This window comes from Aplidium turbinatum, chromosome 2 (assembly GCF_918807975.1).
Source record: "Aplidium turbinatum chromosome 2, kaAplTurb1.1, whole genome shotgun sequence".
Taxonomy (NCBI): domain Eukaryota; kingdom Metazoa; phylum Chordata; class Ascidiacea; order Aplousobranchia; family Polyclinidae; genus Aplidium; species Aplidium turbinatum.
The window spans coordinates 52,515,726-52,587,814 of NC_137473.1; the positions used below are offsets into that span (position 1 = coordinate 52,515,726).

General features: G+C 37.7%; 4 protein-coding genes across 6 annotated transcripts; 2 read left to right on the top strand and 2 right to left on the bottom strand.

Moving 5' to 3' along the window:
- Positions 1 to 5,398: 5,398 nt before the first annotated feature.
- LOC145788260 (general transcription factor IIH subunit 4-like) lies at positions 5,399 to 19,390 on the top strand. Its single transcript, XM_082600040.1, has 12 exons — positions 5,399 to 5,540; positions 5,762 to 5,866; positions 6,358 to 6,492; positions 8,620 to 8,802; positions 9,122 to 9,203; positions 10,049 to 10,156; positions 15,156 to 15,239; positions 15,533 to 15,668; positions 16,147 to 16,198; positions 16,815 to 16,941; positions 17,451 to 17,591; positions 18,570 to 19,390. Exons 1-12 carry the CDS (start codon positions 5,419 to 5,421, stop codon positions 18,690 to 18,692), a joined length of 1,398 nt encoding a protein of 465 aa, XP_082456166.1. The 5' UTR covers positions 5,399 to 5,418; the 3' UTR covers positions 18,693 to 19,390.
- A 1,851-nt stretch (positions 19,391 to 21,241) lies between these two features.
- LOC145764405 (uncharacterized) lies at positions 21,242 to 24,637 on the bottom strand. The gene is made up of 4 exons (XM_082576021.1): positions 24,358 to 24,637; positions 23,378 to 23,516; positions 22,765 to 22,926; positions 21,242 to 22,363 (listed from the first exon to the last, which is right to left on the bottom strand). Exons 1-4 carry the CDS (start codon positions 24,635 to 24,637, stop codon positions 21,499 to 21,501), a joined length of 1,446 nt encoding a protein of 481 aa, XP_082432147.1. The 3' UTR covers positions 21,242 to 21,498.
- Positions 24,638 to 48,138: 23,501 nt separating this feature from the next.
- On the top strand, positions 48,139 to 61,989 carry LOC145764705 (histone H4 transcription factor-like). 3 transcript variants are annotated; one of them, XM_082576359.1, is made up of 15 exons: positions 48,139 to 48,286; positions 48,503 to 48,702; positions 49,006 to 49,109; positions 50,565 to 50,690; positions 53,900 to 54,008; positions 54,335 to 54,514; positions 55,083 to 55,160; positions 55,624 to 55,744; positions 56,165 to 56,303; positions 56,839 to 56,963; positions 57,492 to 57,596; positions 58,114 to 58,265; positions 58,759 to 58,852; positions 59,653 to 59,699; positions 60,658 to 61,989. In XM_082576359.1, the coding sequence occupies exons 2-15, from the start codon at positions 48,546 to 48,548 to the stop codon at positions 61,056 to 61,058; spliced, it is 1,938 nt and encodes a 645-aa protein (XP_082432485.1). In that variant the 5' UTR covers positions 48,139 to 48,286; positions 48,503 to 48,545; the 3' UTR covers positions 61,059 to 61,989. The 3 variants fall into 3 exon arrangements, with proteins under 3 accessions (XP_082432485.1, XP_082432484.1, XP_082432486.1); XM_082576358.1 differs by lacking the exon at positions 48,139 to 48,286 and having other exon boundaries at positions 48,489 to 48,702; XM_082576360.1 differs by lacking the exon at positions 48,139 to 48,286 and having other exon boundaries at positions 48,489 to 48,702; positions 58,759 to 58,849.
- Positions 61,990 to 67,888: 5,899 nt separating this feature from the next.
- On the bottom strand, positions 67,889 to 69,772 carry LOC145764406 (zinc finger MYM-type protein 1-like). The gene has a single exon (XM_082576022.1). It carries the CDS (start codon positions 69,770 to 69,772, stop codon positions 67,889 to 67,891), a length of 1,884 nt encoding a protein of 627 aa, XP_082432148.1.
- Positions 69,773 to 72,089: the final 2,317 nt, after the last annotated feature.

Sequence of the window (72,089 nt, forward strand, 5' to 3'; positions counted from 1 at the left end):
CCTTTTGGCATTGGTTGCTTGCAGTGATTCTTTCACTCAAACAAAAAGTTTTGTTTCAGCAGTTTTGCGTTGTTCGATTCTTAAGTTGTGAAAGAGACTCAATTTCTCCAATATGTGTTTCTTTTTTACTCTCAGCAGAGTGTAAAACTTGTAAAAGTTTTTCATCCATACGACGTCATGAATGAAATTATATCTCAAATCGGCGTAATGACGTGACATCATCTAAACATTTTATCGAATAATAAATTAACAAATTCGATTGTCACAAGTGGTTTGGTTGTGGTAAACAAATACGTTTTAACTTTGAAGTGCATTGAAACAAAATGTCCATTACCGGTAATCGATATGTAATATAGGCTATGTACGGTAGTCAAATTCCATATCAAGAATAAGTCCATATTTTTAAGGTTTACGTCAGCTCCAGGGATCAGTAGGCACAACAAGACCTTTTACTGATTGGTTCAGTGAGGATTTGTGGTCCCATTGCTCTCCTTTTTAGTGAATTGACTCGTTTTCAATTCATTCTTATAAGACATTACGTAATGAAAAAATATGTGATAAGGTTGGAAGACATTACGTCATGTCTTTTCAATACAAATTGAAGTTTAACATTTATTCTTTTGTTCATAGTCGCCCACCTTCAAAGCGGTATTACAAAGAACAATTTTCGTTATGGGGGGCATCAAGAATATGTCGACATGACTTTTAAGGTTTACGTCAGCTCCGGAGATCAGTAACATATAGGCCTAAGGTTGTTCTCTTTGATGCAACAACACCATTGATTGATTGGTTTAGTGAAGATTCGTAGTTCCATTGCTTTCATTTTGTATGATTATACTGATTTTCAATTTATTTCTACAAGACATTACGTAATGAAAAAATATGTGATAACTAAAAATGGAAGACATTACGTCATGTCTTTTCAATTCAAAATGAAGTTTAAAAATTATTCTTTTGTTCATAGTCGCAATCCACCTTCAAAGCGGTATTACAAAGAACAATTTTCGTTAAGGGGGGCATCAAGAATAAGTCGACATGACTTTTAAGGCTTACGTCGGATCCGGAGATCAGTAACATATAGGCCTAAGGTTGTCCTCTTAGACGCAACAAGACTATGGATTGATTGGTTTAGTGAGGATTTGTAGTCCCATTGCTTTCATTTTGAATTATTATACTGATTTTCAATTTATTCCTACAAGACATTACGTAATGAAAAAATATGTGATAACTAAGAATGGAAGACATTACGTCATGTCTTTTCAAATTAAAATGAAGTTTATTCATAGTCGTAATCCTCTTTCAAAGCGGTATTACAAAGAACAATGTTATGGCGCAACATGCAGCATTTCAATGAAGTTCGAGAACTGTTTTTTTTTTTGTTCATCTGCGCTTTAAATACCAGTCATTCTCCGTTGTTCATCCACTAAGCAGTTTAGATCAACTGTGGTTAGCCTGCTTGCAACAGGAGTTATACTGTACAGACAGTAGTGTAGCGTAACTATGGCGTGACTTATTTAATTATGGGGCACTCCAGAAGCAAAAATATTTAACTTGACATGAAAATTTAGCCTCGGGCGATTTTTGTTCTGTATCCTAACATTCAAAATTTTACTTATTACCCTATTTATTATAGCCTACTCGAGTATAGTTCAAGATTTTCACAAGTGATTTTCACCGCAAAAAGCCAGGTTCGACTTATACATTGGACAAGCTGTTTCCAGCTCGGCAGCCTTCAAAATTAACGCATTTTTGCTGTGACAAAATTGTTGCTGACCTATAAACTTAAAACATGATTATCATGCAATTGAAAACAAGCTGTAAAGAATGTTAACGGAATATTAAATGACAAACTAAACAAGTCTTTAAGTTTCCGATTGCACTGCTACACTGTTGTTAACTGAAAATAAAGAATGAATCAACACGAAAGAAAACAAGTATAAGTCAAGCCAGGCAATCCGCAAAGTCACACTGCGCTGTTATCAAGAGAGATGGTGGTGTGCATAGGCGTCATTTCAGGGGTGCGAAGGGTGCTTGAGCACCCCAAAATGAAAATCTGAATTAACAACATAAATGCGAGAGCACCCCTGGGTCCTGGTTTGCATACAAAATACACCGATTCAAATGGAAATTTGCATTTTTTGCTAAATTGCTAAATAACGTTTTTTTTCTTTCTTGAAAGTCGTTTCACCAAAGCGAAATATTTTCAGTGTTTTACATTTGTGTGTGGCACGCAGCGCCACACATATCAAAGGCAGACATGATTGTACTATTGCGTAACAATTAAGCACAAACACGCGCACTGCGTCAAGAAGTGCCGTTCGAGAGAAAACAATTTGTCTGGCTCGAAGAAAATTGCTGTTTTCTACTCAAACGTCTACAAAAACATTCTGCAAACGGCGTCAGATGCAATCGTTAGCCGTTTCCCTTGTTCATCATACCGAATGGCAGACTTGCTACGAGAGCTGCTAGAGAATCCCACAATGAAAGAAGCCGATGTTACGAAAGTAAGCCAATTTTATGATGGTGATTGGGAACGCAAGGATTTGCTGCGTGAACGCAAACAGTGGTTCGCTTGTTGCAAACGTGACGGTGATGTTGTGACAGTGAATACTCTACGTCAGAAATTCATTGCACAGCCGTCAATGGTCGATATAATGCCAAATATATATGCAGCTTTGGTAACTTACATTGTTATGCCGACTTCTTCCTGTGAAGCCGAACGTTCCTTTTCGTTATTACGACGCTTGAAGACCTACCTTCGCAGCACTCAAACGCAACAACGACTGAACAATTTGGCCGTTATAGGTAGGGTAGTCATCGCGAATTGGCGGAGAAATTAAACATGGAAGAACTTGTCACGGAGTTTGTTTCCAAGACAACGACCCGCAGAAACAAATTTGGATGTAATTAATTTATAGCAAGCCGCATTATAAGGCAGACGTGAACAAATTAAAGTCGAATATATTTCAATATTCAATGTAAGATCACTTTCGCCTCGCATGTAATACTTGTTTTCATTTCTATCTGATCGTTTGACACACCGCTGCAGTCTATTCGATTACACATACGACAAAATTATCTTTTATGTTGATTCGACGTTTCATGACGTAGGCTAAACATGGTTGAATTTACTATTAGATTGAGTCATTTGTTTTAACATTTTCCATCGGTCAGGTTTTCAATTGATTAGCCTATATTGACAATTTTCATAAGATAACTTAGAGTTAGAGCACCCCTAATTTCGACAAATTTTTAAAAAAAATTACGCCAATGGTGGTGTGTGATGACATGTGCTACACCACACCAAGTAACGCAACAGAAATAGCGAAGAGCAATTATCACTATAAAAAAACACAAAAATGTGACGCAAATCGGCAACATCACAAGACATAGATGTTCTTTGACTTGTCAGCAGCAAGTGGGGATAACTATGGGAGTTCGTTGCGCAGCGTACTTACTCTGCCATGACATTGTTTAAGCTTAATAATAATAATAACAATATTAAATCACAAGCTGATAGAACCAGCTTACTATAAAAACAACCAAGTTACATGGGTTTTTTAAACGTTTAGTAACATAAAAAAGATGCAAAATTATACGTTTTTGCTACCTGGGTAGTCTTGGCCCGGCAAAAGCTTCTCAACCAAACAACATTGCACATTACTTGTCTAATAGTTTTTGTTCGACTACACAAATGACTTGGTTTACATCTTATTATGAAGTATGATAGCCTATTTGGAGAGTTTACGCAAACCCTAAAATATTAATGTTTCAGAAACCCCAATTATGAAGTAATGTTTCTTCCCTTATACCCCAGTCCTCAATTACGGTGGCCTTTCATTACCAAAACCTACTATTATGACACAACAATGCGGTTGAGATTGAATTTTTGAATCTTTAATAAACTAGGCTATGCCAATTCAAGGCTTTTTTAATAGTTCTATATGCAAATAAGGTCAAACTTGGCAGTGGGATGGTGCAACGGATAAGGCGTTAGCATTCCAATTATGCAAACCTGGTTCGACTCCCGGCTTCAGCTGGTTGTTGATAAACACCGCTCACCTATACCCAGGGTGTAATAAATTGGGTGTGCATAGTTGCTGAAGTAAAGGCGGCCGAGAGAGAGGAACTGGCCACCCTACTCTCCTTAGTGCCGAAGGCTTAGTATAATGAGAACCTTATATCTTCTCATTCCCCAAAGCTCAGTATCTGAGTATGGGACCTTTAAAAAAAAAGGTCAAACTTAGCATTTGATACAATTCCTTGCAAATACCAAAATTGCTTCTATTTGTAACACTAAACTAAAGTATCGGCCAAAATATCGGTATCGGCCTAAAAAAGTGATATCGGTATCGACCAAAATATTGGTATTGGTACATCTCTAGTTTATAATAATTAATAATAACTCCGAGTGTGGCAAGAAAAGCAATCCTAGTGTGACGGCATAATTACGTCATCCATCTGCGTGACATTTGCTGAATTTACGTTGCTGCTGATGAAACACACTTTCGCCCCCACGGCCAAAAAAATAGTTAGGCGCCTATGATTTTGAACAACTAACAACACTTCTGTTTAAACTGAACAACACTTCTGTTTATCTTCATTAACCTGTATTGTTAATCATGAAAAATGTTGTTTTGATGTAAAACACATATTTTGAACGAACCCAGACAACAAAATGACGGATTTTGCCGTCTGGGAAGGCACTCAAAGGTAAACACTGGATAAAATGCAAGAATGCAAAAGAAACGATAGCCTATTGTGGAATAAAATACAAAATTCTCTAAATAAACTGAAGGCGTCGTTGGATTTACAGAAGGATTTTGTTGGATTGCAGAAGGATTATCGTTGGATTTTCAAAAAATTGCCGAATAGGGAACTAACTGATAAAGACTGTAGCCAAATAGGGAACTAGCCTAATAGGGTAATAGCCGAATCGGACTAGCCGAAACGGGCCATTCCGGCGTCAAAAGCTTCTACAAGTATGCGAAACCAATAGGAAACTATCAAGGCTTTGTTAGTCCGAGGAGAAAGATTCAAAAATCAAGTACTGTAGCCTACCATATATATGGTATGTATGTTTTTATATTTTAATGGTCAAAAACAAAAATAGACTATTTTATATATATTGATTGTACTATAATTATGGATGCCTTTAAATTCACTTTATGTTTCTTTAATATGTTTATTAATGTAATCAGAGGGTAGGTGCATGAATATCAAAAAGAACATGCCATACACAATTACACATACCCTACGGTATTTATATCGCCACTGCCCACTTGAATTGTTTAATTTAACACTCAGCCAATATGGGTTGCATAGAAGCATGAATATAATGAAATAATGTGAAAATGAAATAATGATGAAATTTCCTTTATTCAACAGATTTGTAATTGTTGATACCGGTAGCTAATCATGAACAGTCTAGCAAAGGCAAAATTAGAATGCAAAAACCTGCACCAGTACCTCTGCAACTTGCCGCCTGCTATGTTAGAAGCACTATATGAACACCCAGCCACATGTATGGTTGTCTTCAGGTAAAAATGATCAAAAGTCCTTTAATTATATTAATAAGCTCACAGTAACTAAAGATGATTGAAATGAAATCAATTTTTAACTCTTCAATATTGATCTGACTCTCAAAATAAGTTTGTTAGTATTCCAAGATATGTAACCGAGTCGTTCACATCAAGCATTGTTGTGGGTATGATACTTGTTAGAAGATTTTTTTGTTAAAATTATGAAATTTTGTTTGAAGGGAACTACCTGAACTTGCCAAGTATTATGTGATGAGGATTCTTTTTGTTGACCAGGCAGTTACAAAAACAGCTGTTTCATCATGGGTCACCTGCGATGCAAAGCAGTAAGTTAATTATGAGCTCTGTCATTTGGTTTGAATGAAAATATGTTTAACACTATGCTTTCAATAATCCACAAAGTTATGGCATGTGATCACATTTATATGTATTTCTGTTCTGTCATACTGGTAGACAAAGTTTTAATGATTGTATTTGCATAGTACGGTAGTTGAATAGTTTTAAGTTGAGTAAATTCAGCATTTTTCCATATCCACCTTTAGCTAGATTATTATATCTTGCTACATAACTTCATATGATATGTTTCTCGGCAGCTGATTTGTAGCGAGAATTGACAGCGATAGACACGTGTTTCGCCCATGTCAAAGAATGCCATGAGTAAATTTTGCAATCTTGACTTGATTTTATTTCCAAAAAGCTGCCCTTGTAGCTTGCTTGCTTGCTGCAACACTTCCATTGTATATGAATATATAATTGCTTCATAAAATTTTGTTGAGTTTATTTGATTGATACATGCCTTTATGATATATTTGTTTAGAGATCATGAAGAATCTGTTAAAGTGTTGTGTGACTTGCGAGTTTGGATTGAGAATGCTTTGCAAGGAAGCATATCATCTACTTTTTCACTCAGCAACACATTTAGAAGAAATCTTCAAAAAGCATTAGTTGGCGGGTAATTTAGAGACTACAAAGTTAATATCATGGCATGCTGAATCGCTTCAATTTGAAATATGTCTGTTATTGAGCAACATGGTCTGGTGTCTCATTATAATTGTTCTACTTTACTTTATATTTTGTACACAAACTTGTATTTTCACATCCATTTGTTGCGTAGTGCTCAATGCTTCATACAAAATGCACCATGGTATACAATGGAATGGCCCCTTTCGGTGAGTCCGATTCGGTGAGTCCAATTCGGTGAGACCGATTCCCTATTTGGTGATTTTTTGATATTTTTTTTAAATTATTGGGTACCGTAGCCTAATTATCATTGCCGTTTTAGGGTTAGGGGTTAAGAGTTAAGGTTAAGGGTTAGGGGTTAGGAACGTTAGAAAACAACGTTAGAAACAACATTAACCACATACGATATGCTGACGACACCGTTTTGATAGCCGACTCGGACGTAAAACTGCAGAACATATTAGATATTGTGTGTACGAAAAGCAAGATATTTGGCATGGAATTAAATAAAAAGAAAACAGAAACAATGGTCATAACAAAGAAAAAAGCAACCGAAACTCCTATTTGTAATTTATCAGTTAATGGAACAATTCTTAAACAGGTCCAAAAATTCAAATACCTCGGTACTATGGTGAATTGGGATGCAAGAGACGAAACAGAGCTCAACATAAGAACAGCCCAAGCAAAAGCAAGCTTTCAACAAATGAAACCAATTCTTTGCAATAAAAATATCTCTTTCAAAACAAGATCTAGAGTTTTAAAATGCTATATTTATCCTGTTTTTCATTACAACTCTGAAACCTGGAATATTTCAACAAAAATGGCAGAAAAGATTAATGCTTTTGAAATGTGGTGTTTCCGTAGAATGCAACGCATTTCATGGCTGGCAAAGAAAACAAATAAAGAAATTCTACACCAAGTGAACCAAACCAGAACTCTGTTAAAAAGTATGAAAACCAGACAATATAAATTTCTCGGCCATGTAATAAGAAAGCAAAAACTGGAGCATCTCTCTTTAACTGGTAAAATTTTTGGAAAGCGGGCACCTGGCAGACAAAGACAAACACATCTGGAACAATTTAACGACAAAACAGAAACAATTATCCATGCAACATATAATAGGAACATTTGGTCTAATTATTCATCTGAGGCCGTCGATGCCTGGTTCAGGCAAGGCAATTGAAGAAGAAGAAGTTAGGAACTCACCGAATTGGACTAACCGAATCGGACTCACCGAATAGTAGCAGACCCGGTATACAAAGCTCTCCTCTGGCTCTTGCAGGCTTAGAAAATTGTTTGCCTTTAATATATTTCAATAAACAAAGGAAAAAAAATACATTTCTTAAGCTTATCAATCTTTGTTTTACTTTAATAAATTCATTGGAGGAATTGTGTTTCTTATTATCATGTATAATATAATGCCTGGGAGCAAGGTTTTTGTTGTGGATGTGGTGCTACTGCTATGTGAACACTATTTGATTGATCTGTTTTTTACTGTTCGCATTGCTTTCTTTGTATATATCATTAATGAGGAACCAGATTATCTAGCTAAACATTGCAGCTGCAGCATAAATGGTAAGGAAATTTTGAACATAACTTGTTTTACGATGTACATATATAAACACAAAAAGGAATGCATGTATGGTAGTGACTGTACTTACTATAGCTTCAGTATATTGTTTACTCATTAGTAAAATCTGAGACGCATATATATGGTATACAGTATACACGGTACTTATTTAATGGTGAAAATAAATTTAAGTCTATTTTATGTTTTTTTAAACAATGAGCAGACATAACTCAGCAACAACACTACATTTAACATCATAAAAAAAAACAATAAGCGAAATTTTCCGGCTAGTCATACAGCCCTTTTCATGCCTATAAGAAAAAGTATTTTAAAAGAAATGCTAAAGAATCATGCAGTGTCACAGCTAAAAATATGTTCAAATCTAATTAGGCTGCAATGTTATAGGCTTGAAAAAGGCTGTATGACTAGCTGAAAATGTTTGCTCATTTTTTGTTTTTATAATTTGCTGAGTTATGTAATGTCTGTTTGTGTTTATGGTTTAAAAAAGTCACTTCTCTACCCAAAGAAATTGTATTTTGTGTTTGTCAGAGGAGATTCCTGGTCCAGTACAGCTCACCTTGGGCCAGACAAGCATGCCAAAGATTGTGATGCTCTTGATAAATATGCAGAAGAACGTTGGGATGCCTTGTTGCATTACCTTGTTGGTTCAAAGACAAGTGCTCCCATTAGTCAAGACTTGAAAGATATAACTTTACAAGCTGGATTGATGAGGTTTGGCACTGTGGCAATTTTACTACTTTTTAACATAATGGGTAGGTGATGGGTTACAACGATTGATTAATAATAAAAAAAACATGCTTTCAGCAATCAAAGATCTAGATTTTAAGATCTTTTAATTCAGTTCTTCAAGCTCTGAGGTGTGACTAAAAAAACTGGATTAGTGTCATAATAATTTCTTACTACATACCGGTACCATACTTCTTTTCGATGGCTCTTAAACTAGAAAAGAAATAGAAACTTTCAAAGATGCAAATGGTTTAGTGCTTATGTGCAATTTTTTTATATATTACTTTACTTCATTTTGCACTAGAAACGACGAGGAAGCTGGAAGAAAGTTTTCTGTGATAACCGCCAAAGGTTTTCAATTTCTTTTGCTGGATGGACCATCACAAGTAAGCACCATGGTTTGTGATCACTTAATCATGTGGTGTAGTCCTAAATAAAGTATGGTTTGCATTATGTTTTTTGATGACAAATGACGCCACAGCTTGCTGTTAAACTTTCAAACACGATTTGACATTGTGGCTGAACAACTGAATGTTTTGGAGAATCCGATTCGGAGAAATCTCAGACAGGCTTTTTCTGGGAAAACCGATTCGGTGATTTCTTAAATCCCGCGATGGCTTCTGTTTATATAGACAACAAACGAGAAAGTTATTTGTTCAGTGCTCAAGGTAGATTTAAATTAGCTGATATCTCGCGGGTATAGGCGATATAGTGATATCTAGCAACTTTAGTTGAGACATTTTCGCTGAGACTTCATTTGAAGATGCAGCTGTGAGATTTTAGAAATCTCCGAAAAGGGCTCTCTCCGATTGGGATTTTTCTGAATCGGATTCTCCGAATAGTGGCAGACCGGCTGAACAAGCCTGCTTAAACCATGCGAAAACTTTCGACTTGACATTTTATAAGAGAGGAACGGTGTCCACTGTAGACCCCCTTTTTTTAATTTAAAAAAATTTTCTTTTTTCAATTCACCCTATTGTCAAGCTAACAAGGGGATACGGGCAATTAGGATGTGGAGCACCTAAACCTTGACCAAATTCTTTGAAATTTTGTAATTTTGCTTTTTTAGTCAAGCCTCACCAACAACAAAAAAAAATTTGGTTTTTGATCATTTATTAAATTTTTGGGGGCACACGACGCACCCTAGTGTCCAATGTCCATGCAGTATCGTTAGAGATAGCCAACCACCAAGAATATTATTACGTCTTCACTTTTAATACTTTTTCTTTAGGTTTGGTACTTTGTGCTTGAATATTTGAATTGGGTACGAGATCGCGGAATGAATCTTGTCCCGATACTGAGGTTTTTGTTTGAATTGAGTTTTTCCACCCCCGGAAAGGTTGGTTTGGTTTGACAGTTGTCGTATATCAATTATTACTTTCACTGCTTTTAAACGTTACTAATGCACAAATTCAGCGGTGTGATGGCATAACGGATAAAGCGCTCGCTTTCCAATCCTGGTTCGACTCCCAGCTTAAGCTGGTTGCAAGGATGGATCCAAGGGGGGGGGGGGGGGTATGGGGAGGTGCGCACCCCCCCAAAAATATCAGATTATATCAGCATGTAACGAATTCATGCTGTGTAGATTATGGAATGTGTACTAGGGTAGAGTGAAAAAAAATTTTTTTTTTCAAATAAAAAAATCAGATTAACCAAAAGTGGCGTATGGACCTAAAACCAACTTCTGAGAAGGTTTTGGGTTTGTGCCACCTACACCCAGGTGGCCCATAATTTTTAAAGGTCATCCGAGGGTCAAATTTCATAAAAATCCCATAACTTGGAAACCGGTTAAGCTAGAATGTTGGTTTTTGGCTTAAAATTTCCAGAAGGTTCATGTTTATATATGCTCTAATGCAACTTTTGTCTCTATTTTAACCTGGGTTTTTTTTTTTCGCTGAGACTTTTCGGTCATTTGTCCAAAATGACTTGAAAAAATTCGGTCATTTTTTATTTATTTCGGTCATTTTTGGTCATATATAGTCAATTGACTACATATTTTTTCGGACATTTTGACCGAATTGACTATATTTTTTTCGGACATTTTGCTAAAAAATCGGTCAATGACCGATAAATGACCGGAAAAAAAAACCCAGATTTTAACTACATAAGCTGATAATAATAAAAAACGACGTTTTAGTTTAAAAGCTATATAACGTGAAGAAGTGAAAATGCTGTATTTTTGAACTATTTGCACCAATAGTTATGTGTTAAGGCATAATAGGTACAAACTGATTAAGTACTGCTTAAAATACTTTCTAAATAGTTAGTACAAAGAATATGCAAGGAACAATCATGGATATGTGACAAAAAAACTCCCCAAAAATAAGTAGCAAAGACTCATATGCAATAATGTTACTATGCTATTTGACATTCAGTTTCAAAATTTACATCTTTACTTTCCATGAAATTAATAAGAAACTACTTACAATCAGGGTCGCATTATAAAAATTATCATGTGGTGAAAAAATATTGAAAACCTTCAACTTGAAAACATCAGGACTATCAAAGTCAGAAAAAATATATTTCGACTCTGATCCATCGCAAATTTGGGCAAGGCTGACTGGGCTTTGGTAAAGACCCTTGCCAACCTTAATCCACCACTGTTTGCAATGAGTGTTACAGAAACCATGACATCAAGTCATTTGTAATTACACGTATCCAATAGCAACACACAGCCAGGGGCTCCGAAAGGGGGGAAGTCGGGCAACTTTTTCCCCTAGCATAACATTGTAAAGGATCAAGATCTACTGTAACTTGTGTCATTTTCAAGTGTAACCACGCCACATAGGAAATTCAAAATAAAGCTGCCTCATTCAAAAAGCCTACTTGAACAGTTTCAAATCCATGCTTCTCCGCATTTTGTGGATTACAATTCTACATTACAAGCTTCAGTAGATCAATTACTCCAAAAATGATATGACGCCCAGAGTCAAACCAGCGCTGTGTGATCTTGAGCCGGGCGCATAACCACTGAGCTAACAGGGCGGACTTACGCCTGGCTAACGCAGTTTTTGAAGTCAAGGTTCCGTTGGTCAAGCAAAAATAGTAGGCTACACGCTTAGCCAAACGCAGCAGAAACAATTTTTAAGTTAAAACAATAGAAAATTGATGATGCAGAAGTCAGTACGCTTAACAGCATCAAATTTTACGTCTTGAAGCAATTTAACATTGCCAACCTTAATACGAGAATGATTCGTTCTTGATGCGATACATTTGAAGTTACATATACTATGATCGAAAAATACTTGGAACTGCCTATTTCATTTAAAAATTTATTTTTTTTAAGTTGGTACACTATCCTTTTAGTGGCAAAAATGGGCGGAATGGCCCGTTTCGGTGAGTCCGATTTGGTGAGTCCGATTTGGTGAGTCCGATTCGGTTAGTCCGATTCGGTGAGTCCGATCTCTTAACGGGGGATTTTTTCAATTTTTTTTTTAAATTGTTGGGTACCGTAGCCTAATTATCATTGCCGTTTTACGGTTAAGGGTTCAGGTTAGGGGTTAGAAGTTAGGAACTCACCGAATCAGACTCACCGAATCGGACTCACCGAATAGTAGCAGACCCAAAAATGGGCCCCCTCAAACGTGGAAAAAACGAAAAACTACTCGTTTTTCCTTTACAATGTTATGCTAGGGGGGAAAGTTGCCCGACTTCCCCCCTCTTGTAGCCCCTGGCTGTGTATTGCTATTGGATACGTGTAATTATGAATGAGTTGATGTCATGGTTTCTGTAACACTCATTGCAAGCAGTGGTGGATTAAGGTTGGCAAGGGTCTTTACCAAAGCCCAGTCAGCCTTGCCCAAATTTGCAATGGATCAGAGTCGAAATATATTTTTTCTGACTTTGATAGTCCTGATGTTTTCAGGTTGAAGGTTTTCAATATTTTTTCACCACATGATAATTTTTATAATGCGACCCTGATTGTAAGTAGTTTCTTATAAATTTCGTGAAAAGTAAAGATGTAAATTTTGAAACTGAATGTCAAATAGCATAGTAACATTATTGCATATGAGTTTTTGCTACTTATTTTTGGGATTGAGTTTTTTTGTCACATATCCATGATTGTTGCTTGCACATCCTTTGTACTAACTATTTAGAAAGTATTTTAAGCAGTACTTAATCAGTTTGTACCTATTATGCCTTAACACATAACTATTGGTGCAAATAGTTCAAAAGTACAGCATTTTCACTTCTTCACGTTATATAGCTTTCAAACTAAAACGTCGTTTTTTATTATTATCAGCTTATGTAGTTAAAATAGAGACAAAAGTTGCATTAGAGCATATATAAACATGAACCTTCTGGAAATTTTAAGCCAAAAACCAACATTCTAGCTTAACCGGTTTCCAAGTTATGGGATTTTCATGAAATTTGACCCTCGGATGACCTTTAAAAATTATGGGCCACCTGGGTGTAGGTGGCACAAACCCAAAACCTTCTCAGAAGTTGGTTTTAGGTCCATACGCCACTTTTGGTTAATCTGATTTTTTGATTTGAAAAAAAAATTTTTTTTTCACTCCACACTAATGTGTACCAATGGAAATAATCATGTGTTTTGTACTGCTCATGTTTTTAAACTTTAGAATATTTCCCAAAATTTCATCACGTTCTTGAATTTTGTTATACCATAAGTGTTTTTTATTTATGCTTGTTTTTAAGACTTGATTTTTCATGCACACTTCCTCCGTTTTCAGGTCTTTATTAATATTAAACAAAAACATCTGTATTAAGGGGGCAGTTCTACTTAGAATTGCATTTTTCGTACTTGTCATAAATAACAATCTACACACAAAAGTTCACCCACAAACCCCAACAAACCATATATTATATAATATTGCTGGAAAAAGGAGGAAACAAGCTATCCAAAAATATTTACTTTGTTTGGCTGGGGCAATCCATTAAGGGTTTATACCATTTTGAATTTGTACATAAAATCAATCGATTGTCTCCATTGCAGCCCTAAAAACCCTAAAAACTCGAAAATGGCTAGAGGTAGGGACTTCAAACTGCATGGTGATCTAGTAGGGTATCCTAGCCATAAATTGATAGAGGGGATTTCTTTTAACTCTTTTTTTTTTTTAAATATAAAAAATTTCATAATTGCTATGCATCGAGAGCAAATTTGACTTGAGGATTTGGTAATAAAATATTTATTACTCTGAATATTGAAACAAAACTCAATCATTATGTCCGTAAGGGCCTACTGTACAACTGTTAAAATTTTTAGCCAATTCTGACAAGTAGTTTTCTAGAAGAAACATTTTTAGCGCACAAAAACATGATTTTGAGTAAATCGCATTTGAAAAATAGAATTAGGTAAATTTATGCCTTTGACTTTAACTGTGAACAATCATTTTCAAAGGAATTCTTTGTATTCTCAATAAACTTGGTTAACCTTTTGAAAAGGTGGCGCTATTTAGCTTATTCATTATTAGATTTTCTAAGGGAAAATACAAAACATCTTGCAAGTAACATTCTCACAAAAATGCAAATTTTTATTCACATTTTAAACTGAGTTGCGTTCAGAAAACCTTCCGTTTGAAGCCTAATGAGGGCAAATAGGTAAAAACTGACTGCATATTCGGAATCTACGATAAATTTCCAATATATATATCAATAAAATAAAAAAAAAATTCAAAATTTGTTTTCTTAGTAGAACTGCCCCCTCAACATGAATGCTTATCAGTATGTCAAATACAGCAGAGACACATTTTGACAGTGCCACACACTGATGGACCTCCTTGAATGAAAATAGATTTCAGCAGCACCCCCCAAAAATTAGAGGCTGGATCCATCCCTGGCTGGTTGTAGAAAAACACTTGTCACCTCTAGTCCTCTACCCAGGGTATAATAAATTGGGTGGGCGTAGTTACTGAAGTAAAGGCGGCCGAGAGAAAGATACTGGCCACCCTACTCTCGTTAGTGCCGATAGCTTAGTATAATGAGAACCTTATCTTCTCATCCCCCGATGCTTGGATCAAGTATGGGACTCACCTTTACCTTAGTGTACTAAACTGTTTCAGTGGTAACAGCAACTTTACTTGATACCGTACATATAAAGAGACACGTTTAAACTTTACATCTCCATATTTATCTCCACCTTTAGCTGCAATGTTGATCACCATTGGTGGACCATGCTTTATGTGTGGCTATTGCATACATTTTTACAAAATAATAGTATACAGCGATAAAAACAATATTTTTCTGGTGTCGGCCAGGTACTCCCATCACTTAAGCTGAATTGAGTACCATCAATTTGTATTAACATCAATTAAAAGATTGTTTCTTGTTTAAAACTAGTTTCCAACCACCGAGTTTCCTCGTTTATTGTTGCTCAGGATCTTCCGGCAGATGGCAGGGACGAGCAGGTTCTTACTTGCCTTCAAACTTTTCGCGAAATGGGTCTTGTAATGCAACGAAAGGTAATTTCGTTTGTATACCTTAAAAAATTTGAAAGAAGAGATTGCATTGACAAAACTTACCATATATTTTTGCCCTACTGGCTTGCAAAAATTGCTCTTTTCACAGTATTTTGACGTCGTTGTACGTTAAAACGATGTAAAATGGAACTATTGGTTACGTCTACCGACGTTGAGATGATGTAGAAAGGACAACTTTTACAAACTAGGAACTGCCTATTGCATTCTGTATTTCCAATCACCCCTCGCAGTCGTGCACTTCAGTAGAATAATTGCACTTGTCTTTTTCATTTCAGCGTAAATCACGAAGGTTTTATCCCACTCGACTTGCAGTTAATCTCGCAAACGGAGTAAACAATTCGACAGGGACAACCAACAACAAGCAAGGATATATAATTGCTGAAACGAATTACAGGGTATATGCTTACACAGGTACGGCTGGCCCAATCGTAGGCTACTTCTGCGATACACCTTTCTGAAAAAGTGTCGTTCAACGACAAAATGAACGTGAATTCCGTTTCTTGCATAACTTACTTGGTATTTAACTGGTATGAATACGTTTTATCGCATGAAAGTAAATTCCTTTTCATTGCCAATGACTTGCTAAGAATGCGCATAATTCGGAATCTTGTCTGACGTATCAAACTTGGGTATGTGATGACAAAGCTGGCGATAAATTGCTTCCAATGAAAGAAGAGCTTTCAATAGTTGTTTTCATTTGAGCACACAGAAACCTTATTATTGAAGATATGCAGACGATATTGTTTAATCGTCCATAATTCGTCATTGCAATAAACTGTTCTTGTCGGCCTTAATGTTTCGAAGTGGAAATCACTCTTCTTTGAAGCAGAACAGACTGAAAAATAGATATTTAGATATGTACAGTACAATGTATGTTGTTTATTTGCAGAGTCTGAGCTCCAGTACTCAATATTGTCTTTATTCTGCGAAATGATATACAGGTTTGATAGCTTTGTATCTGCTTTGTTGAAATCATTTGCATATTATAAACTTTCTTATCTCCGACTGCTTTTATACAACCCTTCATGCTAAACGTAATTAGGAGACTGACTTTCCAGCTATTTTTCCTGGGTTTGTTTGCCAAGTGTAAAACCGAAGGAGAAAATGTAGAATTGTAGATAGGCCCACTAAACTTATGTTCAGCAAACGTTTTAAACACTAAACTGTTTCATCTTCAGTGCGAGTAAATTTAAAAATAATAACACTTTAGTTTTCGAAACGTTTGCTGAACATGAGTTTAGTATCTGCGTTTTAGCTCTTTATTTTTTTATCAAAATGACCAGGCGTTTCAACGATTATGCTCCAAACCAGAAAACTTCAATTAAAATTTCTCTTGAAAAGTGAATTTAAAGCCGCATACAAAAACTCTATTTTATTAAATACTATGATTGAATAAATTAGTTTATCACCATCGTCATGTACAACGCCTACCCAGACAGCAAATAACTAATTTTCTGTCTGCGTAGGAGCATATTGTACTTTTAAGGTGTGGCTCTATCATAAGACCAAAGAATATGAAGATTCGTCGTCTTTGGAAACTTCGTTATGTGTTTTTAGATTTCCCAATGTTTGTGTTTTGCAATTGACTCGCGAGAGCGTGCAAACGGCAGTCGTGAATGGCATCACTGCGGACCAGATTCTCCACTTCATAAAGGCAAACGCACACCCAGACATGTTGCAGAATGTAAGATAAATTTTGGCAAATATTTACCACTGCGGCTTTCAGGGTTACAAATTTAGATAAATTTCTTGGAAAAAGCGATTTGAAACTACCGTGACTGTTTGTTTCTGTATGCTTGTTGGCTTATTACAGTCTCGTAGAATTGTAGTTCTGCTTTCCTACTTCAGGCTCATCATTGGCTTGAAAAACAGTTTCCAAAGAACAAGAAAACCCACAATTTTCTGGCAATCTTGGCTCTGGTCATGTACTCGGGCTTAAAACATGCTGCCATGTTACTTGCTATTTTTGTAAAATAATTTCCGAAAAAAAATGACATTAAAAAAAGTCAATTAGATTACTTGCATAATTTGGTGGACTAAATACATGTGACATGTCTTTAGTTTCATTCTCTCAGCACTGAAGCTGAATCATTGTCCCCTTTTAAACCTGATGCTTCCTTTCCATTGTTCCGAACCCTCGCCATTCTCTGCATTGCTGTCGTGTTGTGTGACGTAACAATGGTGTCACCTTAGGATCCCATCATAGCCCCCACACTAGCCGATCAAATCCGCTTGTGGGCGATGGAGCGTGACCGCCTCACTTTCCAAGATGGCGTCTTGTACAACCAGTTTCTCGCGCAACAAGATTTTGAAGTGCTTCGAGATTATGCAAAGGTTAGATTTTTGATTGTTGTGTTGTATTCAGACTGACACTTCGCGGTCAAAGTTTTTAATTTTTTTTTTGATGGGAGCATAAGTCACTCAAATCTTTAAACAAGGAACTTTCAAGTACTTTATGCAGACACAATTGCATGCTCTAGAGAAGTGTCGAACCAGCGTTATGATCAATAACGTTGAAGCCTTTAATTAATTTAGTACTTTTAACAAAGACATTCTCAAGTCATGCACTTTTAAGAGCGCTCATTACTGTATAGTATACTCACAAACGAGACCTTGCGAAGTGATGTGAGTTTGATTGGAAAATTTTTTGTGAAGACAATATTTTGTTTAGTTGAAAATTCCCAAGTATAGACTTTCTTGTTCAGTTTGCAATTACGTATCCTCCTCAGAGGTCAAGCACAACTAAAATAGGTTTGCCATCCACTTTTAACAAAGTATTTTTTAAATGAAATATAAAGAAAGTCCGCCCCGATACCTCAGTTGGTTAGCGCGTGACTTCGTGAATAAAGAAGCTTCAAGATCAAGCGGAGCTGGTTCGACTCTCGGGGTGTGCACTTGAGCAACGCATTTCAGGACTGCTCTCTATTCACCGGCACCTAGTGAATAGAATAATTCCCCGGCAACAAGACTCCAACAATGGAAAACTTCACTCTGCCAACCTCGGTGACCGGGCCTGCGTCAGTGATTCAAAGCTTACTCTACAAGTATGCGAAACTGGCAGGATTAAGCTTTGCAAGAAGCTTTCCCAGTCTGAAGATAAAGATTCAATCAATCAAAATATAAAGAAAGGAGGGGCTAATTTTTATGTTTTTCTGCATTCAGGTACATACGCACATACGCGTGGTTTTTATCTTTAATTCGGTATGTGATAGTTTTAAAAGTTTTCACGTGAAACTTGATATAGTATTAATGATTTGTTAGGTTTTGCAATTGTTGGTTTTAATATAACTTAAATAACCGAAGTATTTGCAGGAGCTGGGCGCTTTGATATGGGATAATGCTGACAAAAGGTACATGGTAGTCACCAGAGAAGGGCACGACCATGTCAAGAAGTATTGGAAAAGATACAAGAAAGAAAGTGAAACGAAATCTTAGCAGTGTTGAAACGTCATTTTTCTTGACAGCGTTTTAAAGTTCATCGCATATAGGTCCATAGGCAGCGTTAGAAGTTCAGAGATGTCGTGGAAGAGCTGAATTCTAGTCACACTGGAAACCAATGTAAGCTCAGAAATCCGCTACAGGTGTCGTATATGCCAATCGAAGAAACTGCTGATACGATTTCAACGGGAAAGCTTGAGTCATTGATGTGAATGACTTATTTTGATGGCACACTGGCGCTATTCATTCAAGCATTTGTCAACTGTCTAGTCTCCAAGGATTGGATCCACCAATAACGGATCATTGACGGATTAAGCAAATCGATCGATTAAAAAGTTTAATTCGTGGACTGTTTTACCCCATGTGCGTCATGTACCAACCATAATCCGCTGTTTAGAATTCCCGATTTTACAGATAAACTTTTCACAAACTGATTGTCGAGTAACCAATCGGGTGAGCTTAATCGGCTGCTTAAAAGATCCACTGTTCGTGCTTCTAACCCTAAAAGTGAGGCAGTGCTTTTTTGAAACACGTTATCATAGTTGATGAATGCGCACATTGAAGTCGTAAAGTTATTAGGCTAAACTGGACTGCTACTACAACTCTTAAAACAATTTTCTTCGTTCTTTAAAAGTTACCTAACTTATACAGTATAATGCAGCACATTTGGCACACAGTGTTCAATTAATAAAAAATAAAACAAACAACCACTTCTGTTCTGCCTACCCAGTAGGCTACAGTGAAGCTGTCAGCATGAAGCTACACACACATTTGCTGTTGTGATAGGTTCGGCAATGACACCTAGCATGCATGTAGGCTTCATCGGTTGGTTTAAATCTTTGTCCTCACACTAAGAAAGCCTCTGATAAGTTAATCCTGACAGTTTCGCATACTTGTAGACTGTAGTGTAGGCTAGAGGCTTTGAACCACTGGCACGGAACCAGTAACCGAGATTGAGAGAGTGAATTTCTCCTGTTATTGAAGAGTTGTTGTTTGTGAATCATTCCATCGACAAGGTACAGCTGAATGAAAAGCACTCCTGAAATGCGTTGCTCAAACGTACACCTCAATGGTCAAACCAACATCACGTAATCTTGAAGACTCTTCATTCGCAAAGTCAGGCGCTTAACTAAGTAAGTCATGATGGCAGACCAATGAGACCATGCTTGCCTAGCAATGTTTTCACTGTGATGGTCAAAAAAATAAGTTGAGCTGAAAGCATAGTGTGGTATTACCAATAACCTGTGGGCACCTTATTTTCATTTCAAGTCTTTTCGATGTTGGTAAGTAGACTACCGTGTGCGCACTGCCTGGTTTTCTTTTCTCTCGTCACAACCGCAGTGCAGCTGCAATTTTTAAACACCAAGCGGTTTTGTATGGAACATTGTTTAATGGGTTGTTCAATCTCACACAGTGAAAGATAAAAATATCTGTGGCAAATAGTAGGCCATCTTACTCCAACAACATCTCTGCCGTCAATGTAATTCTAGCCTATACCATGGCCACCTAAAGATACGGCCTGATTTGTCACATTTTGCAGAAATTTCTAGGTTTTTCTAACTTTGGGCGGACATTTAAATAAATTTTTCTAAAAATTAGATTTTTATGCTTTCTTTATTCTTTTCCCCAGATGACACAATAGGTTTTAACATTCACATGTTGAAAAACAAAGAAAATTTGATTTTGTAGATTTTAGTCAGACTGTTAATTTTCAATAACAGTCTGATTTTGCGTTTTTCAACTTGCTTTTTCTCATTTGCTACTGCTTCCCTAAGGCAACAAAAAAGGTTTTTGTCATTAGGAAACCGCAAAAAGTAAAAACATCTCAAAAAATGTCAGTTAAGCAGTAGCTGTAATCAAAATGTGACAAATCAGGCCGCATCTCCAGGTGGCCATGCCTATACATTGTTTAACTTTCGTGCAGGCTTTTATGAATTATACAAAGAAGCAAAAAAAATATACTGGTTATCGGGATTGCAAACTCAATGTTTCAATAACGAATACAAAATGATAGCAGTAATGGAAAAAGACCTTGCAATAGTGATTACGAACACTTCGCACATTTTGTTGACCAGGAAGTTAAATTGGAGGAAAATCACCGACCTCGAGCTTGCATATTAAAAATGAAGAAATTGGTTGATTGGCGACTTGCAGAAGTATTTTGTGGACAGGAAATTTGAGTTGACATAGCCTACCTGCTTGCGGTGAACACCGTCGTAGTACCCACTACCCAGATACATTATTTGGCAAGCACGTTACCAGCCTTCAAAATTTCCCGCCGTTTCAGTGTCTAGCGACCGTAAAACTAAGTGAAAAGGAAGGTTTCCGAGCTAGGAAGTTTATGATGTTGGGACAGCGTACACTGAGTCTGCGATTATTGTAAATACAGCACAGCAGATAACTGGAAGCAGTGAAAGGATATGCAGGTTGCCATCAAGTCAGCTGATCCCGTTGTTGTGCTACGCCATTAAGTGTCTTGTCAAGCTACGGACGTGTGCTCTGGAGTGGTTTTGAATCGACGTCCTTTTGAACATTGCTCCACCTCATAAACCTCGCTGAAGATAATGTAAAACAGCCAAAATCCACATAGCGAAGTGTCTGGTACGCCTACTCTCACACAAAAGTGACCCACGCTAGTTTTCCAATTGACAAGCAGTTGGCCGCCTTGTCCGGTGAGTTGCTTGGGAAAGTAACTACTTCCCAGACAGCAAACCAGTGTTTTTTATATTGACTCAGCGTTTCCAGATTAAACGTCTGTAGACGTTGAATCAATATAAAAAACGACTGATTTGCTGTCTGGGTCTCACTGTTCCTCGGTTTCTTGGTCTTCTTTTATAAAATGTTTTCTAGCAAAACGCATAATTACTAAATACACTTGCACAAAGAAGAAAACAACGGGAATAACACCGGTAAATGTGGCAAGACCAAGGAAACATGATACAATTAAATTGAACGGTTCATCTGGGCATGTCATATGTCCTTCAGGGACAGTGAGAATCGCTTTTCCTTCAACTTCATAATGTCGGTTGAGAGGGCCAGCACACAAGGTAGGAGTAGCGGTACCTTCCAACTTACGAAGTTGTGTATCAACAGCTTGATTCACACGATCGTTTTTCGAATCGACGACCACATTGCTAAAATTCGAATCAACGTTGACTAATCCATTCTTTAAATAGCGCACTAACGGCACCATGCGGCAATTACAAGTCATTTGGTTATCGAAAATCCACAAGTACTTGAGTTGCAATCTTTCTGGTCTATCGGCGTCTTCCAAAATTAAAGAATTTAACAGACAGTCGTGCAAGAACAAATGACTTAACCTTGGCAAAGTTGAAAATGTAAAATCAGCGATATAAGTCAAAAGTTTGTTATTGTGAAGGAACACATATTCTAGGCTCCTTGCTCCATGAAATGAGTTCCTTTCCAAAAACTTGAATGCGTTGTCGGATAAGTCGAGATAGACTAAATTTCCAAGATAGGCGAAAGTGTCGTATATCATGAACTCAATGGCGTTTTGACTCAGATCTAAAAGTTTGAGTTTTTGCAAACGACTTAATTCTTCGGCATCCTCTCGGGTGATATTTTGGAGCTTGTTAGAAACAAGTCGGAGTTCTTCAAGTGCAACAGGTAGATTTGGAGGAATGCTTACGAGTAGGTTATGATCGAACCTTCAAAAAAGGAAAGTTAAATTATTATTCATCGTTGTGGTTTTTGTGCAAGTCCATAAAAGCTTGATTGACCTCACAGGTCGCAACGGTAGGTTACTGCTTTGTAAGAATTGAACTGTCGAAAACTAATTTAATTTTAACGAATGCTTTCACATTAAGTTTTCATTGAAGTAGTCACAGATTTACTGCATTGCAAAGAAGGATTTCTTTTGTTGTCACTACTTTGTTTGGATATTTTCTCATGTCAACCTGAAGTACAGAAAAAAGAAAGCAATGTAGTAATAATGTACAAAAACTACCTCAGGTAATAAATCAAATAATTTTTTATACTGACTTGACGTTTGCAGCCGTTGAATCATCATGAAAAAATGTGTGATTTTATTTATGCTTACTCTGACTACCTGATTCTTTTTAATGGAACGCGTTGAGCGAATAACATTCTAGAAATCGTCTTTAAGGAGTTCCGTGACAAGTCGAGACTTTTGAGACGAGGAAGGCGTTTGAAAAAGAGATCAGGAATGGATGAAATACCGTTATTTGTCAAATTCAAATGAGCTAGGTTTCTGCAGAAACAGAAGAAACCTCAACTGATTTTTGTATTATTTTGTGGCTTTAAGCCCACAACAAATCCAGCAGAAAGAAATAAAAGTTATGAAATGTTTGTGATACAAAAAAAATTTCAACATGATTTTCACACTTAGGCTACAACATTTAAGTGAAATTTAATAAGTTTACCCAAGGGAAAGGGACAACATGTTTCTGGCCAATAAAGAACGTAATTCAGATTCTGGTGGGCTATGAGCGGTTAGCCTACAAACAATTGAGATAAAACAGACTGTTTGTCTGTTCAAATATGCCCTTTAGAGGTGATTTAGGACACCTTTAGTGTAAACTGTACAGAAACACAATATTACAACTACAACATCAAATGAGAAAACAAGCAGATCCTAAACTCAATAAAACAATTTTCAAGGAGACATTTAGCTAAAAAACGAGCATAAAAACCAAGCCTACTGAACGCTTGAAAATGACTGCATGTCCATCGTGCTTCCAAAGAGATTATTTCCTAGAAGCAAAGTGTGTAAATTGTCCAGGGAAGAAACAGTGGCATCTCGTTTTCCAAAACAAGGCGGGACGAAATGAAGATGGTTACCTGCGCATTAAAGAATATAAACAGACAGTTTATGGTTTAAAAGACAGTTTATTTACAGACAGTTTATGGTTTATGGTTTTTGTCTGTTTATGGTTTAAAAGAGTTACCTCTCTACCCAAATTGTATTAAAGAATATAGCCTACTTAATTGCAAACTAATTATCTAGATTGCTTTTATCTGAAATTGTTTGCCCGCTATATCGGCTAATTGAACGGCCAACTTTTGCATAGATTTTTCCACCCCGTTAGCTTAGTGGTTACGCGCCGTGCTCAAGATCACGCGGCGCTGGTTCGACTCTCGGAGCAACGCATTTTAGGACTGCTCCCCATTTAGCGGCACCTAGTGAATGGAATAATTCTCCGGCAAGAACACTTCAACAATTGAAAATTTCACCCTGTCAACCTCGGTGACCGGCCCTGCGTCAAGAGCCTCTACAAGTATGCAAAACCACCAGGAATAACCAATCAAGGCTTTGTCAGTCCGAGGATAAAAATTCAAAACCAACCACCATAAGTTTTTGCTCAGTGATGATTTTTTCGAAATGGGTTGTGAGGTAGATTTTTGGACAAGATTACGTTGGCTGCACAACTGAATGGTGGGAGCTCTGGCACGCTTGACAGGGCGCTCGACACCACTCAAAGGCATGTATAGCAGCTGTAGCTTTGGCACAACACTGAAAGGCATGCCTCAAGGTAAACGTGAAGATTGGCTTTGTTGTCTTCTCGTTTACTTTTACCTCCCTAGTTTACTTTGAATGAAAACTTCAACCACCGAGCGTACGACCTACGTTGTGTTTCCATCATTTAACAACACCAAAACAACAACAACGACTATTTCTCACTTGTCAAGTCCACAAACTCGAGAGGGGACACATTTTCTTGATGGTTGCTTGTAGTTATATTGAAGCAGGCTCCGTCCATTTCTTCAATGTAGTTATTATCCAAAATCAACGTTTTTAAATTTGTTTGGTCGCTGAAAAGATTTCCTGTCAGTGTTGTAATCTCGTTCTCACCGAGGTCTATACTTTTTACTTTCCAAGCAGCATGAGCGAGTTGCAAAGCTGGCACGGCAACGAAGCTTTGTAAACGGCAGGAAACAGATATATTTTCTGGACTTGACATCCTGTCTCTTCTTGTTCTTTTGCACACGCAACGATGGTTCACACAACTGTCATTGTGAATTCGTGATTGCGCAAAAAATAAAAACGATGTTATCAACACAAATTTTATTTTCAAATTCATTGTTAAATAATAAAGATTTCTTTGAAGGTCTATATTTCAACATAAATCAGCTGCTGACGATGAAAAAAAAGCAACATAAACTCAGTTTAGCAACAAAGCAAAAAGTTAAGTAGGCTACTTATTGTATCTTTGATTAACCATTGGCTGCATCTGATGTTCAATTGAAAACTTTTCATACAAGAAGCAGTCAAGGTGTGGAATCAAATAGCCTACGCCTACCACAATTAAAGGAGAAGAATGCTTAATCCAGTGGTTCTCAACTTTTTTTTTCTTTCGTGGCCCATTTTTGTTTGCATGAAAGTTCTGTGGCCCATTCAGTTTTATGTAAGAAAAAAATTACAAAAAAGGTTTATAAACAAAAAGCAGCAGAACATTGCCTTTGGAATGTTGCTGGAATCCCCTTGTTGAATCCAGGCGCTGACGCTTCACACTATCTTCTTTTCGTTAAAAAAAAAAATATTTTCATCCTTGTAATTAGGATGAACTTTTTCCAGGTGAAGTTTGAGTTTTGATGGCCCCAATGAATGATGACTAAGAACTTTACAACATAATACACATTGTCCTTTTTCTTCTCTGTTATCAAAAATTGATGTACGGTACATACATACTGAATGTAATTTTCATCAAACTTAAAGCGTATTGTCAATTCCTCCCCAAAATAATCCACAAAATAAAATGCTGCACGTACTAAAAAGCGGATCTGCAGAAGTTCAACAAAGCTACCGCTTAGTCTATAAAGATGGTTTAATTGTAACCACAAACTAGTCTATCACAATTACATCATAAAGTGTTGTAAAAACTGAGTTGTTGTAAAACTGCATGTTGCAATAATTAGAATGATGATTGCCACTTTGTAGCTAAAAACAACAGCATCATTCATTGTAACTAAACAAACACACAAGTGTAAAATTGACTATCGTGACAAAAATGAAACAAAATGTCAATTTTTCAAATATGTCTGTAGCCCACCTCAAAATGCTTCTATGGCTCACCAGTGAGCCATGGCCCACTGGTTGAGAACCACTGGCTTAATCTCTTAATTGCAGTTTTTATGACTTACAAAGATAAAAATCTTATTTTGGTATTTTGGTCAATATAAGTCAACTCAACCTTGGACCAATTGACAGCGGACACACCAAAATGCTACCAAAAGTCTCGGTGCTGAGACTTCAGCTGCACTATAACTGCCACTCAGTTCCAATCTTGAACATTTTGAAAAGTGTTTAGCTAGTTGCTGAATTTACGACAATTCTTCGTCAAAAATAGAAGATAGGCTACTTTGACGAAATGGTGTTGGGCGCAAACGAGTTGGGCCTATTAGTATTATTGTTATTCTAATTATTATTATGTTTTATCAGTTTGTCATGCCCCAAGTGGTAAAAACGCCCGTAAAACACTCAGAAAGACGTCGCTTCAACACCGCTGGAAAGCACTCGGCTGTGTCTTTGGCATGTGGGTACGAACATTGGCCTCTGCCCTCATCACCTTCCTTGTTCATCCAGGCCCAGCTACTCCAAATCTTTAAGAAACATGCTTGAGATACGCTAAAAAGTTAATACAACGACCAAAACATACAAAAGTCATAGGGAAGAAATCAATACAAGTTATTCTTAACCTACTGGCAATTGCTCACAAACCATTGTACACAGTGGGCTATCGATAAGGGTCCGTTTGGACCAGGGATAACTTTAGGGGCCCGTAACCTTTTCGAGAGGGTGGGAAACTTAAAGAAACCACCGCGTAGCGTATTTTTTACACATAAAGAGTTTTTCTTATTTGGGGGTTTTCCTTGATTTGGGGCCCAAAAATCTCAGTGCCACCGGTCTCAAGTTATCCTCTCAATGGCCCTGACTCCCAGACAGCAAAATCCGTCATTTCTACATTGATTCCACGTCCACAGACGTGGAATAAATGTAAAAATGACGGATTTTGCTGTCTGGGATATACATAGGCTTACATGTGTAACCTACTTGACAAGTTAAACTACATCACTGCACTTTCTGCAAGTGCAATAACATAATTGATTCATATGTACTTCTTAAGCAATAAATTATTCATAATCTTGGCAACACTGACTTGGTCTTTTATTGATTTTAATTAATATTTCGCTTATCAGTTGGCGACGTTCTCGACAGGAAATTCTAATCATTTACTGCTCGATTGCGCACGCTTATACCAAAATGCAGACTAAGCGGCTATCAAAACAAACCTGACATAGGCTAATTGTAGACATCCACAGAACTTCTTAGACATATTATAAATTATTTTCACTTGACATTTAAGAAGCTTTTCAAAGTTGAATTGCATGACCCTTAGAAATGAATGTGGACATTTGAAGCAAGTTTGGCACGTGAACCAAGGACATGAAATTCAGTGGTAGTGGAGTAAAAATAAATATACAGTAAACTTATTTGTAAATTATTTTTTTATATATCACTGTGCCATTGAACCATGAAAAATACCTATTAACTAGTGGGTAATAAAAGGTCTATATGAGATTGAAGCTGCAAAAGTCTTCGAAAATTTTTGACTAAACGTCCGTTTAACCATGACTTCCCTTAATTTAATTTTTTTTTATTTCAGGTACATTGCCAACCTGGGGTCGAAAAAGATGGACTTTCGACCCCAGATGTTCAAACCTAGAAGGTTGTCAGGCAACGACAATGTTCTCATGTAAACTACATTTTGGATCAATCAAGATCACATCCAAGGTTGCCATTTTTTTTAAATTCCCACCCAATTGTCATCAAAAACTAGCCCAAAAATAACCCAGTCTCTTTATGATAGAAATAGTCCACAATAAGGAATCTTTGCTGATTTGCACAAATTTTGAATTCAAAATGACAGCTCAGTTTGTTAAGGGCTTGATTGCACAAACGAAGAATCTGCAAGATCAAGCGGCGCTGGTTCGACTCTCGGGGGTATGCGCTTGAGTAACGCATTTCAAGAACTACTCTCCATTCAGCGGCACCTAATGGGTGGAGTAATTCGCCGGAAACAACATTTCAACTATTGGAAACTTCACCCTGTCAATCTTGGTGACCGGCCCTTCGCAGAGATGTACGTATACGCCGCAAATTCTACGCCGCATACTTGCGGCGTAGACTTTTTGTTTGCGCTAACGCTTGCGGCCACATTTTTTTGGATAGTTTGCGCTTGAGGCTATGCCGTAAAGTTTTCGCGGTTTTTGAGCGCATAACGTCAACGCATACTTTTTAATGTATTTTTGTCTCTACAACACGCCAATACCTTCCAGCGCTGCAGTTGAAAGAATGTTTTCAATGGGCAACGACAAATTGGAACTAAAACACAGCAAAATGTCAGATGAACACTTTCAGATGCTTGTGTTTCTTCGTGGAAATTCAAAATAAAACTTGTTTGTTTTGAGTAGTTTATACCGTGTGAATGCTTGGCACCTAGCAAACAAAATTAGTTTACGCTAGTGTATGCGCTGATGTTGACGCCGCCAACTTTTTTTACAAGTTGCGTTGACGCATACGGCGTATGTTTTTTCGGCGTTTGCGTTTACGCTGACTGCGTCAATATTTTGTGTATGCGCGTACATCACTGGCCCTTCGTCAGTGGTTCAAAGCCTCTACAAGTATGTGAAACTGCCAGGAACGAGCTTTCAAAGAAGCCCTCTCAGTGCTAGGATAAGTTTTAATCAATCAACCAGTAAACCAAACCTTACAGCCTGTAAAATATAGCAAGTTAATCATGTTATGCGATGCGTATCATCGGAATCAACCTTGATGTTTATAAAATAAATATTAATGTCATATCTGCCTTTAACCAGTCATGTTCTGCCAAAACATTGTCATTGAAATATACTGTATTTACCAAAATGCAATTAGTATTCTAACTTCGTACAAAAGTTTGCTGTATTTAACCCGCTTACCCTGCCCCATTACATTCGTCAAAGCTTCTGTAGCTATTTTGAGCTCGTTTGGTTATAACTGCACTATCCTAAATCAATGTAAAATTAAACTGCAGTAGAAGAAAACTTTGCATGAAATTAGCTTTGCTTATGACGCCGTGAAATGTGAGCTAGCCATTTTAATGAAACATCATGAAGCCATATGCAGTCCAAGAAACTAGCCCAAAAACCGCAACCAAAATCAAAATAGCTCAAAAACTCGCAACCCGAGACTGCTGAATTTTTCCCGCAACTCCGAAGCAAATCTAACTCAATTCCGCGGGAAAACTGCGGATCTGGCAACTCTGACACACCAAAGGTTATCAAAATCGACAAGGTTATTTTTTCAAGTTACAGTGATCCTCACATCATAATATCAAACCGTTCAAACGTCATTAAACGTTTGACAGAGTGCTCTCAGATCCATGTCTAACCTGTATTTTTGTATTTCACTCTGATGCAGAATTTTATATTTCCCCTTGAAACAGAATCTGCTCAAAAGAAGTCAGAAATAACTGACATTCGATCTATGAGCTCACCTGGCCAACACACCTAAAATATTCAGTCAAATTAATACCATCCAACGTTGAAATAACGTACCTAAGTAGACCTGCCAGTCAAATCATATTTATCTCATGTTGGTACGTGTTCTTCTGCAATCTGAGAGTTTCTCTTCTCCAATCGGTAAAACTTACCAGTGTCACATTATTTCAACGTCGTCAAACGTTGAAATGACTCAAAACTGACAGCTTTTGGTGACTGGGAAACGTCTTTTCAAATGAAAGATTAGTTTAACTGACGAAAAAATTTCTAATTTAAACTTTCTCTATTGAAAATGTCTGTTGGGAGAAGATACTGTGGGTTGCTATAGATTTCAAGATGGTGATTTAAATAAAAGCTTCTTGTCCGGTCAGCTTTGTTTATGCATTTTACAATCCACTAACTGCACCCGAATAACATCACGTTGTTAATACGACGTAATTAAACGTGTAATCTACACTAAGCATTCATCATTTCTTGTTTAGAAGAAAGAGTATGCAACCTTTTGTGCGCTGCAGCTGGAAGCCTGGTTTAATTGCCGGATTATTTTGGAAGCTTATGCAACATGCTTTTACAAGACAGAAATTTAACTGCTCATCCAACTCTCCTCATTCGACCTTTCAGCGTCAACCACAAAGAGTTTGAACTTCAAGAGACGATTGCGTTTGTTTTGAAGTGAATGGAACTGTTTTGGTCTGTTAACCCCCAGAAATGCATTTGGCAGAGTCAGAGAATCACAATTCCGATTTTGTTCTGATAAATTAAACTAAGAAACTAAATGGCCTTCTTCTGCGCGGTTTTATAATAATAATAATCGGAAAATCGGCTGACTTGTAGCCTTTTTGCTGTCTTTATTTCATTAAGTAGCAATAAAACTATGAATTTTGTCATGGCTGATGTTTTCGCTGCGTCTGTTGGATGGAGAATAAACTTGTTTGATAGATCGACATTTAAAATTGAGAAATATACAAATCTTCTCACTTTTCATTTCAGTATTGAAATAGACTAACCTACAGACATTCAAACTATAATTTTGACGTACAAGAGACAAACGTTGCTAAAAACTTACTTTTTACGAGCATTTTAAACGGTTTGAGCTGAGTATAAATAAAAATGAAAATAAGACGAAAGAATTTTTTATCAAAACAAAAATATGCTTTTAGTTTGGAGTATATCAAAATCACTTTTCTTTTAAACACCTATGCTAGTTATCTTTCAGAATAGTTTCTTTCCTCATTTTGAAACACTGGATCTGCTGCAGCTTGACTAGTTCAACCAAGTGAAGAAACATTATTGTTGCTACTGTAACTTGCAATCACGCTCGCCTACTCTCACTGTTGCGACTATCCTTTCAAATCGTTTCAACAGATGTTTGTCGCTAACATTTAGTTTTACATCTATAGAGCATCATGTAACAGCAGTTTATTATGACGGTGACGCATAGCTTTCAATATTGCAGTGCGGACAGCTTTCAAAAGTTATAATAAATGCAACTATGAGGGTCAAGTAATTATTCTGTAACAATCCCGTCTCACACGAAAGAAGACAGTGCTTTGCATTTCCCAAACGACCATTGCCCTCGGCTTTCTAACTTGACCATGAAATAAAAAAAGAAATTTACCAAAAGCAGCGGCTTTTATCAGCCTTTAAAATACTCGTTTGATAAAAATTAAGTCTAAAATATAATCAAATCTTGTTTAATCAAGTCACTCACTTTTTTCACCACTTACAAAAATGTCTGTTCTACGATTCTCTTGTTTGATTACAGCTTCATTGAAATTGGACCGATTACGTTGAGTTGCGAAGTTGCCTAACTAAGCAAGGTTGACTTCCATGCTAACTGACCGCTGACAGCAATGACGTAATTTGGGAATTGCTTAAATATTGATAACAAATTACTTGAACAGTTGGAGGAAGTATCTTGCAATTATTACCATGCTACTGCTGGTGAGGTTTAAAAAAGGGATGCGTATCTGCATGTCCGCATTTAATGCATCAAGCAAATCATTGTGTAGTCCCAAAGGATTTCATGCATTAAGTATGAACTGAGCATTGCATGATAAGCCAAACCATGGTCTTAACCACTGTATACAATCAGTAGCATTGAAGGAAAGGGGCCCAAGGAGTGCTTCTGTATCTTAGCCGGAATGATTTTAGGCGTCCAAAATCTTTTCAATGGGCTGGGAAACAAAGTCACAGCGTATTTTATGGAGTTCAATTGTGTTTTTTAAAGTTGTTCTCGAACTTGTTGTCCTCTTAATTAATTTCCAAAACTAATAAGAAATTGAATTAAAGCCATGAGGGACTTTTTATGTCAATAAAGGTCAGATAAAAAGAGAAACGTTAAAGGGAACTAGGTTGTATTGGGAAGTAGGTCAAGCATAAGAACCAATTCCATGATGAATGTTTTCAGTATCACTGCAAATCGCCGCCACTGCTTAAAAGTAGTTGGTTGATTTTGAATCTTTATCCTCGGACTGACAAAACCTTGATTATGGTTATTCCTGGCAGTTTCGCATACTTGTAAAGGCTGTTGACGCAGGGCCGGTTACCGAGATTGGCAGAGTGAAGTTTTATGATTGTTGAAGTGTTGTTGCCGGGGAATTATTCCATTCACTAGGTGCCGCTGAATGGAGAGCAGTCCTGAAATGCGTTGCTCAAGCGCATACCCCGAGAGTCGAACCAGTGCCGCGTGATTTTAAGCTGGGCGCGTAACCACTGAGCTAACGGGGCGACGAAAAGCAAAGCAATGCGGCAAAGGTAGAGCCCCTGGATCCTTGGATTGGCAAAGAAGATAAAGGTTTAGCCTATACAAAAAAGAACTGCAGTGCCGGATTAACCATTAGGCAAAGTAGGCACGTGCCTACAGGCCAGTCAAAAATCCAGGCCACTTTAAAATCAGTAAAAATTTAGTCATGTTTTCAAAATGATTATTTTCTAAACCAGGGGTCACCAACTTGTGGCCCGCCACGCTTTTATGTGCGGCCCGCAGAAGGTATCAGCGCACAAGTATAACCAAAAATACTCTTCGAAGTTAAACAGCATGAAGGCAAAAAATAATTTCTGGGAAGCATAGTTTCGCTTTGCATACGACTCCACCGACCGACCAATCAGATTGTAGTTTTAGGTGGGGGTCGTTTAAAGTTATTCCAATGCAATGTCCAGCCACACTGTCCCAGTGGTTGATTAAAACGTCAGTTTTCGAATTTCGAAAATGTCTGTGAGCATATAGGGTTGCTTATTTTAAGTTTGTAAATATCCTGCAAACACTAGTATGCGTTTCACCGTTATTGGGTTTCACGAGCAGTGTTCCCTTTATGCAAGTTTTTGTTGGCAAAATAGGTGGGTGTGCCAACTCAATTTATAATAAATTGGAAAAATATTATATAAAAATTTAAAGACTTTTTCTGGTATTATGAAAATATTTAGCTTAGTAGCCTACTGCAAAATGTTGTTAAGCAACAATTCTTGCCATGGTAATAAGCACTGCAAGTGACATTTGTCTAATAATCAAGGAAAGACGGTTTTATAAACTCTCACAAAAAGAATGAAAAATCAACTCATTGCTTTTTTAGAGGGAACACTTGTTCATGTGTTACGATAGAAACGTTTTTTCGGTGATTTCCACAAGCGTTTATTTCATGGAGCCTGGTTTGTATATCTCTGTTCTTGGAGCCTATTTTTCGCTGATATGTTTGCAGGTCACTATTGTTGCTTGTATTGCGATGTGTCAGACATTTCCATGTTTACTGAAACTGTTAATTGCAAGATATCTTTTCTGAAGCGAAGTGACAACACCACTCTTGCTTGGCGATGAATATTCTGATGAAACAGCTCGCCTCGCTATAAGTGCGTAAAACAAGTGGCCTCGTTTATTAGGCATTGTTAAAGAAGTCAAAAGTGTTGTTAAAGGAGCTTGGCCTGGCAGTAGCATTGTTCGACTAATTTTATTGCTGTGGTATTCTAAGATAAATATTAACAACATGTAACGCTGGATACTGGGTGCGAAATGCGTTTTTCTTTAGCATAAGAGTCAACCTAGGCCTACCTAAAATTTTATTAGTGCGCCCGCCACAGCTCTCCTAAGTGCCAAAGTGGCCCTCATGCAAAAAAGGTTGGTGACCCCTGTTCTAAACTAATAAGTATTTATCTTAATAGCTCTGTTTTTCCAGATGAATTAAAGGTTGCAAAAATCGTTAAAAAAAGACAAATTGAACCATGTTGCCACTTCCTTTTTGATGTTTTTAAAAATTCACATTTTCGTTGGGTGACGCAACGAAACAAACCTGGCGTTGTGTTGTGTTAAGAAATTAGAAACAACTTCCCATCAGAATTTCGTCAGTTTATGTGCTGGTATAAAGACTATAAAGAGCAAAGACGCGTTGAAACAGCAGCAACAGGAAGTGCCCAAAAGATGTTTAAAATGCTGCACACTACTGGTGTTTATAATGCATTTCCGAACACTGGTTCGACTCTGGTTCGATTCTCGGGGTGTGCGCTTGAGCAACGCACGTTAAGGACTGCTCTCCATTCAGCGGCATCTAATGCAGTGGTTCCCAACTCGTTTTTAAGGCGACCCATTTTGCAAAAAAATTCAGTTCGCTGAAATCTTGCGACCCAAGCAAATTGTCGTAATATTTTAAAAGCCATACAAGATTGTGTTGCAAACAAACAGCACTACAAAAGCAGTAACTTTGTCCGAAAATAATATGTTTATCAAATCACTAAGTAATGAGGTAGCTGTGCTGGCTTGCTGTCAGTGAGCTTTTGAAATCGAGGCGTTATTTTGCTTAGGCATAGCCGCATGTCGGCTTTAACTTCCAGCCGGTTTCGCTGTTCAGTTTTCAATACACACATGGCGCTAAATTCAATCTTACAAAGCCAAGTTGTTGCAAATGGAATCTGCTTTTGAATCCCTAATTGTGAAACTGTGGGATACACTTTGTACATGGAAGCCCAAAAGTGGATGTTTGCAGAATGTTTGGGGATGGCTATTTGTCTTTGAAGGACGCAAAAGAAATACGGTTTGCTACTTCTGTCGTTATGTCCATAAACTGTTCTGCAACATGGATGGAAAGTTGAGGCAGATCTTTTCCAACAAATGGATCAATTATCCAATCATTTTGGGTATTAAGTGCTAGAGATTCTCCATAGTAGTGCACAAACTTTTTGGCAAACTGTTCCAGGTGTATAATTATATCGTTCGCTTAATATCAACTTCATTGCCACAGATATATTGCGTTAGCTGAGGAAATATATCGTACTCATCTCTGGTGACATAACTTTTCCAGAATATGAGTTTTTTGTGGTAAGCAGAAACTTTTGCAGCGCGATCAATCACCGTAAAACCGTTGCCTTGCATATATAAATTTAGATAATTCAGAGAGTCAAATATATCGGCAAGGTAAGCAACTTTTGCCTTGAAATCTTCTTGCAAAAACTCCTCGGCTAATCCCACACAGTTCTGTTGCCTCAGGAAGATAGCAATCTCCTCTCGCAAATTACAAACTCGCTTCAGGACACGACCTCGTGACAACTATCGCACTTCTGTGTGCAACAGCAATGCTTGATAATCAGAATCCACAAAAACGAAAACAAATGCCGATTTAGTGGACTTGTTTTGATGAAGTTTACACACTTCGCATCATTCAACACTTCGTGCAGCTCTTGAGACAGCTTTTTTGCAGCAAAGGCCTCTCTGTGGAGAAAACAATAAGTCCATACAGGACTTGGGGCTTTGTCTTTGAAGCGTTTTACCACACCAGACTATGCGTGGTCCAACGTGTGGAAAACTTTGTCATAGTTTGTCCGACATAGCGTTCGTGACATATAGTGCACGTTACAATATATATCCCGTAGCTTTGTCAAGTTAATTTATGTTTGAGACTGAAATTTTTGTTGGGTTTACATTTAATAATAATAATAACAATAATAAAAGCGAAAATTGTTAAAACTTCTTGCACTACGAACATGCTACAAAGCTTTCCGATGTCTCGACATGAAACGCTTCATGACTTGTGTTTATATTTTCCAGTTTTGTGATCGATCTCTTCACGTTTTAAATTTTTTTTATTGTTATTTTTTTTCGCCCAAGATATAATATGCCTGAAAAACAAGCGACCCAAAAAAATTATCAGGCGACCCAACTTTGGGTCGCGACCCATGAGTTGGGAACCACTGATCTAATGGATGGAATAGTTTCTCAGCAACAAGACTTCAACAATCGGAAACTTCACTCTGTCAATCTCGGTGACCGGGCCTGCGTCAGCGATTCAAAGCATACTCTACAAGTATGCGAAACTGGCAGGATTAAGCTTTGCAAGAAGCTTTCCCAGTCCGAGGATAAAGATTCAATCAATCAATCAATATTATTATTATTATGAGTTATCTGAATATAAATGGCTACGAATTGCTCGGGGGAACGCTCGTTTTCACAACTGAAACGAATTAAAGACGTTAAACGATCAACAATGTGTCAACAACGTCTTGGTACACTGGCACTTTTGTGCATTGAAATTTGAAAGCGATCTACTCCGTAAGATTGACCTCCAAAAACTAGTTAACGCGTTTTCAATCGCAAAAACGCGCAAAGGTGTTATTTAGTTAGGCATATGACCAAGTTTTTGCACTGTACCCTGTGTTATATTGTTGCAACAACGATCTTTGTGACAATGATTTGGCAACACTGATAATTATAATTGTTTAGTTGGCAACCCTGATTTTCGGACCACTTATAAAATGTGCCTACAGGCCAGCAGAGCAGACCCTTAATCCGGCACTGAGAAGAAGACTATATCACTGGTCAAATTTTATCCACGTTTCTCTTGGCGCAAATGCCGCTTAATCAGCACGAATGGTCTTCATGGAAGTCTTCACTTCACACCTAACCTACTTGTTTGTGCTTGCAAAATAGATTCTGAAAAAACTTTTCAATTTAGTTTGTTTTATATATCTTTCCGAAATAAGGGTGTTTAAAAAACGAAAATATTTCGAAATTTCGGATTATTTTATTTGTTTCGACCTTAAATTGTATGTCTTGATTTCGTTTCGTGGGATATTTTTTCGAAGAAACTCGTTTCGTTTTGACCAAGAGCAGTTTGTTTGAACAGCCCGATTCCCAAATCGTCTTTAGATTTTGCGAACTGAAATGACAGAGATTTGGTAGTGAGTCCACCTCAAATGTTGTACCACAGTCCACAAACTTTGAGTTGAAACTGTTTGAAAGTTCTTTAACTTGTTTATTATGATGTGTTCGTATATTAAAAAAAATGTGTTAAAACCATTGAATATAGAATGGGGTGCTCTTCTTGGCAGTCAGCACAAGGTTGAGCTAGCTAGAACAGCGAGCTATTTGCAAGTCCTTCACCATCGCGTTGTAGCATGCTCGCTAGCCATTGAGACTCCCATTAACTACAGTTTATGTTTTTTGGCAACTGATTGTAGCGAGAATTTGACAGCGACAGATTGTTTCGCCCATGAGGGGGGGCTCATCAGTATCGTACCACTAATTCATGCCACCTAGTCATTGAAGTTAAGCTATTAACTTTTACATAAAATGCAGTTATTACTTTCTAAAATATCTACAGCCTGTTTCACCGATCACAAGGTCCTTATTCAAATAGAATATTAACCTTATAACTAATAACTTTTATATGCCCGTTGAACGACTAAAATGTCGGTTGACTGAGACTGTTTGCTAGGCATCTAATATATTTTATGATTTCACCACTAGAGTGAATAATGCTTTTACGATGCTGTGTCTATAGCCTATATAGTTTGGAAACAAAGTAAAACATATGATTTTACAGTAGGTCTACATAATAAATAATTAATTTGTTTAGAAAGGTGCAGTAACAGGTTTGAGTTTACATGACGAACACGTGGGCTTTTCATTGGCGGAACTGAACAATTAACTAAGTTTCGCAAATTCGATGGCCAGTTGCCAGCACTGAATTGGTCTAAAAAAATATTGTCACAAAGAAAAGTGTTTAAAAACAACAGTCTTTGGAGAAAAGCGATACACCAAGAAGACATCTTTTGAAAGACATCTTCGGTTTGCGATGTTACTTGGTTAATAACATGTATGCGACACGTTTTGATCTCTAAAAGAGTGTATCTTGGTTCGATTCCTAGCCTAATCATACCACAAGCTTTAGAGGTGACACCAGTTACGTTATGGGTAAAGTCGTCATATCAGGGTTTACGCCTGGTAGTTGAACGTTTAGATTAAGTGGACGGAAAGGCTAGGAACCATACCTTTGTGTTCACGTTTAGATATGCCTTTAAGAGTCATGCCAAAGGCACGGCCGTATGCTTATTAGCGGTGTCGAACCGGCAACCTTTTAAACCCCACCACCACTCGGCTGTTGTATACGCGACTTTTCAGTTGTGTATGCAGGATTTTTGAACGGGGAGGGGGAATTCGATTCAATTTGGCATGTTTTTGACAAGAGTAACACTTTGATATTTTTTTTTATAACCTGTGCAAGTTTTAAGGTATCGGTACCGTAATCTATGGGTTGGGGCAATATCAACCCTCGCTGTCTTTGCAGATGTCATTTTCTTACAGTTAAGTTACTAAAATATTTAAAAAAAAAAGTATTGAAAAAAAGGAGAACATGGTCCAATGCCCCTACGCTTGTCACTGGTTTTAAGCACCACATTGCTATAGTTGTGAAAACATACTGAAATACTGGAATACAGTTGCAGGCTAAAACAGCAAACACTTTCTACCTCAAGTCTCACTCTCGCCACCACTATCAGGCTATTGTTGTGTACACAAAAATATCTTTCTTTTTCTGTTGCTTATCTGAACTTAATCTACTAGAGTTATCTGAATGTAAATTCAAAGTTTTATGTTGGAAGTTCATGTTTGCGGCCTTGGTTTATACAGTTATACACTCCAGCATACACTTATCATCTTGTTCTCTTAATTCAATTAAAAGGTCATGAGAGATTGAATTGAAGCTATGAGTGACTTCCTATGTCAATAAAGATCAGATAAAAGGATAAACGAGATAAGTAGGTGGTCATGGGCAGGGGCGTTGACAAGGGGGTTTAGGTGGTACTTTTGGACCCAGGCCCGGATTTAAAAGATTCCCCGCGACTTCAAACATTATCAAGATCTTAATATAATCAAATCTAAAGGAATTGCCATCAGAGGTTAAAACAGCCACTTCAGCCGTCAGATGGTAAAGTACTGGGCCTCCTTCCGAGTGCCGGGCCCACTTCAGCTCTCTGGTGGTAAAATAGCTACTTCAGCCACCAAACAGTAAAATAAAGATTTAGTTTAGTTTAACATAGTGATTTCCCTAACCACGAATATTTAGTGAAATATAACTCGAAACAAAAATTTCAAAATAAACAAATTAATGTTTGTTTAAACTCAAAAACTGAAATGCCATAAGTAAGAAGATTGCTATCCCAATTTCTGGATTAAAAATTAAACCAAAATCGCTTTTCAGATTGCAGCAATCATCAAACGTTTGACCTAGGCCAGTGGTTCTCAACCTGTTTTCTTTCGTGGCTCATTTTCGGTGCACGAAAACTCTTATGGCCAATTAATTGTTTATGCAGGAAAAAAACTGCAAAATAGATTTAAAAACAAAAAACAGCAGAAAATGTTCCAAAACAGAGTAGTTACAGTGGTTCTCAACATTAATGCCGCATTCCTCCTTTGAAAGACACAACTATTGTCAATTTCTCCCCACAATAATTTACAAAAAAATACTAAAAACAGATCTGCACAAATTTCAGTAGGCTACCGCTTTCAGTTAGGCTATGACTTGATAGTAATCACAAAGTGATCTATTACATCATAAAGTTTAAGTTATTGCAGCTCGCTGTGCTAGTGAGTAATCAGCCTTGTGCTGATAGCCGGGAAGAACGCCTTTCTTCACATCATAAAGTGTTGATCTAAAACTATGTGCTCACTGAGCACTGCTCAGTCATAAATAAATTAACCATTTCAATAGATTAATTACATAAATTTACGTTTGATTTACATTTCTTCCCAATTCCTTTCAACACGATTATTCGTCCGTTTAAGTAAAAAAATTCTCATACGGAGCCAAGTGGCGCCCTATAACAACCACACTGTTGTAGTTGCTTAAAATCAAAGTTCGTATATTATGCAACAGACGGCATTGATTACATCACGCCACCAAAATTATCATTTCAATAATAATTAGAATGAAAATTACCTTTTTGCAGCAAATTACAGCAGCACCATTCATTGTTGCTACAATCAAAACAACCAAACAAAACACACATTGTGTAAAATTAACTATAGTATCACAAATGAAATGTAAATCATTCTGCCTCTGAAAAACTCGTGATACTTTAATTGGTTTTGGCAATTAATTTTTATTTTAGAAATCCTTGCATAGAATCTCTATTGTCTACATACAAAAAAAAACGAAAATTTGTAACGTAAATTGTAAACTAACGTAAAACGTAAATCAAAAAAGTCACTAAACTCAAAGAGTTTGCATTGAAATTACCATTCTGCAGCAAATTACCTCAGCACCATTCATTGTTGCTACAATCAAAACAACCAAACAAAACACACATTGTGTAAAATTAACTATAGTATCACAAATGAAACTAATTTTTTCACTAACTCTGGCAAATTTTTAATTAGGTCTGTGGCCCACCTCAAAATCTTTCCATGGCCCACTAGTGAGCCATGGCCCACCGGTTGAGAATCGCTGACCTAGGCCCAAAAACCTTTCCCAAATCAAATTGAGAACTTTCTGACCGTCTGCACTAACTTTGCTGTAAATTCTCTTCTGGTGAGCCCAGAATGACCAGTGAAACATCAATGAAATCGGGAAGTAATACGCTAGCGCCAAGTGACAAATAAAAGTTCAAAAAAGCAACCACTAAATAGAGATAGTAAGTTTCGCGGTTCGGGAAATTTTAAGATTGCTCAAGATTTGTTAAACAACCATGCTTTTGACATATCGGGTTTGATCTATTTCTCTTAACTTTCTACTTTTAACGGCATGTGTCATCCTCATTTTAACAGCAACCTTTATATTCATAACATTGTCGATGAAAGGGGCCCGAAGATAAATTGGTACCGGACCCGAGAAATCCTGTCAACGGCCCTGGTCATGGGAAGTAGGTTAAGCATAAGAGCTCATTCGGTGATGAATGTTAACACACATTCGATTCATTGGAAGCAACACAGTCAGTGAAGAAACACATAGTCCACCATAATGGCTCTGTGCATAACTATTGGTTTTGCGAATGCAACAGCAGCAAAATTAGACGAAGACGGTCTGACTATTAGCGTGCCCTTTTGATCAACGCATTTCACAAACATGTTTCCATTTAGCAGATAGCCTACAACTACAAGTAGCCTATGCGAAACCACCAGGATGAAGCTTTCAAAGACGCTTATCTTAGTTAGACCGATGATAGAAGATCACGTTACAATGAAAACATTGAAAGGTTAAGCTACTGTTTACGGTTTTGCGTTAGTCCTCCTTAGACCTAAAATTACAGTAAATACAAGAGATGCAAAAAGCATAAAAATTTCTGCAACTTCTATATTGGATAGCCTAAAAGGAATCACACGAGTTTTGCCACTTAGCCTGAAGTTATTTGCAACTACAGTAGGCTAGCCTATGTAAAAAAAATTGAAATTATAAGTTTCTCAGCAATAGATATTAAACTAAATAATAAAAAAACTGATTAAGTTTTTTAAACAAACATGTCAAGCTTGTCACTACAATTTCTGACTGACCAGTGTTTACTACACCGCATTATTTCATTGCAATTCCCAATGGAATCCCTATAACAAGAATGATGTGACATACATTAACGTTATTTTTCCAAGTAGCTTTAAGTAAGAGTGAGACAGCGGCAAAGACCAGGTCTAAACGACGAGTCTTTTTTCTTTACTTGACGTTTAGCAACTAATAACCTAAGTAACACAACGTCTACGATCCGTCGATTGATGACAAGAATACAGAAATCTTTCTAACAAATCTTTTCATTAAAATTTGATGTATTTTGATTAGAGTAGAAATGTACTTGTATGTTTTCGTTTTCTTGTTCTCATTGTATGTTTGGTTACTTTTTCAGAGAATATCAGTTAGCTGAGCGAAATGTTCAGACTAAATGCTGGACATAGAAGAAATCGATAAAGAGAGGCTTAGTTCATAACATTCATTAGTTTATGTGCAAAAGCAATCGATTGTTTTTTTCACAAAAAATAATCAAAATCGTTAAAGTGCGTATGATAAAATCGATATCTGATCAACGAAATGCCTCAATCACACAGAGTTTACTTTTAGGCTACCACTGCTGCTAAAGTGTTCTATTTTTGCTTTGTAAAAAAAAACACCTAAAAATTTGTTTTTCTGAAACTCTGGACAAGATTTAATGACGTTTACATATTTTAAATCTCACCGAACAAAGCATTGTAGGACTTGGCTGTGTGAGTTTCCGCATCGACCAGACAGTTCAGTTGGATAAGCATTGGGCTTGGTGAACGTATGAAACGCAAATTCAACTCTCGGGGTGTGCGCTTGAAAACGGCATTTGTGGGACAAATCTTTCTGCAGCGGTAGCCTACGTATAGCCTAGCCCTAATTACAATAATAATTTACAAGCAACCACAATTCAACAAAAACGTAACGTTTACGCCCGCATCGTAAATGTTATGGCGGTCTGCACTAGAGCAAACTGGTTCTTAAATATCATTCATCATTCTACACTCAAAAATATAATTTTAATCAACCCTACTAAGCTACAACCTCATTTCGTACATTTTCCCCGCGATTAGACACCCAATTGACGTTGCACACACCTCCAGTTATTTATTTTGGAAGGGGATTCTGGAGCGGTGGTTGCATTTGCTAATTCTGATTCTTGTGTAGCAGAGTTGGGTCAATTAACCTACATAAGTTAGTTTCAGGTTTAATTAGGCTACATTATTCTGAAATTGTCAAGTTACAATAATAACTTACAATTGCTTCCAAATGAAATTAATTTCACGTTTCAATTACAAGAATGGCATAATTCACAGACAACAACGTTTCAATCAACGATGCGAAACTGCCAGGAATAACCACCCATCAGAGGGTTTTTCAGACCGAAGATTCAAACCAACGGCAGCAATGGCCGAGTGGTTAGCGCGTTGGGCTCGCAGTCGAGAGCCTGCATGTTCGACTCCAGCCACCCGCACTTGCTGTTGTTTCTCTGGGCAAGAAACTTTACGATAATTGCCTCTACCCAGTGATCGATTTCGAGTAATGGGTAGTACCAAATTTAAGTCATAAATAGAGTAGACAACCGGAAACAGACATTGCCGTCGGCTGCAGCGTGGGTCAGGTGTACGTCGAAAGGCGTACACCGATGCATAGCGCTCAAGTCCGCTTTCCCGCAATGCAGGATAAAGATAAACAAATAAAAAAAAAAAAAAAAAAAAAAAAAATAAAATAAACAACCAACTAAGTTCTTATTTGGAATGATTTCCAGAGTGGTCTTAGTTGATTTCACTTGTCTTGTCCTATCTTACGCCTGATAGGCCAGTAGAAGATTTAGAATAGATGGAGTGGACGGAAAACCAGGAAGCCAATCTTCGTACCCATCTTCAGGCAACTACTTTTATGTTTTTATTTGATTGTGATCTCCAAATATCGGTAATGAAAAAGCCAGCTTTACGATGGCAAAAGCTTTATCAATAACTTATAGCTTACAAGTTCCCAAACCTGGCTGATTTCATTTACGGTAGGCTACTTGAAAGAATTTAGCCTGCAAAACAAGTCGTTTTATCAGTTCATTTGACTAATCGATCGATGTACCGATATAACCGATGGTTTGTGAATGGAAACACGAAAAGTTTCAAAGCCCCCTATCAAAGGGGAGGTGTAATATCTGTGCATATATAACTTTTATAAGCACGAAGCCGTTCGCACAGTCATTCACTTACATCAGCCAAACTGCCGGTCAGGTGACCTCAAGTTCAATGAATACACGTGGAAGGCATTCAACCGTAATAAAATAATAAAGCAGTGTTGCAGGAGTCGGCTACATATAGAACATATGTAGCCGACCCCTGCAACACTGCTTTTCCAATGCAAAAGGACGATTTACAACACTAAATTGAAGCAATGCATCAGACATGGGCAAGTTACTACGCAAGCGCCGAGCCATAAGCAACTGTGAAGGAGATGAGCCACATTTTAATGGCGTAGATCGATAGATGAGCAGTGCTAACATTACATCTTGACCAGACAACAGACACTTTTTCAACAAATTTTTAACAGTTTGAACTGTTCGCTCGGCTAAGCCGTTCGATCGGGCGTAATACGGGCTAGAGGTTTCGTGATGAAAATTCCACGTCTGAGCAAACGCTTGAAAGAGATAACTGGAAAATTGTGGGCCATTGTCGGAAAAAACACATGTAGGAACACCATGGCGAGAAAATATTTCTTTTACATGAGAAATCACACACTGCGATGAAGTATTTTGTAACTTGCACACTTCGGGATATCCCGAATAGTAGTCACACAGCACAAGATAATTGTTGCCATTAATACTACACAAGTCAATGCCCACCTTTTCAAACGGCAGTTTTGAAGATTCATGAGATTGCAAAGGTTGTAGCGTTCGATGTTTAGGATTATATAACGCACAAGTTGAACAACTTGATACAACATTTTCAATGTCGCGAGTAATTCCAGGCCAAAACATCACTTCACGTGCTCTACATTTACACCTTTCTTGTCCTAAATGGCCTTCGTGAATTTTTTTTAACATTGCTTTTTGCAAGCTTTTAGGTATAACAAGTTTTGTCCCCTTTAGTAAAACGTTTTTATGGACGCTTAGTTCATTTCTACAGTTCCAAAACACTTTGGCCTCATCGTCGCACAGCGGTTTGGATGCAGGCCATCCGTTGAGCACATAGTTCATCACAATAGAGAGGTGTTTATCTTTGAGTGTTTCGTCACTAAGCTGAACAAGGAAGCGTTCTGTTACCGGTAAGTTGGCAATAGTCATTTCAACATGCTCCTGCACCTCGGACGGTTCATTAACTTTTTCAACAACGTTGAGTTTTTCAAGACGATCCAATTCTGCTTTGAGTTTATCTCTTACGGCAAACGGTACCTTTCTGCTTGCATGGACAACTGGAGGGACTGTCGAGTCGATTTTTATGGAATGTAAACCTGCAACGCAACCCAAACCATGAAAAACGTCATCATACTCCGCTATCAACTGAGTATAGTCGCAGGAGTTTACCGAAGCAACTTTACGAATAAGCTTTAAGTCCTCACAGCACTTCAATCCAATCAGAGAAGAGGAGTTGGAAACTGTCACAATTACAAATTCTATATTTAAAGCAAGCTTATTATAAGCAATTGATAGGTTGCACTTTCCCAACACTGGAATCTTATGTTGTCCATAGCTAGATAGCATTATGTCAGTCTTGGTAATTGGAGAAGGGTGCTTAATTTTATTGAAATCCTCTAAGGTAATTAAATTCACTTGAGCACCAGTATCAACTTTAAAATGAAGCTGCGTATCGTTGATAGTTAATGGTACAGTCCAATCACGTGCAGAAGTACTTACAGAATCAACGCGCAGGTGTGAATCAATCACGCTTTCGTTTGACACTTCGTTCACTTGTTTGCGTTGTTCTCTTCGGCGGTAGGAGCAAAACTTCGAAAAATGATTTTTTTTGGTTGCAGTTGTAACACAACTTTCCATATGCCGGGCAGTTTCGACGTTCATGTTGCCGCCCGCAATATCTACAGTTTATTACGAATTTTTCTTTGTTAAGAACTCCATATCTTTGGTTGGTTGTCTTCACTTCAGCTACAGCATTACTGCATTCCGCTTTGTTGGCAATAACTTGCCCGTAACGTTTAGCAGCTTCTCTTGCCCTGGCAACTTCGAGAGCTTTTTCCAGACTGAGATTTTCTACTTGCAGTAGTTGCTCTCTCAGTTGCTGATTTGAACAGCCGCAGACCAGTCTATCACATATTAAAAGAATCAGTGATTTTGCCGAAATCACAACTCTTTGCACGCAGCTTGAGTTCTGTGACAAACTGGTCTATTGTTTGCCCTTGTTGTTGTTCATACGAATGAAACTTGTAGCGTTCGATGGTAATATTTTTTCTTGGACAGCAATATTTTTGAAATACAGCGACAACAATTTCATATTTTTGTTCCTCACCGTCATCAAAGCGAAACGAGTTATAAATTTCTGTGGCATCCTCGCCCAGCGAATATAACAACAGCGAAGTCTTTACCTTGTCAGGCTTTGAATCGTAATTGATGGCGGTTACGTAAAGGCGAAATCTTTAAATGAACCTATCCCAATTCTTGCTGATATTATCAGACCACTGCATTTGAGCAGGAACTGGCACTGTTCGATCCATGCTGTAAGCTACGTAGGCTATACAGTACTTTAATTCACTTCTGAGTTCTGACACCATGTAATATCTGTGCATATATAACTTTTATTAGCACGAAGCCGTTCGCACAGTCATTCACTTACATCGGCCAAACTGCCGGTCAGGTGACCTCAAGTTCAATGAATACACGTGGAAGGCATTCAACCGTAATAAAATAATAAAGCAGTGTTGCAGGGGTCGGCTACATATAGAACAGGAGGCATACATAAAAAATTTTGGTAAGACAAATTGACCACTGGATCAATCAGAAGTTACAGGAGCAGTGTTTGAATCAAGCAGAAAGTTACAGGTAAAACAGAGAAAAGAACACAAACATTTTGTTGGCTCTTTCTTTGTTTCCACAAAGATAAGAGTTAAACTGACTGGTAAAGCGGTGGTCGAATAAATTTGTGGCAGAATACGGTGCGATACTGATGAGCCCAGCCTCATGGGCGAAACACGTGTCTGTCGCTGTCAATTCTTGCTACAAATCGGCTGCCGAGAAACACAAACATTTCTGTTATAAAGTAAAATTAGTGAACGTTTTGCTTTAGTCAGCGAGGTCTAGTGGGTTAAGGCTAGGAAATACATTTAGATTACATGGAGTCGATTTCCACCCCTATCATAATTATTTCTTATGTAATTAGACTAATTACCAACAAAGTTCGAAGTAGGATCAACTCTCTGGCTGAATACTAGATGGGTAACAATTGGACGGTAGTCACTTAATCATATGTTCTGAGTTGACAGATTGGCGATGTCTTACAGCTACAGGGAATTTTATTGTCATGTTTAAGTGGCTACCCTATTAAAAAGTGGCGTTGTATTCAAACAAATTGTTACTCACTGAAGCATATAAATCTTTGATACAGCTGAATGCCTCCAGGGTTTTGCGCTGAAACTGTGTTGCCAGATTGGGCTACTTATCGCAAATTGGGCTACTTTCCATATGTGATTTGCGACAAAAACTTGAGCTTGGCGACTTGCGACTTTTTGGGCTACTTTTAAATTTAGATTGGCGACAATATAACAAGATTGCGACTTTTTTACATTGGAAATTTCTTACTAAAGTAAGTTTCGCTTGCAGTCTACTGACAGTTTATTTGTAGTTTACAAATTTTACAGCGCATTCTCATGTTTCCAAGACGTAGCAAGGGACATGGTTGAGTGAGTTTCTAGTCTATTCTAGCATAGATATCTATGATTCTAGCGTTACGTTATCTCCGTTCTATGTTTTTACAGTTTACTCTTACTGTAGAAGTCAGAACGCAGAAGTGCTTGAAAAGTAGTGTGCTGAAAAAGTAGTGAGAATCTAATCTGTTCCCGATAGAGCCTGATGTGAACGTGCCTTACTGTACTGGTAACTCTGTTGCTATTTAGCAGAGTAATTTGTGCAATTTCACTGGGTTTGTTAAGCTGATTTTTCATATGTGTGTTTTTTAGCTGTACATTCAAGAGCATTTGACGGCTTGTATGTTATTAATTAACATTTTTTTTCAGGTTCTTCCACTGACTGGCATGCAGTTTTTACATAGTTTACTAATCAATGTAGTAATAATTGGAATAAGAATGAATGGCTTGATGAAAATGTATGTTTGTTGAATTTGTGTAATGATGATTGTACACCTTGTCCTTCAGTGAAAAAAAAACCCAACACATGCAGGTGTTCCACTCCACAAATCTTAATTTTTGTTATGATTTTATGAGAAAAATTGGCTTTTTTGTTGAAATATGTTGAAATATCATTGAAAGATATTATTCAGAAGCAATTGTGAGATCATTAAATACTATGACTGTTTTAATTCTAAAGTTATTTCGGCTTAATTCCGCGTTTCCGCATTTCCGCCTTTTAGTGTTGTCCAGATACCAGCGACTTAAGGGAGGGATTTCAAGCAATTTTGATTATTAACTAATATACCATAAGCAAACGAAACCAAGCAACAACATGGAGTTTATTATGATACACAGGAAAAATAACTAAAAATTGCAAACGTTTTCAATCAAATGTGTTCAACAATCAAATGTGTAAGACGAACAATCAAATGAGCTGCAATTTTTATGATTTTTTATGACTGAGGTAAAATTTATGACTATTTTATGGTTTTTTCAAAAAATGATAAATTTTATGATTTTTTCTGATTTTATGCCGAGTGGGACCCATGCACATGACAAAACTGAGACTATGCTGAGACTAAGCAGTTCTGTCATGAAGTATGCGTAACAGAGATATCCAAAAGATTGTGGCTGTGTCAGTGTTAGAACGCTTCACGGGGGGTCTGGGGGGCGAAGCCCCCCAGAAGTTGGAAAACATAGTTTCCGCGCCCCTGCTATAAATTGGGCTACTTTGGGAGCAAATTTGCTACTTTTTTGGCTACTTTTTTTTTTTAAATCTGGCAACTCTGCGCTGAAAGTTATCAAATTTTTCAGAAGATAGTAAGAAGAAAAATCACTCAAAATGTTTGACGTTTGGTGGAAACAATTTTAATGAGTTGCTTATCAGTTATTTTTGTGGAGTTTTCTTTGCCACCTTTTTTCTTGATAGTGAGCTAGGCCTAGGCTATTTTCTCAGATATCTCGTCCTTTTAAATAATTTTTCCAAAGTGGTTTTTGTTGAGTGGTACCGGTAATCCACATTTTCTTTACTTTTTGAATTTTCTGAAGGTAATAACATTTGTAGTTACTTTAACATTGTCATGACGTTTGTGTACTATTAACTCTTGTTTGAAAACCCCTTCTATGTTTCTTGCAAATTGTGTTATTTTCACTTTATTAGTCCGTAATAATATCAAACTGAACTGCATTTATGTTTTTGATTTTGTTTTAAAGTTTTGCTTTATTTTAAAATAAAAAGGTTGAAGCAAAATCAATTCTTTTTAGATACGGGATATTAAAGTTATTCAAAATATTTTAAGTTCGTGCAATGGTTGGACGCCATGGGCGGAAATGTGTTAAAAGTGAAGAGCTTAACCTCCAATGTGAATGGAACGAATGTCGACAAGTTTTTACTGATTTAAGTGACTTTTATACACATCTGTATGGCCACTATGAGACAAGTTCTAACATGGAGACACTTCAAAGTAAGTTAGAAAATGTTTTGCGTTAACTGATTGTATAATGATGTGTCTGTTGCTTAGATCCGTATTGACAAATGTTTATGATCTGTTGCAAAAACTTAACTGCAAATCGTCAAAGTCAACTGATTTTAAGTTTGATTACTATAGCTTGTTTTTGCATTGTCATGAACTGTAGCAAAATTTGACTCAAAGCGTTAGGCTAGTATGGTAGCCTACGGTACCGTACGTTTATTGTACTACCGGGTATAGTACCGTAAATTGTGGTAAGTTTTAGCCGTTTTTACTTGTTTTCATATATATTTTCAGTGTCTGATTCCCCATTATGTTGTAAATGGAATGAATGTGCTTTCATAACAAATTGCCACAACAGTTTGTTACGACATCTGTATTTTCATGGATACCACACAAAGGTAAGTTGAATTGTGTGATGCACAACAGAACGTTTGAGTTTGAAATGTTATGTTGCTTTGTTAGTGTATTGTATTTTGTTTTAAATAATACTATATATTCAATCCAATGAAGTTTTTGTCTATCATGTCTATCATATGTGTCGTTACTTGTTTGTTTTAAAATTTCACTAGTTGCTAAGCCAATTGTCTGTTTCTCATTAGGTATAGGCTACTGTTGTTAGATGGACACCTATTATTATGAGGTTTAAGATTTTGCTTGAGTATTCTAATATAGATGTTAAAGTGTAATTCTGATGCATGGTACAAGAAGCGCTACATTACTTTGCTGTACCAACTCTTCAAAACTACCTAACAATCATCTGTTCGTAGTAAAAACAGAGAGAGACTGTTCACCAGGCATTTGGTAATAAAATGAATTTGCGTTCTTCTGGTGACTATTTACTAGGTTACCTCGTGATGTTCAAGATGATAACTATTAACTAGCTTTTGTATTTCCGACGTTTCGTCAGTTAGCACGACTGACTTTATCAAGGTGGCTAAAACAGGTTAACACAACCTGTTCAGCAACGATGGCACAACACAAAAACATACTGATAAAATGAATAGGGTAAAGCAGCAAGAATCAGAATTAAAACACGCCACAAGATACCTAGAGGTTAAACTAAATGCGGTGAATGCCTAAAACTTGTCTGATGTCTTTTCAACGTTTCTTGACAGTGGCCCAATAGATAGATAAATTTACGCTGTTGGAAAGTAGCCTACTGGTTTTAGGCATTCACCGCATTTAGTTTAACCTCTAGGTATCTTGTGGCGTGTTTTAATTCTGATTCTTGCTGCTTTACTCTATTCATTTTATCAGTATGTTTTTGTGTTGTGCCATCGTTGCTGAACAGGTTGTGTTAACCTGTTTTAGCCACCTTGATAAAGTCAGTCGTGCTAACTGACGAAACGTCGGAAATACAAAAGCTAGTTATCATCTTGAACATCACGAGGTAACCTAGTAAATAGTCACCAGAAGAATGCAAATTAATTTTATAATCATCTGTTCCTTGTTCATATTTCTTATTCATCACCTTTTTCAGTTTCTCCACATGATTTTGTTGTATTTTTTGCTGATTGGTTTGTTTTAGTTTTGTTTTATTTTGTTTAAGATCTGTAATGGGGAGGAGCGTTAAGTGAACACTTATTTTAGCTACAGCACTAAAAGTTAAAAATTGCACCATTTTGTTATTTTGCATCAGAATTATTATGCTTTTAGGTCTTTAATCAAATTTGATCTTCTTGGTGGATGTCGCGCTGATAGGTCTAATGCTTATAAAGCATTGTGCTATTGACTAGATACAAAGTTCACAAATTTTCTGGTTATTATTTATGCCATTCTTTTATGAATACTGAAAAGTTTGGGTGTTCATCAGGACAATTATCGTTTTCTACCATTCTTTTATGGTACCGTAGGTCAAGTGGTGGGGAATGCTTTGTCTGAAAAAAGAAGAACTTGGAGAATGTCGAGCACTGCACAATAGAAACATAATTCCTGAACTGCCAGATGGGTTTCGTTGTGAGTGGACGGATTGTTTTATGGTGAGTAGCTATATATATTGATTGATTGAATTTTTATCCTCGGACTGGGAATTGGGAAAGCTTCTTTGAAAGCTTTTTCGCATACTTGTAAAGGCTTTGAACCACTGACGCAAAGTGACGCAGGGCCGGTCATCGAGATTGACTGATTGAAGTCTTGTTGCCGGAGAGCAGTCCTTAACCTTTTTTGTTCACAAAGTCACTAACCAACTGAGCTATCGGGGTGGACAATATTTGCAGCCACTTGTATAATGTATGTCGTATCTGGCTTGCTACTCAAAAGGGCACTGGTTCAACACCACTAGTCCACTAAGAGCATGCGACTGTGTTCTTGACAGGACACCCATAGGCATATCTAAAGGTGAACACGAAGGTTGGCTTTCTTGCCTTCTTGTCTACTTAATCTAAATCCTCAGCCCCCGGACGTAAACCAGAATACGAAAAAAATTGACAGTTTTATAGTAACATCGATGAAGTATTTAGAGTCACTAAATTGGCTCACACAAGGTATTGTTAATATCGTTTTTGAAGTGTATTGTAAAATGCAGTCTGGAATAGAACCCACACCTACCATTAGAGGCAAAGGCACCAACTACTCGGCCACTGATTTTTGTAGCATGAAAAACATGTTGGTACATATAAGAGATATATATACAGCATAAAATACATCTAGCCGGCCCGGAAAAACACCAATTTGAATGCGGTCACTGGCCGGATACATGGAGCACTTTTGAATGTTGTCGTGGGCTGTACAAAAGTTGTCTTCGGGCCATAGGTTGCTCAGTGCTCACCCTTGGTCTAACTCTTCAACCATTAGGTGCAGTGTTGTACGTTGACGCCGTCAATTTGACGGCGTCATTTGACGGCGTCAACTTTTTGTTGACGCTGAGGCTAGCGCAGTCAGTTTATTTTTCATTTGACATTTGACGCCGTCAACTATTTTGCCGATTTTAAGCGTCAAGCGCTAAGTCATTTTTTGTTTTCATGGAAAATCTCGTTTCACAATAAGAGTGTCACAATGTATTCTGGCCAGCGCGACTCATCTGAATTAACGGCTTTTGCGTTGGTTGGAATGGCTCTCTGGAATACATGCAGAAGAAGTTTGCCAAATGGTGATCACCCATGTATTGAGAACGAGAGATCAGAGACAAAATGCAAAAAATCTATGAATGGCATCGCGGACGTTGAATATACTTTATTTCAAGAGCTCTATCGTCACCACCGTGTTATCTCGGAGGTGAGTAGGTGACGGCTCTATGCCCCTGAAAAGAGCGATGTTGGTGCAGTGGACCTCGTTAAAAGATGTATACATACTAAACTATCACAGCACGCTTGGAACAGTAATACCTTTCCGACTAAACGCTTTCAACTTGTTTTTGAAATACAACACACCAATACCAACCAGCGCTGCTGTGGAACACATGTTTTCACTTGGAAATGACAATATGCGCAGGGGCGCCGGAAGCAGGGGGAGCGGATGCCCCCCTGCCCTCAAATTTCTGTGGATGGGGAGGGAAGAGGGGGCAATGGTGCCATTTTAAGGTCATGTAAGCAGTAAGCTACTGCACACTTTGCAATATAAAAATTTATGCTATCCGCTTTTAGCCTAATTATAATATTCTATTTTGCCTCAAAATAATATTCTCGACACAAAATTCTCCATCACAGTAAGTTATATTACATCATTATAAAATAGCATGATGCCCTTCCGTGCCATTGTTCTTTGTATAGCGGACACTTGTATCATTACTCGATAATGAGCTGATAGATGAGCATTATCGCTATATCTTATCTTAAAACTTACAAAAAAAATTGGCCTTTCAGCAACAAAAGTGCCCTTTTTTTATACTCCTGCCCAGTGCCCATCCAGTCAAAAATTGCTCTGGCGCCCCTGAATATGCGTCTCAAACGCAGCAGATTGTCAGACAAACGTTTTGAAATGCTTGTTTTTCTGCAAGGAAATAACTAATAGGCTGAGCAGCTAATTACAATACAGTCTCAAAACATAATACCTGCTCTTTATTTATAGCTATTGTTAGCCTGAACTTGGTTGAAATATTTTCGTTTTATGAGACGCTGGCAAAAAATAGTGCTAGAAATTAGCGCTGACGCTGACGCCGTCAATTTCTTTAAGAGCTTACGCAGTCCTTTACGCCGCAAAGTTTTTAGGCAATTTGCGCTGACGCCGTCAAATTATTTCAATGACGCGTACAACACTGATTAGGTGTGATCCTGTATGTGACATTGACAAAACATACAGATCTATTATTGTACGGTAGACAAAAAAATCTCATAAAAGTTAGATGGACTTGATGTTTTTTTTTTTTATTATGCTGAGGTTTAGTGTATAATTTTGGTGTTTTGGTTAATGTTTGGGTGGCAACTGACTTTGGTGACCTTTCGGTACCAACCATGTTATGTTAATCATTTGTGTTTTGTATATATTTGTTTATTGGTCAACACAACAAAGTAAACAGAACTGAACTTTAGCCTAATATCAGTCACAACATTTTATTTCCAGTAGCCATGTTAAACAATACACCTGTTTTTGAGTCGAAGTTAGTTAATAATGTAGATGACTACTTTAGCTTAACGAATAGCTTGATCAATTTCATTAATGTACAACTTAATGAATTTACAAATAAATTTTTATGCATGATTCATTCAGTTAGTTGTACCGTATAATAAGTTATTGAACCTATAGGAATTGCACCACAAATCGAGGGTCTGCTACTATTTGGTGAGTCCGATTCGGTGAGTTCCTAACCTCTAACCCCTAACCCTAAAACGGCAATGATAATTAGACTACGGTACCCAATAATTTAAAAAAAAAAATGAAAAAGTCCCCCGTTAAGGGATCGGACTCACCGAATCGGACTCACCAAATCGGACTCACTGAATCGGACTCAACGGGCCATTCCGACAAATCGACTATGTACGATTGTACGTGATTCATGCAATGTCGGTTATATACCACCATGTTGTTAAAATTATTTCTATTACAATGTCTCTCCCTATCTGCCACATGCAGTTGGTCTTAATTAGATGTTGGATAATTATTTCTCACAGCTTACTAAACCTAATGTGTTCAAATGCTGATGTTTTACTTTGTTATGTTTTTTGATGTAGGCTAGGATTATTTTGCTTTATTCCAATAATTGAAGTAGTGTAAAGATGAACTGGTGTGCAAACAAGCCTTATTCTCGTTACAGTTATTCGACATTCCTGATCAGTTTTACATGCATGTCTATAACCATGCTATCTTTGCTGAGGAGGAACTGGTTGGAAAACAACAGAATGGATTTGTGTGTCACTGGGAAGGTAAGCATTGAAAGCTATGCTTTTTACATGTTTCATAGTTATACCATGTTCAATTGTTCATTTCATTTTTCATTTTAAATCAACAACTATTTCTATAATGTTCCTCATTGTTAGGTACATCTCGGTTTAGTTACTTCTATAATGTTCCTCAGTTGAGTCACTATAATGTTCCTCATTGTTAGATACATCTCGATTTAGTCACTTTAGTGAGATAGGTGAAGTATTAGAGCACAGATGTGTAGATAAAATATTAGAACCCAACCCTTGAAATTTCTAACATAACACAAGTAATGGAGTCTTTCTCAATATTGTCAACATTTTCTCAGGTTGCAATTACAGTTACGAGACAAGGAACTCAAACAAGACCAGCATTGGCAGGTTCAAGCTTCGAGAGCATCTTCGCTCGCACACCAAGGAGCGATGCTATGCTTGTCCTTGGTGCGGCAACTTGTATGTCAACCGCACCAAGTTCACAGACCACATGAAGAGACAGACCAATATTGAAAGTAGGAGGAAACTTGTTGTATGTAAATACTTTGGTTGCTTCTAGTGATAGTGATATATACTATAGGTCATTGATTAATAGAAACATTACAATACCATGACTGTGATACTGTGCTGATATTATCATATACCGTTAATATTACATATAAGATATTATTAATATTAACATTACGATACTATGCCGATAAATATGAACTCGTGGATTATGTAATACACAACGAAATCTGACAAGGCATGCAAAGTATTGCCTGGGTGCATGCAAAGTATTGCCGAAGCATCTCCAGGACCAGATCCAAAGTAAAAATTGAATTAGAAAAAAGAAAACCCCTTAATCACAAGATGAAAATAATCTTGTGAGAATGTGAGGGCGAGGAATTTTAAAATAAAATTGTGTCTATGCTTGAGTGAAAATCTATGTCAATTATCACGTATGACTAAGGGAGGTGACAAAAATAATTACACAAAGAGCAGCATGCAGCAAAACACCTGATGTCGACATGTTCCTGTTTCATTTGTGATATGCATTTGCCACAATACATTTCATGACTCATCATGTTTATTTTTGCTTAGGTCACTGCTTCCAATGCACTCATTGTTCTAGAACATTCGCCACAGAACGGTTGCTGAAAGACCACATGCGCCATCATGGTATGCATCGGTTCGCTTAAGAATTTTCTACTACATCCAGTGTCTTATCATTACCAAGTACTTGTCACTGTGGGGTGCGACGTTTCTTTTAATCAATATAATATTTTGGCCCGACCCAACAGCCTTTAACGGTATTATAATAGCAAGCTATTCATTATTCAACATATTGAAAGATATCTTGCTGTTTACTAAAGTTGATACTCCAGTTCTGAACCGCTGCTCACTAAGCCAATAGGGTGTTGTGGAATAACCGAAGTAGCCGCACATTTCTGTATACAACATTGCGTAACTGTGTGGAAACAATTTATAAAGAAAATGACTATACAAGTTTTTAGCCTTTGTGAATGACTTTGAAATTATCATTCAAATGGATTGACGAATCCGCGAGTAGTTTGGCAACAAAAATGAAAAGCAGCATGGAACCTCTGTTACTGTTCTTATCGGGTGTCTTGTTATTTCCCAGTAAACCACTACAAATGCCCCAAGTGTGCCATGACCTGCCCTAACCCATCTGGACTGAAGCACCACATGCGCTACAAGCATTCCGACGAAAGGCCCTTCGCTTGCCAGTACTGCCAATACAAGTACCGTACTGCACATTACCTTATATATATACTCAATTACTCATTTTGTTCAATATTTATGGTGTAACATTTGTTTAAACTTTAGAGGAGTACACACCTCTTAGTTAGTGGCTTTCAATTCTCACATTTCCTTAACATCAAAATTCGCTCAAGGACACCGGTATTGCTAAAGTTAATAACAGTAATAAAGGTCTGCCAACCAAAGTGCTAGTAGCTCCATCATTGAACTGATAGGCAGCAGCAGCATGTGCTGCCACTGTCGGTTGTTTTAAACCATTCACTCGTAAGTACCGTTGTAGTTCATGATCACAGAAAAAGTTGCTTTTTCAATTAATTTCAGCTTGGTTGAACTATTTAAAGTGCAGTTATCATGTCTTACCGTAGTACAACCAAAGAACTTGAAAATCAAAACTTTTCCAGATCAAAAACCTCATACGACCTTCAAGTGCATCTGACCTTCCATCAAAGCGACTTGTCCTATCGATGCCACGTGGAAGGGTGCGACTACGCCGTGCGATCGCTACAGAACTTGCGTCATCATTTTAGAACAAAGCACATGGTGAGTACTTTTGGATGTATTCACACTTAGACATGGCTCTAGTCTAGTTTAATGCCTGTTAGACGGCCTTCCCTACGCTTGTCGAGTGCTGTTTATAGTTGGAAAGTCAAACCACGGTAGTTGGAAGTCATAAACTTTAGATCCTGTTTCTCAGTCAGCAAAAACGTCTAGCGACGCTAAAACGATGCAAAACAAACAACTTTTGTTAGCAGGATTATGTTAATTCAAAACAATGTTAAAACCTATAACTTAATTTTGTATGTGTAAGTGAATGTACCTCATACTTGTTCAACGAAGTAAACTACCAACACTCTATGGGAAAAGAAATTGTTGGTGGCATCAATGGTCTATTCAACGGTATTTGTTAGATAGATTATCTTGAGTCCGATGAACCATATACTGTATATTCAAAGAGCATCAGGTCATCAAAACTACATTAACTTACACTACTTGCCTCAGAATACACGGCAGTCACGGCATTACCTTCCAATTTAACTCGTGGCGTTGATACATTAACTTTTGCATCTCATTCCAGATTGGAAAAGGGAAGTGCTACGCTTGCCACCTGTGCTCCAAGAAATATGGGGTTGGCTTCCAGTTGACTCATCATCTTCGAACTGCTCATAACTTCCAGTGGCCTCCAGGACACTCGAGATTCAAGTGAGAATTGTGGCTTTCTAACATAGTTCGAGCTTACAACAAAAACAGTAGCAAAGCCAAGAATCGAATTTGTTTATTTTTGTGCTTTTGAAGTTGTCGTACGATTTTTTCGAAAAGTGGCGTATCTCTAGTTCTTTCTGTTTTCGAGATTTGATCTTTTAAATGTGATTTGCAACGCCTTGATGTTTTTGAAATGCGTTTTTCTTTCAAAGTTGCCAAACCATTTTGTGGGGCATGTTGAACCAAGTGCAAAATAAACCTTGAAAACTGCAAGTACCGAAAAGTTTCGCATCATTCTGATGCCACGTGGAGTAAAAGAATTTTTGAGAATGCAACATAGTGACTTCAGTAAAAGTCTCACCAGATGCCAACTCATGATTAATTCGATGATATAATATCAACCTCAAAATTCATTCGGTCCCCCGGTTTGCCTGCCATAGCTCGAGACAATTTTTGAAACAACAAGCATTTCGATCATCACCATATTTATAAGGTATTGCTTGACTCACTTTGTTGACGTCTGTGCAGGTACAAGGAATGCGACGACGGCTACTTCCGTCTGCAAACCTTCCGTTTCGAAAGCGTTGAGTTGACAGAGGAATTGATGGTGGATGACCCTGCCCCCACACCAACGTAAGTTACCAGACAGCAAATTAACCGTTTTTTACATTGATTCAACGTCTGCAAACCGTCCCAATGTAAAAACACGGTTGATTTGCTGTCTGGGTAGTTGCTAAATGACAGTAGCTAGAAGTCTTTTCATTGCTAAACAAAAGATTTCTATTTTTGGGATAGAATTCCTACTTTGAAAACTTGTCAGTTGTGTTGCATGCCTCACTTGTGTAGCCTTAATGCAAAATTAAAAAAATGAATTCTAAGTCAGGTTTTGAATCCATGCCCTTTTCGACGACAACCTTGCGCGAGCCATTGCTAACTTGAGTTTCGGTAATAACTTCAATCATTTCAGTGCCGCAGCTACGTGGGCGTTTACATTGCTAGTTTATTTTGAAGTCTGAGTTCTGGTGGAGATTCAAAACAAAGTTATTTGTTTGCGTATGATAGTTCGTCCGAGATAGTTAGACGTCGATACTTTCGAGAAACAGTACAAGATGGACTGCAATCACAGGAAAAACTAGTGTTCTGTTTTCAGGGACGCTGTTGGTCAATCCAATGACAAAAGGCGAACTGCGAAAGCCAAGAGCTTCCCACAAAGGAAGCGCAAACTTCCGAGTAAGTCTTTCTCATCTTCCACCATCACAACACGATCCGCATCGTTGATTCTGCAGAAGGCTCAAAACCAAAGTGAGTGAAAAGTAACAAAAAAATGTTTGTTGACGTTATTTTCTTATTTAGAAAGTCTTTTTGCCAACGAAACGATTTGCCATAGCTGCTTTGTTTTTACGTTAAAAAACGATAGGGTCATACTTGGTATCGAAGGGTCCGGTTGGATAGCCGCAATAGAAAGTGCAAGGTTAGCAGACCTCGGCTACTTTCCCAGTTAGCTGGAGTTGATATCGGCTTCCCGATTTACAGCAAGAGCGATTTGACAAATAGTCCATGACCCTGTTGTCAATTTATATAACATCTCCCTGGTGCGACATATGATGTTTAAACAGCCTCTTTCCTTATTTCTTTAAGTCAATCAACTTGCATATAGTTGTATTTCTTTTTAAATTGAATTGTATTACGCTGTTATGAAACATGTCCCATAACAGTATTGTATCATAACAGCATCTGATGACATTTCCACAAAGAAACAACCAGTTTATTGATGAACGCAAAAATTTGTTTGCAGGGAACAAATCCAATCCACGATCGCGCAACACAAAGAGGTTGAGCAAGAAAAGAGTGCCATACAACAAGGCAGCAATGCGTCCTTCTACAAGGTGGTAGAGAATAGTATAACGTTAATTTTTTATCAACGATGCATATCTTTGGATACCGTTAGACCTAGTTGATTTACTGACGAAATGTATTTTGCAATTAAGATTTGAGATCTTTGAAATATCTGTGACGGCATTTCCTCCCACCATGCCAGTTTTAACAACCGTCCAACAATCCATGAGTTCATTTTGGGTGTTTGAAAGTTCAGATTAAGTGGTTAAATGCAAGAAAGCCAATCTTCGTGTCCACCTTCAAGTATGCCAGTACCTTGCGAGTGGTCAAGGGAATGTAAACGCAAATGCTAAGAAATTAAAGTGTGAAAAGGGAGTCATGTCTTCAACTCTCAATTGGATTGCCCATGACACGAGAGAAGGATGTTGTGGTGAATAAAGATCACTTCCATCGACTTCCATATAAGGCAACATGTTAACCAGCATCCCATCGAAGAATGCAACATGTTCGAACCCGCGTGATTTAGAGAGTGTTTCAAATATATCAGTTCAAAAATTTAAGTCAAAATCGCTCCATTTCTCCACTATTTCTGTTTTAATAGGCTTGATCTAATTTAACTATTTATATATATGATTACTGCAAATAGGACACCATTGTTTCGACTTTAAGGTCTCCTCATCGTAGTAAACGTACAATAGACAGATCGCATTATTACCATATATAAAGTAACATCTAGCGTGGTGATTTTCCATTTGTAGTATGTAATGAACTAGCCTACGTGGTACGTTAAAACTAAAGGTAGCCTATTACCGTAGATATTTTCAACTTTATTAAAACCAAGCCCAATTTTCAGTGCGTCATTGGAAGACATTGATTTAGAAGCTCCTGTGGTGCAAGGAGGTAAGCTGAATATTTGTCCACCATATAAACTACATGAACTCATTTTGAATATACATTGGTAACGAAAAAGTTTGGCATGATGGCATCAATAAAGCCAATGGATTACCGTCGCAGAATTCTGCTTGTGAATGTCTCAATATTGACAATTGGGATAGCTGATTCTAAAGTGGACCAAGTCAAAAAAAGTGATTTTGAAATCATTGAGTAGCTATGATAAAATATGAGTTGTCGGCAGCCGTGGCCGAGTGGTTAGCGCGTTGGGCTCGCAGTCGAGAGCCTGCATGTTCGACTCCAGCCACCCGCACTTGCTGTTGTTTCTCTGGGCAAGAAACTTTACGATAATTGCCTCTACCTAGTGAACGATTTCGAATAATGGGTAGTACCAAATTTAAGTCATAAGTAGAGTAGACAACCGGAAACTGACATTGCCGTCGGCTGCAGCGTGGGTCAGGTGTACGTCGGAAGGCGCACACCGATGCATAGCGCTCAAGTCCGCTTTCCCGCAATGCAGGATAAAGATAAACAAACAAACAAGAGTTGCATAGAGTTTCTACGAAAAAAGACTCGTGCTATGATGAAATATGTCACTGAAGGCTTGCAATCTTTATAAAAATAAAGATTGAAAACCTTCAGTGACCTCTTTTATCATAGCATGAATCTTTAAACTCAATGGTCTCAAAATCACTTTTTTTGACTTGGGCCACTTTAGAATCGGCTTCGGCTTTCCCAATTTAGTAAACACCAACAACTTTTCGAGTGGTTAGTCGGTTCTCGTGTTCGGACTTTCGTTGTCATGTTAGTACCAACACCATATTAAAATTATTGGCTGATGTGTACGTGCTGTAGGGTTAAAAAAAAAGAATCCGAATCGGTCGGCTAAATTTAGCTTTGATTGCGTGTTTTAAAAAGTTAAGTTGTCAATTGAAGTAATTTCATTAATTTAAGTTTTGATTGTCAGATTCACCGAATGGTTCCGAGGCCGTACCATCATCATCTACAACGATGAAGCAACTGCCACCTGTAGAGTGTGTTGAACAAAACATAAAACCTCGAAACAAGACTGACTGCTCTCCCTGCCACTCGACGCAAGATGCTTCCCTTGTGTCTGAACAATCAGTGAAAACTGGTGTCGCCTCAGATGCTTCAGCAGGAATGAGCCAAAGCAGTGACCATCTGGCGTTGGTGGATGGAACTTTGGCAAGTGACCCTAACGGGGAGTTGATCTCCGTCATGGTGGATGGAGAAAAGTATTACCTGGTGCAGGGAAAAGGACCTGGGGAGATGAAGTCAGTCACATATTGCCTCGTCAGTGCTTCAAAACGTGACGCTCTATCAAGTGGAATTTCACCTGGCTGTTGATGACCCAAAGATAGTTGGCAAATTGACTTAATATAGTGCCAAAATAAAGGCTTTATTCAAGCTTTTAAGGTACCATACAATACACAGAAGCGATGAAAAAAATGGCAACTTTTGGTATTTGTGAAAGAATTGCAGTGCCATAAGATGCTGAAACAACATGAAAGTGAAAAGCCTTTCCTATATTGTCAGTTGATTTTAGTTATTTGGTCACACAATGCCATCATATTCTTCTCGCTTTTATATTTCCAGTAGCTTTGTTTACTGCGAGAAAATTTTAATTCAAACTTTTCGTTGCTTGTGTTGCTGCTATTTTCGCTCACTGTGGCTCATGGAGAATATCAAAGTCGCTGTCTACCGCCCAAGCGTTGTCATTGACGATATTGTGATACCTGTTGTGCCATGGTGGTCGGCGATGCAGGATTGCAGGCCAGTGTTTGTGTCTGAAAACAGTTTTAAAAGTTGACAGCGTTTAGGTTCTGTTTATCACGAGCGATCTACTTGGCGTCAGCATAAGACTGACGACTCACTGTAGAACAGCAAGTACTGCGCTAACCATACCGGTGTAGCCTTCACGCAAGCCATTCCTAAAACATATATCTATTGTTGTCTATTCTCTCTCTACACTCAACAGCCGAGAAACTTAAGTACCGCATAGATTGTAGTTTTTTTTTAACCCTGCAGATAAGTGAATGCAACTTTGTGGCGCTCTTGTACTCCCAGAACCATCAGCACTGACAGTTGTGATCAAGGGGTACTTTTGGAGTCATTGTGAGGGACCTGAGAACGAAGGAAACTGGGCCCAAATTATCTCAACGATCCTGGTCAGAACCATGACATCTTCCTCATGCTGAAGCCTATATTGCTTATTATCCAACTTCACAAGAACTATGCTGATTTATTTTCGTTATCTTGCTTCAAATATATTTATTGTTTCAAACTTCTTGTTCTGATGCTAGCGGCGTAGAAACAAGTAGCCCTGGTCACTGGCGTACGGTGACCGTTTTTTTTTTTTTTTTTGGGCGTTCACTTTTCAGACTTTAAATACGAAGTTTGCTCAACTGCTGTTGAGATTGATTATATCAAATCAAAGTGAACAGATATGATCAAATCACTGAAAATTTAGCATGCGTTTTAAACTTTCTAAAAAATGGTTACCGCACGTCACTGGTCCTGATCACCTCATAGTGGTTCGCTTCCAGGTCGGGTCGCATCAACGACTGTATGCAGTGGCGGCTGGTGGCCTCCTGAATTGGGGGGGCTGCAAGGCAGCATATCCAAGAATTGTTGGAGGGCGATATCAGGCGAACCTTGCGGGCGTGTCGCCGAAGGCGACACCCACGGCGGGGGGTCTGGGGGGCCTCCCCCAGAAAATTTTTTACAATTACATTTAATTTGGTGCATTTTGAGAGCATTTTCAAAAGAAATTTGGGAGTGGAATAACAGTCAAAAATGCTGCTGTAGAGCTTGAAAAATACTAATATTTCAAATTTTTATATTCAAAATCAGTGCTAAATACAAATCAAACTATGTTCTATGCACTTCGTCGTTTTCTCAATAGTTCGCTCAGTTTGTTGTCTGCAAATATTTATTGTCGATCGCCGGCATCGGACACGATTGTCCACATACGATCCACACAAAAAAAATACACAGAAACAAAAGACAAACAGAAGTACATTCACAGGAATGACGCTGAAGTAAGCAATAAATTTATTAATCAATCGTCCATTTCAGATCATGCGATCCATATCACACAAATTAAACATGCGAAACAAAAATCAATATTCAAAATGAAATATCATACTTAATCTGTTCAAACACCCAACTATAAAAAGAAATTTAAACTTTAGAATGTTGATATCACTGCTGTGCCATAGCAGCCATCAAGGCTAGGTAACGGCATAGCCTACATAGTGGTATTATAATGAAGGAGGTAGTTTGAGTTACGATAGCAGTCATACCTTATCAGGGAATCAACAATAGAGTTTGACGATGATTCACATTACCCAACAAAAAAAAGGCCCTTTTCCGTTGTAATGCATCAAATGTTATATGACATACAATGTTACACAAGACTTGATGTTCACGTAGCCTACGCTATAATGTTTGGGCAAATGGTGAATAATTCTAAATGCATTATTGAATGCAACACGCAAGCGATTAATTCACGTTGGTGATAATTTTCCCATGGTGACATGCATACATTGGGGTACAATATGAACGGAAGAGAACATTTTTAACTTCACTGGAGCTCTTGTAAAATTTTAATTTATTGGTAAAACAGTATAATGATCGTACTTGTCGGTTTATATCCTTGTCATCACACATTGCCGTGTCAAGAAATACACCCAAGTATCTGACGCTATCTACAAATTGGATTTGACTTCCGTTGAGCCGTGAAATTGGATTTAAATTTAACTTTAAGTGATTAGTTAGAAAATACATAGCAAACGACTTTTTGCAGTTAAAAACGATCTCATTACAAAGTACATAATCTTCGCACACACACAGTATATTGCAGTATACATGTAGTATAACCGTAGCTACATCTTTTTTGGAGCACCCTGCATGTATGCACCCACTGCTCCAGAACTAAAAATGCTTGGAAGTTAACATTTTTTATTCTTTCCTACAAAAATTATCTTTTGCCAGCTGAAGCCAGCTAGCAACCCTGCATGTATCACAATACAGAAGGACGAAGACAAAATCGCAATTCTATCACAAGTATAAATGCCCACTGGATGGCAAGTATAATTCAGTTCAATTCAAATTATTTTTCTTTGACAGAATGCAAAAGAAATGATATTGTAAAAAAGAAATACAGTAACAAAACCAACAAAAGGAAAAGGTGGCAAAACCTTAATGGTTTAAGACGTGCATGAAAGGATCTAATATTGCGGTATATGCATCGATAAATATAGTTAAGCACGGCCACCAAACCTGACACTTTAAAACAAGTACTAGATGAATTAGTTAAGAATCAGTCGCCTCCTCATTCCAGAAACAATTGGAGCGCCAATTCTTAAAGCAATGAGAACACGACTGAACCTAACATTACAAAAACAAACAAATACACACACACATATTGTAATTATAACCATTGATCTCGCTCAAGCCATAGGTGCCACATTTACTCTTTGCTACACATTACTGAGCATCACATATAAAGGACAGCGGACCTTTATTTATAGATGAATTCCATTCGGCGACTTTTTGCCATGGCAAAATGGTCAATTACCCTCTCGTTGAAATCTTTGGTTTCAGTTATTAAGCGATTTTCTATTGACACCATGGCTAATGCAGAAAGTCTTTCAGTACACATGGTGCTGCGGGAAAAGGTTTTAATCCTTTTCAGTGATGAAAAGCAACGTTCTGGTTCTGCTGTTGACATTGGAGTGGTAAGTAGAATTTTAGCTAGCTTTATTACTTCAGAAAAAGTTGATTGCATTTCTTCCAGGTTTAGCAACGAAAGCAGCTGCACAAGTCCACTCACTGAATGCATGTCATTTCTAGAATAGAGAACAGACAGCTCCGGTTTGAGCTTGTCTTTGATTAACATAGGGTATGCTTCACAACATTTTTCTAAAGCTTTTTCTGGAAACTGTCTTGCATATTGTGAAGCATTTTTCAAATTAAATAAAGTGCTTGCTTCAAGATGATTGGTGAACTTGAACCTTTCTTGACACTGCATTAAGACAACATCACATACTTCTTTAGCATCAATGATTTGGGATTCAGGCATTCTCCGTGTGGGTGAAGGTGACTCATTGTCTGCAGCAATGCCTTCCCTTATTCTTTGTATTGCTGACAGAAAATTATCCAGAGAGCACTGCACTTTGAATGACTCAAGCTCCACAGACTGCAGCTGAGCAAACAGTATGTCAACATGAGGCATGATTTTCGAAAAGAAATCTAACCAAAACACAAATTTTGGATCTATGAGCATTCGTTTTATACCAGCAGCAGCAAAGCCAGTCACCGAAGAGTTGCTTTGTTCCAAAGTTGAGCAGCATTCTATAAGTGCGTCTTTTACCTCCGATACAGCATTCACCGTCCTGCTTTTAAAATTCCATCGTGTTGCTGATGGGCGAGGAATACGCCTTTGAGCAACTTGGTCCAAAGCAGCCATTCTTTGAGGAGATTTGGAGAAAAAACTTGGGATTCCCGAAAGACTGTTAAAAAAGACTCTGACACTGGTATTCTGCGAAGTGGCTTTTTGTATAACCAAGTTTAGCTGGTGTGCATAACAATGGACAAAGTGTGCATTGCTATATACTTGCTTGATTCTTGATTGCACACCATTTCTTGCACCACTCATAGCAGCAGCACCATCATAAGTTTGTGCTACAAGTTTGGATGTATTGCTCCCAAGCAAAACTTTAAGTTCCTGAAATAGGATTGAAGACAGAGCTTCTGCTGTCTGGTTAGCAGGATTAAAAAAAACCCAAAGTCTTTCAACAGGCTTCCCATGACTTTCATACCGTAGTACAATCACCATCTGTGTCTTCTCTGAGACGTCAGTAGTTTCATCACACATGATTGCTACAAATTCAGACTGTGATATTTCTTCTTTAATTTTGCTTTTGCAAAGCTCAAGAATCGTTTCCAAAAGCTCATTTTGAATAGTTTTGGATGTACCTTTGAATACCTTTGCAGAATTAAAATGATTTTGGAAGCGTGAGTCAAGATTGGAAGCAAAATCAATTAACCCCATGAACACACCAGGATTTTTTGAGCCTTGACTTTCATCATGTCCCCTTAATGGCAATTCAAATCTGCCACAAAATTTTATACAATCTATAATCTTTGACAATACTGTTCTGTTCTTCGTTACTTCTTCATTATGTTTAGTAATGGAGAGTTGATATCCAGAATCTATAAGTGTAGCAATATTAACTCTGCCAAGCACTGAAAGACTCAAAGTATTGTTCATGTGGAAAGTTGATCTACTATGCTTCTCTGTCTTTCTACTGAGATGTTTCAGGTCTTTCACACCTACTTTGGTCCAGGAATGTTCTTGATCTCCACCAAACAGTAAACAGGGAAAGCAAAAGAAAGCATTTTCACTGTTGCAGCCACACAGCCAGTCATGATCATCATACACATTTCTGTTAAACTTCCTTGCATAAGGGTTACCTCTACTGGTGGATGATTGGGAAATGTCAAGGTTTGGAGTGGGTCTTCCTTGTGCTTTGATGCTAAGTTTTTCTTGCAGAGACAACTGGGAAAACCTAATTTTTTTCAATGACATTACAGAATTATCCATTGTATATAAATTGCAAAATGTTCCAATTAAAGTGTAAATTATTATAGCATAAACCTGTTAAGACAAATGAAATCATTGTCAATTTTTTTAAATGAAGGTAGATTCAGAGTCAAAATAAGAGTATCCATATATATATGACATTTTTTTTTTATTTATTTGCATCAGACTCAAGATGAAAGTAGAAACAAAGCAGATACTCAACTCCGAAGAGCTGAGTCGTAATGTACCAAATACAAAGATTGAGAGTAACAGTCTGTTCGCATTAGTTCATATATCCATTTGTTGGAAGACAAGTTACAGCGGGTTACAAACTGATATAATTTTTTACAAATGAAAGCTTGAAAAATGGTGATATTGTTATCAACGAATGCAGAGGTGATGCTGCATCGTCTCTGCAGATTAAACAACATTCTGTAACAATTATTGTATCCAACACGTAAGGATAGAAGATAGTTACACCATAGTTGACAGGCATATAAAGGCATACAATAGGAACGAAACAACACATTTTTAACAGCAATCAAACGTTTGGAAAACCTTGCTTTTAACATGTTTTCAGAACAATACAATGACCGTAATTGTCGTTTCATGTCTTTATCATCAGGTAGAAGCGTTAATTATTACTCCAATATATTTCAAGGGTCTCAAAGCAGATACGATTTTTATTTAAATACCGTATTATATATGATCGGATTATAGCCAAATTTCAACATCTAGGCTTTATATAAAACACCAACAGTTTTGGGTGCTCTCAGGGCCGGATTTAGCTGATGGGGGGCCCGGGGCACTTTTAGATCGGGAGGCCCCGTGAAAAACCGTTACTACGTCTGCAGTTCATAAATTGTGTGCTACGCTAAACAATTATGAATTTGAGGTCATACAAGGCAAATTAAGTCATATTAATCATAAACAGTATAGCCTACAATAACACGAATAAAGCAATGAAGTCGACAAACCAAAGAATATCTACATAATCTAACTAGTAGGCGTAGGTTAACACACAGCTGACGAGAACGCTACATCTATGTCCAACTAATCAACAAAAATGCATCCATGGATAAGAGAGCGCACATTAGTTTCAGAAACTTAGTAGCCTATGTAGGATGGAATTGGTGTCCATTATACAGTACAAAAAAGATAAGCTTTTTAAAGCAGTGAGTGATGTTGGTCAAAGTAAACAAAACAATCAAACTATGAAACCAGTCAAGTGTTCACTGTTCAGTTACTGTAGACTAGAGACAGTATCACTAGATATAGGCTAAGATGCATTACGTTAAGGCAGATTTAACTTGCACTTTACACAGTTTACTACTAATGAACACTGTGCAAAGGGGAAAATAAATCACAATCAAGTTATTTGTATTATGAAACTTCACAACTATAAAAAGCAAACAACAATAAAACACAGCTTTCTGAAATCAGTGAAACTCAATAAAATTGTTTGCTGCATATAATTTTTATAATCTGAAACAACTAGGCTACTGCAATTACTGTGCAATGTAGCCTACTAAGCAAGTGAAATTAGGAATTCTGTCACACATCCCATTTTACTGCACCTGCAAAATATCTAAAAACACTCTTTCTTTCTACATTTAGCATCCACAAAATCTCTGATTAATTCATTAAATTCCACCATTTTAAGGACACTGCTTTCAATATTCAGTAGGCACAGAGAACTTAGCCTTTCATGACTCATTGTGCTTCTCAGGTGATTTTTTATCAGTGCCAATTTGCTGAAAGATCTTTCACCAGAACAGCTTGTTACCATCATACTCAAGTAAATTCTAAGGGCAATGTTAACACCTGGAAATGTATCACATAAACCTTCATCATGCAACAAAACTGCTTGCTGCAAAGGGGCAAGGCATGACCTGAGCTTGGCAAAAGCTGCAAATTGAACAGCTTCTTCAACAAAGACACTGGTAAGGTCTCCCGGATAAAAGCTTGTTAGTTTCTTTGCCTCACTTTTTATCTCTGGAACACTCAGATTGCATAAGTTAACTAGTACGTTGAACCTATCATGCACCACTTGGTACGCTGCTCTGCGCTGTTTTAAAGCAACAGAGAGCTGATCTAAAATAACATTGAAAACTTCACATCTGAATTTTTCTCTTGGTGTAAAAACAACCTCTTCTGAGGTTGTTGATGCGTCTTCATCGAACCGCTTGTTCCTTGTTTTCTGTCTGTTTCTGCCTGATCTATACACCATACTGGTACATAAGTTTCCAGCAACCTTTTCCAACTCATCAAACCTATCTCGGATGGATTGTACAAATTTTTCAAGAGAGTCTATCAAATCCACCACTACTTTCAGGTCAATATTAACACCTTGGAGTGCTTTATTGGTGCTGTTGAAACGTACAAGGACTATGTTCCACAAATTAGCTAGCAGAGCAATTTCCAGACAGTCCATTTTGTCCCTCAATGAACAAGCTTCATGTCTTGCTTCTGGCTTTTGTTCCAGGTTATTTTCAATATTCTCAAGAGCATTTTTAATGGAGTTGTATCCATTCACAAGGGCTATAGTAGCATCAGCTCTTGCTGACCAACGAGTAGCTGACAGTGGTTTAACCGATAGTGCACTTCCATTTCCTTCTAGAGACTTAACCAACACCTCCCATCTCTTCGTTGACGCAGAGAAAAATGTGTACAAGCTCTGGATAAAGCCAAAGTAAGACACTGCCTCAACACAGCATGATGCAGCAGCCTGCCCTACAAGATTTAGGGAATGTGCAGCACACGGGATAAAAATGGCTTTTGAGTTCTTGTTTTTAAGCCTTGCCTGCATACCTGCATAGCAGCCAGACATATTGCTAGCATTATCATAAGATTGTCCTCGACAATCATCAAAACTGATTTCTTCTCTTTCGAGAAACTCTAGAAGAGATGAAGACAGAACTTCAGCTTTGTGAGAGCCAGTCTGCAAAAAGGTTAAAAATCTTTCAACTGGTTTACCTGAAACCACGTAACGTACAATGACGGTTAACTGGTCAACATGTGCTAAATCTGGTGTTGAATCCACTGAAACTGAAAAATACTTTCCAGCTTTGAGTTCTGCCACAATGTATTTTCTAACCTTTTTTGCTATCAACAAAATAAATTCTTCAAAAATGGTTGATGACAAATAGGACTGCCTACCACTTCCACAATTGCCATACTTCTTAATATGACCCATAAGGAATGGATCAAACTGTGCAATAAGTTCGACGATTCCTAAAAAGTTGCCATTGTGCTTGGATCCTATTTTCTCATCATCACCCCTAAATGCCAAGCCTCTCTCACTTAAGAAAAGTATGACAGCCACAACACGGTGAAGCACTTCATACCAATATTTCCTGTTTTCTTGCTCTTCTTTTTCTAACTGCTTGTCAACATGGGAAGAAGCGCTACATCGAAGGGTGAACTTTAGCACACTTTCTCTGTGTCGTTGACCTTTTTCATGGCATTTCATTTTTTCCTCTGCTTTTTTCCAGTTTCTAAAACCATCCTTTTTTGAAAATTTGTCCTGGTTGGTACGCATTAAAGTACAGTAAAAACAATAGACAGCCCCTTTTGATGTGCTGTAAAGGAGCCATTTTCTTAAATTTGGTTCACCATTGTCATGTGTAGAAAAAACATGGTGTTTTTAAAATATCGACAACTTTGACCTGATTCATAGTAACGGCTGGATTCAGGATAAGAATCAAAGTCATTTTTGTTTTGACATACTGGTGTGATGGCAGTTGACCAATGGAATACACACTTTTCTGTGACAGGAAACCACATAGCTGGATCAGGATCGTACCGTGAGACTTCACTATCCTGATCAGGAAAAGTATCTGCAGAAGGGGTGCCACTATATTGCAAATCACCACTATCTTCACCTTGTTTTGTTAAGTCACCTTGGTTGTCTGCAAATGTACTTGAGGATGTGGATGCGGTTTCAGGAATATGCACTTCAAGTTCAAACTGTTCAGTACTGGTACCAGTATCTTGTATGTTTTGCAGAGAGAAAAAATCTGTGAGACGTTTTGTCTTTGCAACAATTGCAGCATTTTTTTCACTTGATTCCTTGGAAATTTTTCTTTTCTGAGCTCCTGAAAGCTGAATTTTCCGTGGCATACTCAAGGTTAAAATATATACTCTCTAAACAAAAACGATATAAAGCTTGAGTGATAAAAAAAAACTAGAAAAAGTGCTATCATATTTGTAACCACCACAGGTTGAGTTACTGATTCCATTTGGCTACCAATAGTAGCTATGCGGACCGCACATACATTAAACAGAGAGAATGCAATAAAGGGGACCCAACACACTGCAGAATCGAGAAAATTAACAGGGTTTAGGTCCACTGAGACCAGAGAGCTTGCAGGGCGTGGAATAGGAGGGCTAGTTATTAGTTAAGCACCATCCAAAGTTACAAATTTATGAACTGAGCTCTAGTAATGGAGTAGGCCAGCATAGGGTTACCAAACGAAAATGATATATGATTTATTAAGCAGTAGCACCAGCAGTCATTTCAGTTCCCACGAATCCAGCAGGCAATTACATCTGCATTAATCTATCAGTAGGCTAGAAATCCGATATCAATCAGTTATTGATGTCTTATTCAAATAGAAATATAAACATTAGATGAAGAGTGTAGGCTACTTACATACTGTATGACTTCCACAATAATAAACATTTAAACCCCAAAAAAGCTGCGTTCGAATCTTCCGCCTCGCCATCAAAAATCAACCTCATGGCGATGACAACATCCGGGAAATTGCATAAAGCTTATTTTGGGAAGGGCAACGCAGTCGACCGAAACTTGCGATGTAAACAAAGGCTACGTAAAGGGTCAGAAACAGTGTAGGCTATAAACAATTAGGAATAATTCGGGACTGAGATTATGAAACCAACAATATTCATATCGCCATAAAAATAAAGTAACTTAGAAGACTACACAAGATAACTTGAAAGTCACCCACACCGTTGCTAATGCCTTAACGCCAAGCTCAGTCGCCACCTTGTGACTAAAAATAAACTTTGGAAGAAGAGGGAGGCATTATGCAGAAACTTTAATGGTTGAAAGAAAAAATAATAATAACACTAAATCACATTTTTTTCTTCGTCGGGGGGCCCTTCTAAATGGGGGGCCCGGGGCACCTGCCCCCTCTGCCCCCCCCTAAATCCGGGCCTGGGTGCTCTTCCACAAGACGCCCTGTTGGTCAACCGGACAAAATGATGACGTCACACACATTGGAATGGACTATTATGAAAAAGGAAATGCGGGGTGGAAATGCAATGAAACACACCAGAAGGAAATTGTCTCCCATTTATTGATTTGTTGTACCTTACTTAATTTATACCTTATTTAATATACGAGCAATCGTTGTTCGAAGACAGCCCCCAAACGAAGCTTTTGGCCAATGCATGCAATGGCGAATCGATCGTCTTCCAGTTCACGCCTTGCATGTTCACGATAATTAATTGTCTCCCATTTATTCATTTCTTGCACAATTTCAACAGATTTGCTATCGTTGAAAAGCACAAGCATAGATCTAACCAACTAAGTTAATACCAAGTCCCAAAATACTACTAGCTCCATCTGGTGGCCACCTAAACTTGACCAAATTCAAACCATTATCAAAAGTTTATTTGCAATGATAAAAACATTAAACGACAACCAATTAAAAGAACATGTTACTGTTACTGTTACGTGGTGTCACAGAAGACTATTACGCATCAGCTGGATGGAAAGAAAAACAAATGAATTTGTTTCCCAACAAATAAACGATAAATGGAGT

Excerpts from the sequence above, each read along its gene's own strand:
- LOC145788260 (XM_082600040.1), top strand. The coding sequence starts at position 5,419 with ATGAACAGTCTAGCAAAGGCAAAATTAGAATGCAAAAACCTGCACCAG. Across the intron at positions 9,204-10,048 it reads TGCTGGATGGACCATCACAA|GTTTGGTACTTTGTGCTTGA; the intron begins GTAAGCACCATG and ends CTTTTTCTTTAG. Across the intron at positions 16,199-16,814 it reads TTCTGCGAAATGATATACAG|ATTTCCCAATGTTTGTGTTT; the intron begins GTTTGATAGCTT and ends ATGTGTTTTTAG.
- LOC145764405 (XM_082576021.1), bottom strand. The coding sequence starts at position 24,637 with ATGTCAAGTCCAGAAAATATATCTGTTTCCTGCCGTTTACAAAGCTTC. Across the intron at positions 23,517-24,357 it reads CGAGTTTGTGGACTTGACAA|GTAACCATCTTCATTTCGTC; the intron begins GTGAGAAATAGT and ends TTTAATGCGCAG. Across the intron at positions 22,364-22,764 it reads GTTCCATTAAAAAGAATCAG|GTTCGATCATAACCTACTCG; the intron begins GTAGTCAGAGTA and ends CCTTTTTTGAAG.
- LOC145764705 (XM_082576359.1), top strand. The coding sequence starts at position 48,546 with ATGGTTGGACGCCATGGGCGGAAATGTGTTAAAAGTGAAGAGCTTAAC. Across the intron at positions 55,745-56,164 it reads TGCCAGTACTGCCAATACAA|ATCAAAAACCTCATACGACC; the intron begins GTACCGTACTGC and ends AAACTTTTCCAG. Across the intron at positions 56,964-57,491 it reads CCAGGACACTCGAGATTCAA|GTACAAGGAATGCGACGACG; the intron begins GTGAGAATTGTG and ends ACGTCTGTGCAG.
- LOC145764406 (XM_082576022.1), bottom strand. The coding sequence starts at position 69,772 with ATGAAATGCCATGAAAAAGGTCAACGACACAGAGAAAGTGTGCTAAAG.